The sequence below is a fragment of the Mercenaria mercenaria genome, chromosome 2, assembly GCF_021730395.1.
Source record: "Mercenaria mercenaria strain notata chromosome 2, MADL_Memer_1, whole genome shotgun sequence".
NCBI lineage: Eukaryota > Metazoa > Mollusca > Bivalvia > Venerida > Veneridae > Mercenaria > Mercenaria mercenaria.
The window spans coordinates 45,822,907-45,883,854 of record NC_069362.1 but is presented as its reverse complement, the minus strand read 5'-3'; the positions used below and the strand labels follow the sequence as shown (position 1 = coordinate 45,883,854).

Sequence of the window (60,948 nt, the reverse complement as noted above, 5' to 3'; positions counted from 1 at the left end):
CCATTTCGTGTCCGCTCAGTATCTCTTAAACCTCTTGAAGGATAATTATGAAACTTGGATTAAATTATAACCTGATCAAGACGATGTGCAGAACGTAAAGAGTCAGCCATGTCGGCTCAAGGTCAAGGTCACAACTCAAGGTCAAAGGTTTGAGCCTTCCATTTTGTGTCCGCTCTGTATCTCCTAAACCCCTTGAAGGATTTTCATCAAACTTGGGTCAAATGATCACCTCATCAAGACGATGTGCAGAATTGATGAGTCAGCCATGCCGGCTCAAGGTCAAGGTCACAACTTAGAGTCAAAGGTTTGAACCTTCCATTTTGTGTTCATTCTGTATCTCCTAAACCCCTTGAAGGATTTACATTAAACTTGGGTCAAATGATCACCTCATCAAGAACTCATGAGTCAGCCATGTCAACTCAAGGTCAAAGGTTTTAGCTCTGTATCTCCTAAACCCCTTTTAGGATTTTCATGAAACTTGGATCAAATGATCACCTCATCTAGACGATGTGCAGAATTCATGGGTCAGCCATGTCAGTTCAAGGTCAAGGTCACAGCTCAAGGCCAAAGGTTTCCCCTTTCACTATCTGTACTAGTGGCGGGGGATTTAGCTGTCTGTCAGACTGCCTTGTTATATTTTATCAAGCAATGGACAATGATTGCAGTTCGCCTAAAGAATTACTATCACAGTTACGAATTTTATAGTGTTGATAGACTTTATCACTTCTTTTTTTGTTTGTTTCAAACCTGATTGTTATTAAATTTAACATTAACATTGAACTACAGTACTGTAGGCTATAAACAGTAATTTATCTGGGCTATGTTCAGGGAATACGAAAATTAACATAAAATGAACTCCGCTGTTGTGAATTTTAGAAATATTTAAATGTGTAGAAATTCAAGCAAAATATAGTTGCAGTTTTTAGATCGGATCCAGACAGTATGATAAACCGTATTGCAGAGAGCAAATTGTGTTAACTCCTTGGGGACGGGAGGGGGTGGGGGCTGCTTTTCCTCACGCCCTCATCTGCCCCTTGGCCGCCAGGACTTGCGGTTATAATTAAATTCCTCGGCTTATCTTCAGATTAAAAAAAATAAAGGGAAACTCTTGTTACGGAAAAGGTGGAACAAACTTTAGTTGCAAATCTAGCCCGCTAAAATCTCTGAATACAATAAGGAAATATTCTCAACGATTATCATTATGTCTTTTTTATTTGCAGAAACCTAAACGAACCGTAACATCGGACAGTATTGACTACAGTTTGAATTACAAGACAGAAAAAAGCAACAAATTGCAGACGTCCAACATTCTTCCTGCTCACATGCTTACATCTTGTGGCGTCGGATAAATAGCCAGTAGCCAAGTATTGATGTAGCCGTAGTGGAATAACTGGGAAACTCATTATTTTTTCTTTGAAGGTATGTTTGTTTTCTTACACCGTCGTACGAAATAATTCAGAGAAAAATCTGATATTAATTTGTAACAGAAAATACAGGTTATTGACGGAACAAACAAGCACATGTCATATAACAGTCTGCATATTCTCCATTTTGCCACCTGTATGTCTTTCCATCTGTCCATCCATCTGCCCATCTAATGGTCGATCAGTTTCATTCCAAAGAATATTCCTGAAGCCAGTTCTGAATAGGGGACATATTTTCTATGTAGGAATAAGAAGGACATACTAGTACACAATTTTTGCTAAAATAAAACAACATTCTTAATCCAAAATACAACAGAATGTTAAATGTTCAATATTTCATTCATCCAATTCTATTTTTAAAAAAATTAAAATTTCGATTTTGTCCACCGTTACATGTCGCAGTAACAACGCTAAATGTCGCACTCCCAATTTAAAACTAATTTGTATAATATTAACAATTCATTGTGTTTTGTTTTTAGTTTTTATTTGTTGTAATAAGTTTGAATCTGCTATAGTAAAATGATGTGTTAACTTGTTAGCGTTAAGCCCAGTGGAAGTCATACTCGTACATTCTTGAATACTTTTTCAAGGACAGCAGACTGAATAAACACCCAATTAACATCATCACTTTATTATTATTATTAAAAACAATAATGAAATATTTGTTAATCGAACCAGCTCGATTCGCTAGTTTCTCGTGCATTAACACACATGACACATGTCTTTAAAAGCATCGAGTGCATGACGTATTATTGATTCTGTGTACTGAGGAAGAAATATACATTGTTAATCCCTTAGAATGCTTTTGCTGTTTCCGACTCAGCACTAAACTGGCATTTTTTCCGGCGGAATAAGTGACCCAGTCGTCATTGTCAGTCTGGTAATTAAACATAACATCATTAAATATAAAATCACCATATAAAGAACTAGGAAAGAAAAATGTCATAAAGTCGTTACATTCCGGAGCTACTACTAGTAACGCTCACGAGTAAAGAAACGAAATTCATGTTCATTTTCATTCGGTTAAATTCTAGAACATTTTACTACAGTTCGAAGAAATACAGGTTGTTAACAATAATCAATATACTGCCTACACGCCGCAACACGCGGTCATTATGGTCCAAGAACCATGGTATAATGCACGTAACTTTCCCGCCAAAGTAAGTACAGTGTATTACTGCCTGAGATATACACGTATTCGTTGTTGGTCGTGTTCAACGAGACATTGATCTTAGTGCTAATTACTGGAACGGCGATATTAATGTCGATCTAGTATAATTCCGACAAAACTTATCCAGACGATACAACATGACACTATTGGAAATTTGGCGCATGCGTGAGGGTTAAGTATAAGTTTGACTTAATGCACGATGCACGTTACTATAGTCTATAAACATACGACCTGTGACAAACATATCGCAATTATTTAAATTTAAAAGAAAGTAAGTTCAAATCTGTATTGTGTAGGAGTTTGCCCTTGAGACGAACGGCATTTGCTCGTGAGTCGAACATGCGTTTGATCGCAGTTAATAGTATGCTTGAAGCGTTTAAGTAACAATGCTGAAATCTTGTAAGAACAGCATTAAAGAAAAGGGACATACTTAAATGGTTAAGATATAGATTCTTAGTTTCTACTTATTTTCTGTCTAGATTACACTGAAATAATTTAAGGACAACGGCAGGATCGACGGATGACCCCGTGTACAAGGTAACTAATTATCAAAAACCACTGCGAGCAGCTGTCTGGTCATAGATTGAACGCCGGTACTCCAGTCACTTCGAGTTAGATTTTTCGATTTGCCTAGTGTAATAAACAGCTGTCTTAATGCATTCTGTCTACCTTGATAAGTCTCTGGAAACACCTATTGCAGCGATGTTCACAGTCAGCATTCACTTCGGCCTGGTTACAACATTATATAAAATTTTGACATTACAATTCGTACTCAACAATGCTTCTGTTTGAACACACAGAAAAAAAATCACAATTTTAATACGTTTCATTGTTGTATTCATACCAAAGTTTACCCTGAATCCCTAAAAAAAAAGACATACCCTTCCTTAAAATGGAAAAAGGAAAGAAGCTCACATTGCTGAATGAAATGCGGTTATTCGGTTAATATAAATACATTAAATTCTTTTAAATCAAATGCATGACTTTTTTTTTTAATTTTTAGCTGGCCGACAAAGGTAAATTAATCTAAATATCCACTTGGTGGGTTAAAAAAAATCAGCACAACTTAACATTTTTTTTTTAAATTAAATCAAACCAACTACATTGTCGGGAATTATTGATGCACAACATTTTGTCTTTCGGAAAGAATCAATACATTAATACGCCAAGGGCACATATCAGTTTATGTCCCCTTTTGAACTTAAAACTTCTGGTTAAAGTTTTGCATGCAAGATACTCAACACTAATGCAGATACTGGATTTAAACTCTATAGATATTTTAACATTTAGGGTAACATTTTCCTGCTTCTGGGACAATATTTCGAATAGTCGAGCACTGACTGTCTTACAGACAGCTCTTGTTCTATAAATGTTTGCAAATTAGAAAAATAGTTTAAATAACGAAAGTAATCTAAATAGAACAACTACAAAAGAAAGATTTTATTTACGTACGATGTTGATAATGAGTCGGACACTGTCTGTGCTGACCCCCAGCGCTTTTGAGCATTGTTCTTTTTGGTAGTTTTTTCTTGTTGGTAATTTTTCATCTTGCGTATAGTTTATCTTATCGGAAACAGCTGTTCAAACACGAGGTGGTTTCTTCCAAAATTCAGAATAAACATAATTTAGTGGTCCATTTATGCCCCCTCATGGTGTAAGTTTGGTTCTTTTGAATCATACCGATATTGTTTCATAATAGCTAATTGCTTTTTATAGTATATATAGTTATTGTTGCGAAAATTTGATTGTTCAAGTCGGAATGTATTCGTACCCTATTTGTTACGTACATTTTCATAAATGGTCTTCAATAGAAATACTGTTATAAACTTCATTGCCACTTGTATACTTTCATAAATATAATAATTAAATAACTAGAATTAGTTTAAATTTCGTATTGTTAAATGGTATAACAGAAAATGTTCATATTTTGATAGATTTCCATTCTTGTATTTGCAGACTTTTACCACACTCGACACACGCATACATTAAACCCAATAAATTTTGGAACAATAGAAAGTGTTGTGGTCATTGGTTAGCTAGCTGTAAATCCCAAGACAGCATAGTAAAAGTACCATTCGGCAGTAAATTGGACAGACACGGGCAACGGACAAAGTCAACGCACGGGTGTATACGACACGGTCATGCCTTCGTCTCAGTGGACTGACTGCTTATTTATTCGTTAATTCTGGTAATCTAAATGTCAATTACACATAAAAGAATAAGAAAGCCAACTTTAAAGGGGATGGCAGCTTTCGATGAAAAAGTCGTAAACTTTGAAAAGAGATTGTCGGCCAGATATGGTGAAATTTCATTATTATTGAAAAAAGATGTCAGCACAGATGTCAGTGTCACATCTCTTAACAATCTTGATGAAAATATAAAAGCCAGTTATGAAGAATATTTATCTCTTGCTAAAGTGTATAGTGACTTCTTAATTGCATCTAATACAGAGAAAAGCCTTCGTCTGAATGAACATTTCAAGGCAAAATTAGTTGAACTTGACAAAGAAATTTCTGGTTTTGCAGACATTGTGCAAAAAACTAAACAACAAATCCTAGAACAGTTAATGAAAGGATCACATGTGTCGTCCGATAAATCGTCGGTGAAAAGTTCAAAAGTTTCAGCAAAAAAGTCTTCGGTGAAAGGATCCCATGTTTCAAGTAAGTCTTCTAAGACTATTGAAATATTAACTGCTAAGTACGCTGAGGCCCAAGTTGCTAAAACAAATGCACAATATGCTGAGGAAGAAGCAACGTTACTTAAACAGAAAGCTCAACTGGAACATCAAACAAAAATAGCTACAGCAGACAACGTGAGAAAATTAACTGAATTAGAAAGTGACTTAAATGTGTTGTCTTTAAAAAAAGCAGCAGCGGCTGCCCAAGCTGAAGTGGATGCTTTGGAAAGAATGTCGCATAGAGATAATGAAAGCATGGTTGATGTAAGTGTAAAAGACCTGAATTTACAAAAACTACCAGATACTAACACAGAAGATAAAGTTACAGGTTTCCTTAATCAAATACAAAATGTAGCTCCTGAAACATCGTCTGAGCAGAAATTTCCGGTTTCAGAAACTCTTACGAATTATATTCTGAAAAAAGAACTTGTATTTTCAAGAGTAACTAGTTTCAATGATTCTGCAGAAACATATCAGTCATGGAAAAGCAGCTTTAAGCAAGTTACTTCAGAGTTGTCAGTAAATCCCCCAGAAGAGATTGACTTACTTATAAAATGGCTTGGTCCAGATTCCAAGAAACACGCACTAAGTCTGAAATCCGCATACAGGAAAGATCCCAGACTAGGTCTTCAAAAAATTTGGGAACGTTTGGACGAAAGATATGGGTCGCCTGAGATTGTCCATAAAATTATAATGAAAAAATTGAGAATTTCCAAAGCTGTCAAATAGTGATAACACTAAGTGGTATGAACTATCAGATATAGTGGCAGAAATAAGAGCCTTCAAAGAAGATGTTGAATTTGAAACACCTTTAGCTTACTTTGATTCAGCAGTGGGAATATCTCCCATTCTAGCAAAACTACCCTTGAACATTCAAGAGAGATGGGCTTCAAAAGCAAACAGTTACAAGGAAACAAACAACGTTCATTTTCCCCCATTCTCATTGTTTGCCACCTTCATACACGATCAAGCAAAGATCAAAAATGATCAAAGTCGCCCTTCTTGTGATCGTCAAAAAATTACCGCTGTGGTAATTTTAGAAAACCGGTTAATGCTAGGAAAACTGATGTCACAGACCGCAAGTCTATGGAGGAATTCTGCCCATTACATAGGAGAAATCACAGTCTAAATAAATGTCGAGCATTCAAATCAAAAAGTATTAGTGAAAGAAAGCAATTTCTGAAAAATAATAGAATTTGTTTCAAGTGTTGTGATTCAAATAGGCATCAAGCAAAAGAGTGTCGTATTTCAGTAAAATGTAGTGATTGTGGTAGTTCAAATCACACTGGTGCTATGCATGTGGCAAGTTCAAGTCCTCCACAACAGAATGGCGGGGAGCGAGAAGGAACAAATGATACTGTTCATAACAAATGTACACAGATTTGTGGCAACGGACATGGAAAATCTTGTGCTAAATTTGTACTAGTTAATGTTTTTAGTTCTGAAAACCCATCGATTGTTGTCAAATGTTATGCAATGTTAGACGAACAAAGTAACAGGTCACTTGTTAAACCAGAGTTGTTTACACTTTTAGATATAGATAGTCAAGAGTTTGAGTACACACTAAATTCTTGCGCTGGCACACATGTTACACGTGGTCGCCGAGCCTCTAATTGTGTCATTCAGTCCGTAGATGGTTCTGTTAGTTACGACTTGCCCACACTCATTGAATGTTCAGACATCCCAAACAATCGTGAAGAGATCTGTTCTCCTCATGATGCAAGTTGCCATCCACATTTATCCCCCATTGCTGGCTACATACCAGACATTGATGATAAAGCTGAAATTTTGCTACTGATAGGTAGAGATCTTGTAGAAGCACATCATGTAAATGATCAAGTCTTAGGTCCCCCTGGAGCGCCTTTTGCTCAGAAGCTAGGGCTAGGATGGGTAGTGATTGGTGAGGTATGTATTGGTAAAGTCCATGCTCGGGATCAAGTAAATGTCAACAAAACTCAGATTTTGAACAATGGTCGCCCGTCATTGTTTCAGCCATGTAGTAATAGATTTGTTTTAGATGAAAGAGTTTGTAGCTTGTATGACCCTGTATTTGTTCAAGAGCCGAATGATGATAAGTCTTCCTTTTCTGTAGAGGACAGAGAATTTTTGAGTATCATGGATAATGGTTTTAAGAAAACCACTAGTGGTAAGTGGGCTGCTCCACTCCCTTTCAAGACCCCTAGGCAGAGGTTACCCAATAACAAATCTGAAGCTCTTAGACGAGCTAAGTTTTTTCATACTAGCTTGCAGAAGAATCCTGAAAAGAAGGAACATATGACAGAGTTCATGGGCAAAATACTGTTAAACGGTCATGCTGAAGTTGCACCAGATTTACTAGATGGGGAGGAATGTTGGTATTTACCAATATTTGGTGTTTATAATTCAAAAAAGCCTGGTAAGATCAGAGGGGTTTTTGACTCGTCAGCTGCATATCAGGGAGTATCTTTGAATTCAGTGTTGTTAACAGGTCCAGACCTTACTAACAACTTATTAGGCGTTTTGATGAGGTTCAGGAGAGAACTTGTAGCAGTTGCTGCAGACATCGAACAAATGTTTTATTGTTTTGAGGTTAATAAGGAACACCGAAACTTTTTGCGGTTCCTTTGGTATCAAGACAACGATACAGAGAAACCTTTGATAGAATATCGCATGTGTAGGCACGTTTTTGGTAATAGCCCCTCTCCTGCTATTGCCACATATGGTCTTCGCAAATCAGTAGAGAACAGCGAGGAAGATGTTAAAGACTTTGTTTACAATGACTTTTATGTAGATGACGGTCTAATGTCCCGGTCCTGTCCAGAAGAAGCAGTAGACTTAATGAAACGGTCTCAGGTAGCTCTTAGGCATAGTTCATTGCGTCTACATAAGGTAGCATCTAATGATGTAGAGGTAATGAAATGCTTTCCAGTTGATGATCTTGCTAAAGATTTGAGAAGTTTGAACTTTGAGAAAAATTTACCTATGCAGCGTAGCCTGGGCCTTGAGTGGGATTTGAACTCTGATTCGTTTGTTTTTGTGGTTGAAACACCACACAAAACTCCTACGAGAAGGAACGTCTTGTCTACGGTTAATTCAGTGTTTGACCCTATAGGTTTTCTAGCTCCTTTCACCATAGTGGGGAAACTTATACTCAGAGATATAGTGACCGAACATAGTGACTGGGACAAACCATTGTCCACAGCTTTAGAGGCAAAATGCCTTCACTGGAAGAATTTACTCCATCCTTTGAGTAGCTTGCAAATACCTCGAAGTTACTTTTCAGTATCACTCAGAGTTATCACTGATTTAGAATTGCATGTATTCTGTGATGCATCAGAACAGGCAATATCAGCAGTAGCATATTTGGTAGGACATACAAATGACTGGACCTCCCATGTAGCTTTTGTTATGGGAAAGTCAAAAGTCGCTCCGACTAAAGGTCATACCATCCCTCGTTTAGAGCTCTGTGGAGCCGTTCTTGCTGTAGATATTGCTCAAACAATAGTTGATCAGTTGAGATTAGAATTAAGTCTGATTAAGTACTATACAGACAGTAGGATCGTTTTAGGTTACATTCACAATCAAACTAGGCGTTTTTTCACTTATGTTAGCAATCGTATACAAAAGATTAGACGTGTTAGTGAACCAAAGCAATGGAATTACATTTCGTCTAATGTTAACCCTGCAGATATTGGAAGCAGAGGTGCTTCTCCTGATGAGTTGCAACGTAGTTCATGGTTTTTAGGTCCAACTTTCCTACGTAATCAGTCTGAGTCAATTCCAGAGTTCTTTCCGATTGTTGACCCAGATCAGGATAAAGAAGTCCGTTGTAATGTGTCAGTCAATGTTGCTAGTATTGAAGTTTCAGAACACCTTGGAAGCAGTAGGTTTGAAAAGTTTTCATCATGGTCTAAACTTGTTGCAGCTCTTTCTACCTTGAGACATGTTGCTTGTTCTTACTGCAGTGAGTCACAGTGCAAAGGTTGGCACAGATGTCCACTTTCTAAGAGTCCAGACTTTCAGTTGCAAACTGAATGTCTCATTTTTAAGGTTATTCAAGGTGAAGTTTACAAGAACGAGGTCATTTGCTTGAAAGGTCATCGCAATATTGAAAGGGATTCTTCTATCTTAGCCCTTGACCCATATCTTGATGAGCATTGTGTTCTTAGAGTAGGTGGTCGCTTAAGTAGAAGTAGTCTTGAGTCTAGTCAGAAACATCCAGTAATTGTGCCAGGAAAACACTATGTAGCCAAACTTCTAGTCAATCATTTTCACACCCTTGTGCAGCATCAAGGTCGACAATTGACTGAAGGTGCAGTACGAGACGCAGGTTTCTGGATAACGGGTGGAAAACGTTTAGTTTCTTCTCAGATTTACAACTGCATAACATGTAAGAAACTAAGAGGCCGGTTCTTAGAACAGAAAATGTCAGATTTACCGGTTGATAGAGTTAAACAGGCAGCCCCTTTTTCTTATGTAGGTGTCGATGTTTTTGGGCCCTGGTCAGTGGTGTGTAGACGTACACGTGGAGGTCAAGCTTCATCTAAAAGATGGGCGGTGTTGTTTACTTGTCTCACAATAAGAGCAATTCATATCGAGGTTATTGACGAAATGTCATCCTCCGCTTTCATAAATGCTCTCCGTAGATTTATATCTATCCGTGGCAAAGTAAAACAGTTCCGTTCAGACCGCGGAACAAATTTTGTTGGCGCCACAGACCACCTTAACATTGATGCGGTTAATGTAGAAGATGAGAAAACTCGAGCTTTTTTATATAAACAGGGTTGTGTATGGGTATTTAATGCTCCTCATAGCTCTCATATGGGTGGTTCCTGGGAAAGGATGATTGGTATAGCACGTAGGATTTTAGAATCTATGTTAGCTCCTGTCAAAACTCTTACACACGATGTTCTAGTGACCTTCATGGCTGAAGTTAGTGCCATCGTTAATAGTCGGCCTATTGTCTCAGTATCGAATGACCCTGATAAGCCTGAAATACTGAGTCCTTCTACATTACTTACCTCTAAGATTGACTGTGACATTAGTAGTTACGGTAATTTAGACATTAAGGCTTTATACAGAGAACAGTGGAAACGTGTTCAATACCTGGCTGAACAATTTTGGCTTAGATGGAGGCGAGAGTATTTGAATTCCTTGCAAAAACGTCAAAAATGGAACTATGAGAAAGTTCCTATAGAAGTAGGTGACATAGTGTTACTTAAGGACAGTGACAGTAGTAGAAACTGTTGGCCTATGGGAAAGGTATCTAAAATTTTCCCAAGTGTAGATAATAGAGTTCGCAAAGTTGAAGTCATAGTGCATAGGGATGGCAAGTTAACATCCTTTACTAGACCCATTGTTGAACTAGTACTTCTTGTTAAAGCAGAACACTAATTTAACAAATTGAACAGTACAGTGTGTATGTATATAATTACAGTTGTTTAGAATGCAAGAAGTCGTGTTACACATACTTTAAGCACTCCTTTTTTGTAACCTGTTTTACTTAATTTGTTGATTTCTCGATTGTTATGTATGCATTTTTTAGTAGTTTTGAACTCGAGATGTTTGAAACTTTATATATTACAACACTATCAAGGAATTTAGAATTACCTACATGTGTAGATAAACTTTGAAGTTTGTGTAAACATTTAAGCAGTAATTTTGCAATTTCACATTCATTCATCTTTGGACAAAATTGGTAGGTCTTTTTCAGTATTATACCAAACGCCTGGTAAAACTAATAAATTTTTTTTTTACTTCGTCATATCATTATAGCGATTGTTTTTGTTGTATAGGTATTTTTTGATTAAGTGCATACTTTTTAATACATATAGTAACCTGCATTGAGAAATGTTGCTATACAATTCATTAGATTTGTGTAAACCGTCTGAGGTATTTATTACACAGACTGTTCTAACGATGTGTACATTTAATATATGTTTTGTACAAAATTGTGAAGGTGGATAAGAAATCCAACTTTGAGTTGAAATTGTGATATCTTGAGATATCAGGCGGGGAGTGTGCTGACCCCCAGCGCTTTTGAGCATTGTTCTTTTTGGTAGTTTTTTCTTGTTGGTAATTTTTCATCTTGCGTATAGTTTATCTTATCGGAAACAGCTGTTCAAACACGAGGTGGTTTCTTCCAAAATTCAGAATAAACATAATTTAGTGGTCCATTTATGCCCCGTCATGGTGTAAGTTTGGTTCTTTTGAATCATACCGATATTGTTTCATAATAGCTAATTGCTTTTTATAGTATATATAGTTATTGTTGCGAAAATTTGATTGTTCAAGTCGGAATGTATTCGTACCCTATTTGTTACGTACATTTTCATAAATGGTCTTCAATAGAAATACTGTTATAAACTTCATTGCCACTTGTATACTTTCATAAATATAATAATTAAATAACTAGAATTAGTTTAAATTTCGTATTGTTAAATGGTATAACAGAAAATGTTCATATTTTGATAGATTTCCATTCTTGTATTTGCAGACTTTTACCACACTCGACACACGCATACATTAAACCCAATAAATTTTGGAACAATAGAAAGTGTTGTGGTCATTGGTTAGCTAGCTGTAAATCCCAAGACAGCATACTGTCCGTCTGTATATCAAATTTCAGAGTCTAAATCGATTTGATAGCTTTCAAATTAGCGCCTACAGCGTGTGAAAAACAAAATAGGATAATGATTAAATGAAAGAATGATTTACTCATTTGTATTAATGTAATCGATGTCTGTCTATTTGTTGTTGTTATAGTACTTCATGGCACAAAATACGCAAGGTTAAAGTAAAATGAAACTTGATTTTTTCCTAAATTGATTTTTAAAACTCCCGCGATTTATACTGCTTACGTTCTGCTTTGAGAGTGGTAGTGCGTCACGTTACAAAGAATGGCAACTCATAACTAATGAGATGTTTATTTTCCGGCCATTGAAAAGCTTTTTGCGGTCCTATAGCGATATTTTCGTGGAAATGACCGTCAAAATCGTCCGACTGTAGATTGCGTCCGGCTTAAGATCAGTTTACCCTATCACACGTACGGAAATTGCCGAGTGTCATTACGGGCTCAGTATCTTAATATTTACATGTACTGCAGTGTGTATATCTATTTTATGTGTTTCTAGGTTGGTGAATTCATAGTCACCTTCTAAGAAATTCAAATCTTTTGAAAACAGGTGCAAATATCATATTTTCATTACTAGTGTACAAATGTAAAAAAGGGATTGTCCTATATACATTTCAGATTTACTACAGTTTGCTCATAATGATCATTACAGTGAATCTGCGTTCATCCGAACACAAGGATCTTTCTACTGTTAAACCTAAAACGAACTACCTGAAACAAACATTTAGTTATAAAGCTGTGCACATATATGGAATTAACTTCTTTTTTACATAAAGCTTCATAATATGTCTACGTTTAAGCGTGTTTTAAAGAATTTTCTCTTGCTACAATAGTTTTTTGCAATTTATTAATTGTAATAACAAGGATTTTGTTGAATTAATGTTACTTGTTTCCATATGAGCTTGAATGTTGAATAATTCGGTGAACAGTAATAATGATAATTCATTAATTGTATTATCTTATATATAATCCAAACCTGGAACATGTATAATATTTTAAAGGACAGACTTTCCTTTTTCGCACGTCTTAATTATCGTGAATATACTTGTAATTTGTGTATATAATGACTATTTAAGACTTAGAACTATAATCTGAGACGCGTTTGTCGAAGAAACATTTAAGTAATTCTGATATGTGTATTTTATTATAAATGTGCAATCATAAATTGACTGTATGATTGTGTAGATGTATGAATTTAAGAAATAATTTATAGCAAAAGAGTGTTTTAACACTATTTATGCTATATGGGCGGTTATACGTCGGGCGTCATAACTTTACGAGGGCGCAGCCCGAGTGAAATTATTTGTACGACGTATTACCGCCCGAGTGTAGATAGTGTTAAGACACGGTTTGCTATAAACTGTTTCGATTCTGCACTCAGTTAAACAATTTCCGGATGATAACTTGAGAACGCTTGGGCCTATGATCATATATTTTGGTACACAGGTGTATCATCATAAAATACAGGTCAAGTTCGACTTTGGGGTCTGTAGGTCAAAGGTCAAGGTCACAGTGACTCGGAACAGTTAAACGGTTTCCAGATGATAACTTGAGAACGCTTGGGTATAGGATCTTAAATTTTTGTACACTGGTGTAACATGATAAAATACAGGTCATGTTTGACTTTGAGTTTAGTAGGTCAAAGATCAAGGTCACAATAACACGAAACAGTTAAACGGTTTCCGGGTGATAACTTGAGAACGTTTGGGCCTAGGATCATGAAAATTGATAGCGAGGTTGGTTATGACCAGCAGGTGACCCCTAATGATTTTGAGGTCAGCAGGTCATAGGTCAAGGTCAGTGACCAGGAAAACTTAAACGGTTTTCGGACAATAACTTCATAACGCTTGGGACTAGGATCACGAAATTTAATAGGGAGGTTGGTCATGACCCGTAATTATTTTGGGTTCCAAAGGTCAAAGGTCATTTAAACCTTTTCCGGACAATAACTCGAGAACGCTTGGGCCGAGGATCATGAAACTTCATATGAGGTTGATCATGACCAGCAGATGACCTCTACTGATTTTGAGGTCAGTAGGTCAAAGGTCAAGCAAGTTCAGCTTTGATATTGGCTTAGTTCTGTGACAAGGCCGCCCGCTTAGCTCAGTAGGTAGAGCGTCGGTCTACGGATCGCGGGGTCGTGAGTTCAGCAATTTTTTTCCTTCTTTATAAAGTACCCCTAAAAGGACTTTCTCCCAATTGAAAAATGCAATCTTTTTTCCCAATTATCATCCAAAAATTCCCCAAATGACCAAATTAAGTTTGCATTTTGATGATTGCAGAAGGAAAACTTAGTTACGTTGACATTCACCATGATTTAACCATTTAAAAAGTTTGTTTGATGCTATTTACATGCAATTAAAGGAAGAAGCATTCTAAATGATGTTATTAATTAACTATAAAAATTCCCAATCTGAGTAAAAAACTCGCTATTTTTCCCAATTTATCCGGTACCAGACCTTTTCCCAAAAGGACAAAAAATCACTGGAGTTCGATCCTCGGGCGGGGTGTATGTTCTCCGTGACTGTTTAATAAACGACATTGTGTCTGAAATCATAGGCCTCCACCTCTGATTTATGTGGGAAAGTTGGCAGTTACTTGCGGAGAACAGGTTTATACTGGTACAGAATCCAGGAACACTGGTTAGGTTAACTGCCCGCCGTTACATGACTGAAATACTGTTGAATAAAGGCGTTTAAAACAAAACAAAGTGACAAGGCCATATTGTGGGGGTATAATTGGTCACTCCTGTGACAACTCTTGTTCGAATTTGTCTGAGAATCCCTTCTTTGCTCGCTTGTGAATACTTGCTGTAATGGGCACAATTCAGTACGAACATCTTTTTTTCATAAATATTCAGACATCTCAGTTCAGAAATATTCAGAAAGATATTTAGAAATTTTCAGAAATATATGGAAACTGAATTAAACTTAAGATAAAATTGACACTGTAATGATACCGAAGACAGTTGTGATGTCTGAAAGCTGCTATTGTGTTTAATAGTTTATAAGAAACCTAAATGCAAAGCAAAACTTGATTAAAATTTCTAACCTGGACATGCGCACTCGAATACTCTACCATAAATGAGGAAAGCATAATATGCTTTTCAAACATATAATTGTTTCTTGTCCGCTCTAACTCTTTAACTGCTCGAAGGATTTCAAAGAAACTTGGCACAAATGTTCACCACACCGAGACGATGTGCAGAGCGCATGTTTTGGATGTCTCACTTCAAGGTCAAGGTCACAGGATTCAAAGGTCATATCAGTTTGTTTCGTGTCCGCTCTTTAACTCTTGAACTGCTTAAAGGATTTCAAAGAAAATTGGCAAAAATATTTACCTTACCGAAACGACGTGCAGAGCGCACGTTTCGGATGACTCACTTCAAGGTAAAGGTCACACTTACGGGTCAAAGGTCATATATGACTTTGCTTTGTGTATATTGCTCTTGCTCTTGTTTTTATTTGGCAGATCCCTGTTTTGTTCACTTACGATAAAAAAAAGAATAACTTTCCTTTTATGTTAGTATATACTATAAATGGCTTATTTTGATTTTTTTATTATTGGCCGTAGGGAAAAACCGAGACCACATTCTGTGGTACAACACGGATGGTACCTCTGATATTTAGGTGTATTTCGACATACCTTTACCTGGTAAGGATTTTTATGCCCGCGGCATCTACTGATGCGGGAGGCATATAGTCATTGTCCTGTCCGTCCGTTCTTCTGTTCGTTCGTTCGTCCGTCCGTCCGTACGAGGTTAACCAAATGGGACCGTTTCGTCTAGCATCAATACCCCTTACTAGAATGACTTGATACTAATGCAGATGTAACCTGTGACCATTCCTCATCTTCAGACATCACCTGACCTCAGTTTGACCTTGACCTTGACCTCTTTTTGGACTTAGGTTGCTTTATATGGGCCATCTCTTGGTTAACCAAATGGGACCGTTTCGTCTAGCACCAATACCGCTTACAAGAATAAATTGATACTAATACAGATGTAACCTGTGACCATTCCTCATCTTCAGACATCACCTGACCTCAGTTTGACCTTGACCTCATTTTGGACTTAGGTTGCTTTATATGGGCCATGTCTTGGTTAACCAAATGGGACCGTTTCGTCTAGCATCAATACCGCTTACAAGAATGAATTGATACTAATACAGATGTAACCTGTGACCATTCGTCATTTTCAAACATCACCTGACCTCAGTTTAACATTGACCTCGTTTTGGACTTAGGTTGCTTTGTATCGACAAGGATGCCACCGGGGGCATCAAGCGTTTATTGAATGCAGCTCCTTGTTTCTAGATTAGAATTTTATTTTTGAATTTCTTCCCTTTGTTGTTCCTGTCCTTTTGGGTTCAACAGTCAAGTTCTTTAAATTCTGCTCCCATCCTCTGATGTAAACCTTCGGGCGTTTATTGCCTCGCTTGGTTCATATGTGATAAATTACGATTCCGGTACATTTTTAATTACCATTCTATTGTTCTTGGAAACGGTAAACATGTATTAAATATCCATAACCAGGGCCCAGAAATCAACAATATTACTAAAAGCACATACTGAAGATTTTTAAACGATTTTTTATCTCTCGTTATTACAAACATGAAATTACCAAAAATGTTCATATAACTTTAACATTTGGTAAACAGGAGCACAGTTTCAAGAATAATAACTTTACGTTCGGGTTATTTTGAGTACAGGTCCACACATTTGGAGTACGGATGAGTACGAACGTAGTGTCAAGATTTCAAGCTGTTTATATATATTCGTCCAGAAATTAGATAAGTTTTAAAACAAAGCGGCTGATGCTTACCAAAATCATAAATATGATTCCTAAAAACAAATTAAAGTACGTAATTCTGTGCATTTTTTATCTGAACTATTTTTAAACAACCATTATTTGATGAAATATCATTATGAGTCTTTCGCTCTGAAAAAATTATCAATATTTTGCTTCTTTTATGTAGCTATATTGAAATACTATGCGGAATGTAAGAAAATAGATGATGGTTACTGATGTTATTGGGAATATGACTGGATGAAAGTTTAATTTTATTACGGCCATTACAAATAAAAATTGGGCAGTTTGTTTTGTAATAACTATTTTTTAGTTGCCGTTGATAATTGTTACTTATATACTAAAATTATGCTCTAAAAAGTTCAAAGTTCATAGAAATTTGTTTTGTTTCTTTTAATTAAATTGATGTTACCATGGAAACGAACGCCCGTGACCAGATTGACCACTGACCTATTTAAGAAACACCTTCGACTTTTTAATTTGCATTTTCAACAATATCCATGAGAATAAATCAGGGCAGAAGAACGATTTTTCATAAATAATGTCAGACGATTCAAAACAATACAAAAAAGTTACTACGTAAGAAAATAAGATGTTTTAAGCTACAATTAACAGAAGATAATTTTATTTAATATTCCTATGTACGAAATTAAGATATATAGAAAAAACAAGATATGAACTATTTTAATCATTTCTGTTGCCCTTGTGTTCACTTCGAACTTTAAGAAAAATCGTGTACTCTGTACAGTTCAATATTATTTTTCTGATTATATTACCCAAATAATCCATGTTTGGTCATTAACAGAATGGTACTGAAGCTGTCGAAAACCCGTTTTCATACATAGTTGCTTAAAAATTAGAGAAAATGCTTTATAACCCTGAAACACGAGCCCCGCGATATATGAAGCTTATATTAAAAAGACTAACGCGCTTACAAGTAAAATAATCAATTATGCAGACATTTACGGATTAACAATGAAATCAAAATACCACTGAAAATGTTAAATATCCGTATATCCTTCTTCTTTCAATATAAAATACATTGTATTTCAAACCTAAATAGAACATGTATAACCTGAAGGGACAAGAGATAAACGGCATTGAGATTGTAGCAGTTAAAACATTAATTACAAGAAAATACAAGAAAACTGCTGCGGTTCATCTAATTTTAATTTACCCTGAAACAAAGTAACCTACTCCCTTCAGTTAATAATAAATAATCTTGTGGTACATGATTGAACATCCTGGCTCGTGTAATTTGTGAAGTCTGAATAAAATGGTTACACTAGCGGCAGTTATTATACCAATGGCATACCCATCTAGGAATATAACCTAAAATTCCGCTCATAAGTGAGAGAAAACCAAAATAATTCTTTGTTTTACGTTTTATAGAAGAAAAGTATAGATTTGGTTTATAAACTGATACTGTTCCGTAATTGAACATACTTAATATACAAAAGACAACGGGGAATACGCCGTCTTGGCCCCCTCGCTTTAGAAAATACTTGTACTAGGTATCAAATCTCAGTAGAATTAAATAATAGTTCCCCTTCAAAATTGTACTGTTAATACAAGATAAAAATCCTAACCAATGCTTATAAAATGGCTGGCTTCTAATGTCTTTGCCCTGCAGACTGGTGTCGCCGACAGTATAAAGGCTGTAAATAAGTGTTGTAAGAAATCCTTTTAAAGTGATGAAAAATTCTGATAGATAATACTTACCTAACTGAAGGGTACAGAACGAGAGCGAGGGAGAGAAAGTGTCCTAATGCACACCGAGCTTGCCCAGATTTGATCCCAGGGGCATGAAATGAACAAACTTGGTAGAAGACGACTAGACAACCTACATACCAAATATCAAGTTCCAAGGCATTGAGGTTTTGGAGAAGAAGATTTTCAAAGATTATTCCTTTATGTTGCCATGACAAGGGTGCGGTCGGGATTCTCCATGAGGATTTGAGTTATTGAACAAATCTGGTAGATAATACGAAGGAACATCAGGCTAAGTTTTCATCAACATCAACCGAATGGTTTCAGGGATGATTTTTTAAGAAAACCGTTGATGCACAACGCAGTAAGATGAACACCGGACCCGGTCCAATCCTTTTATACTAATAAATCACCCTAAATAAAGTTTAGGTGGGCTAAAGATATATCAAATTGTGCATAATTCATTCCTGATGTAAGTGATAATTTCAAGTGCTGTTTAGTATTTAAATACAAACCAAGTTCAGTAATGCGACCGACGCCATCGCCGCACGGTAAAATAGTTTATGCAATGAAGTTGTTCTTAATAGAAGGGTTCTCGAGTTCCAACCAACACATAAGTCCACTTGCAGCCAGACATTACACAGGCTTGTAATGCGATTCTCGTTTCCATGCGTTGAGTCGTTAACGGATGCGTTTTGTGCAAGCTAAAAAACCTTAACTAAGTGACATATATCTAAGATCACAGTAATACGTCATGAATAACTTAGGCTTTTTAGATCGTGTGAGGTCCACAATCACGTTGAGCCCTCTACGGATCAAATTTTGTGACCGCTCAAAGATAAACTCCCGATTTGCCTCTTTTGCATGCAACGTATAGAAAAGCATCTGCTCTATAAAAATAAATTTTACTCCGAAACGACACGTCACGCCTGCCGTAACCAATTCGGGCATCGCATCGGCAATGCAACCCCTCAAACTGTAGACGCCACCCTTAACTTCAAAACTTCAGGTTACAGGGGGGACAAACACAAGAAATATATTGAAACCCGAGATTAAGAAGGCTTTTAATGCGATTTCGTTCCTGCGTCGAGTCTTATAGGGATGCAGTTATGTGAAAGCTGAAAAATAAATCTCGCCAGTCCGTAATCTTTCATATGCAACGTAAAGAAAACCTTATTGCTCTGTAAATAAAAAATGTTACTCTGAATTATACGGGCGTCCCCCTGCCCCAACCACTGCACGAATGGCAATGACAACCCCCTCCAAATGGTAGATCTCCAATGTTAACTCCAAAGATATGGCCTTCAATGTATGAAGGAGCAATCACATAAGTTACTGCAGCCCGATATTTAACAGGCTTGTAATGCGATTTTCGTTCCTGCGATTGAGTCGTATACGATTGTTTTGTGAAACTGAATAAAAATACCTAGAAATATGTATCTCAGTCACAAGCATGAATTCTTTATGCTTCTAATATCGAGTGAGGTCCTATTTAACGTTGAACCCTATACGGATTAGTTTGTAAAAGCACAAGTAATCACCCGGTACCATATTCTTTCACATGCAAAGTAGAGAAACCATTTGCTCTGTAAATATATAAATTTATACCTCCGAACTGAAACCACCACGCTGCATAACCACTGCACCGAAACGGCAATACAACCCCTCAAAAATGTAGATCACAATCTGCAACTTCAAAGATGATAGCCTAAATGCAGCTTGAGAAACCAAACAATATCACTATAGCCCAATAGTAAACAGAGGCTTATAATGCGATTATTCCGTTTCATCATTGCGTCCTTATAACGGATGCGTTTATTGAAAGCTGAAAAAAAAAAACAACTATGACATATACCTCCGGTCACAAAGCAGAATTACTAAGGATAATAATATCGGTGTGAGGTCTCATTTACGTTAAGCCCTAAAGCGATAAGGTTTTGTGAAAGCGAAAAGTAATTTTTTCCCGGTATCATTATAATATTGTAGCACATTGAAGCAACGTAGTTAGAAAACATTAACATTAAATATAGAAGTAGCTCAAATTGATACCGTCACCCAGCACTTGACCAATTCACCGAATCGGCAATGCAACCCCTCTAATTGTAGACCGCAATCTTAACTTCAAAGATATACCTTCAAAGACTGGAGGAACAAACAAAATTGACTGTGCCCGACCATTACCACGGCTTGTAAAGCGCTTTTCATTCCAGCGTTGAGTCGTATACGGATGCATTTAGTTAAAGCAGGAAAACCTTAACAAGGACATAAATCTAGGTCACAGAAGCAAATGATATTAAGGCCTTTTAATATCGTGCGAGGTCCTCATTTAGTGGAGCCCGATACGGATAAAGTTTTGTGAAAGCTCAAAGAATCTCCAGTAACAATGTAATCTGATCATAAGTACACGTATAGAAAATATTTGCTTGCTCTGTAAATAAATAACCTTTACTCCCAAAGATACCGTCACACTGGCAACTAACAACAGCACCAAATCGACATTGAAACGCCGCAAATTTAGATCATAATCTTAAAACTTCAAAGATATACCTACAGTGACGAGGAGGGACAAACACTCAGCTACAGAAGCCCAGATTTACGAATAGGGTTTTAATGCGGTTGAGTCGTATACGGATGCGTTTTTGGTGAAAGATGAAAAAATCTCCCGGTACTGTATATCTTATCAAATTCAACGATTAGAAAACATTTGCACTGTACATATATAATGGTTACTCCGAATTTGAATACCGGTCACCCTGCCCTACCCACTGCACCGAATCGCAATGCAACCCCTCAAACTGTAGATCACAATCTTACTTCAATGATATTACCTTTGTGACAGGGAGGCCAAACGCTAAAGCACTGTAGCCCGACATTAATCAAGAATTCAAGATGCGATTTTCGTTTCTGTGTCGTATACAGATGCTTTTATTGACAGCTGAAAAATAAACTAGTTACATATATCTTAGGTACCACAAAGAATGACATGAGGAAGAATATGACTTCATGCCCGACATGGAGAAAATCGATATCAGGGGAGACAACGCTAGATGTATTGGTAAACAGGAGACCGGCATTGGCCATGTCGATATCTATTGCCTCCGGTAATAACCCCTGGATGTTTATTTCACCTTTCTAGAGGTTTTCCATAAGAAATAAAACAAGCATAATTGACATGCACCTTTAGTTACCAATAATTAAAAGAAGGGAACTTTGCATAAGAAATTTAAAAAGGCATTTTTACCAAACAATACTTAATATGTAGTTTTCTTAAATGTTATTTGCATTTGCTTTCATTTAAGAAATTGACATTGTATAATCAAATCGATTTCGAATAGGTTAATATTCTGCCTTTCTTTTCTGAGTGACAAATAGTATAATTATGTTTTCACATGTTACAGACCCCAGTTAAAATCCTGATAATGCCCTTGGTAGATTTTTACAACACGTCCAGTTTATCAGTCACAAGGGAATACATTAATAAGCCAAAGAAGTATAAAATATCTTTTAAAACTCCTTTTGATATAAGGTTGGTGTTTTTCGAAAACGGTTTGATTACAAATTGAACTAGTGTTAGATATATTTGAATTGAATTTTTTTTACACTAAAATGGTTCAATATATACAAATCAATAAAGTATTCATTATATATCGAAAAGTAAGAAATTAAATGCATCGAAAATTATGGTACGTTTGTAGAAATAAATAAAATGAGACTTTGTCCGCCCTTGTCACATTGATCCATTTTCGCTTTCGTTTTAATATATAAGCAATCAGCGTGTACAATTTTGCCATTTTCAACGTGAATATAACAAACAACTTTTACCAAACTGATGCAAAATAAACTTACAAAAAAAATTGATGCCGAGAAAGTAACATGACATTACAATTATATTCAAAACGCATTTATAGCCTTAATCAGTGTTGTATTTGTCTGTGTTGTTTTAACGCTCCTTATTTAGTGGAATGTGCCAATCAAACGGATATATATACGCGGTGATGGATCAACAATTCCAATCAGCTTCCTTATTAAGAATACAGCATAGAAATGACCATCATGTACAATCATTTTAAACTGAACATGTACTAAAGTGTTCATCAATGGACAATTTTCATGATATTTAACTGGAAAAAAGAAAATAAACCAGTATCAAATTTTCACGAAAGTAAAATTAATTTTCACCCCATGAAAACAAAAAGATCATGACATTTGTTTTCCTCTAATTTCCATAAAAGTTAGTCGAATCTCATGAAAACATACAATAGCAGATATTTTTTATATCATCTGCATTCATGGTAAAACTTAATCTGTTATCCAAGATATAGCTTTATTTTATTATTAAAACCGTCATAATTGTTGCGCAGAAGTTCATCAAGAACAATGTGGAAAATCAAATTCCGTTATAAAACCAGACATTTTTTACCATAAAAAATACATCTCTTGTACATGAAAATCCTCCGGCCAATAATTTCGCCTTTAATTTGACCTAGCGGACTTTAGGTGCCCTCTGTGCTTCCGAGAAATCTACCCTTACCTATTATCTTTTGAATCTATTATCCTTTTCCTGGCGGGGGGGTGGTTTATTTGGCATACTGACACTGGAATATTTTAAAATGAAAATAAAAAGGTAAGACAACACATAAGAAATGCGCATCCTTTGTTTTTAGAACTAGGAATATTAACGCAATATTACTTGAATTTCCTCATGTGTAACATTTGTGATATTAGCACAAAAAGACTTATTCGCGAAGAAATATTGAATTTAAAACTTACACTTATTGTGTCGAATAAAATATTCACTCACCAATTACCAAACTGGGGATTAAATCATCTACTTTAACCTTTTGATCACGATACCGCATGTTCACGTGACATGTCGACTGCCCATGACGCTACAACAACACTTCGCACAGATGTAATTATTCTTCCAAACCAGTGGAAATTAAACCGTCTAAGAACGAAATCAAATTTATTTTACAAAAATGAAATAAATATCATTAAAAGATAAATTTATTGAGAGTAAGGAAACCATTTGCACCTAAGCTTTCATATTAATCATTTTATCCAAAAAAATTACTTTTTAAAAACGCATGGAAGAGAATTTATACAAATTTTTTATAGAAAATAGAAGGGGAAAGATGACGAGATGATGGCATTAAACATCATGTTAGGGAACGAATCAAAAAATAAAAAATAAAATTTAATGTAAAAATACCGTGTGATGAATCAAATTTCTTATTTCTATACAGAAAATCTGACCGCTATCGAGTAATGACCGAGGAATATGGTCTTCGGTATAAATACTAAGTGATTTTAATATAGTGATGAGGTCCTCATTTTACTTTAGCCCATGGTAAGGATAAGTTTTGAAGAAAGCTCAAAGTAATCACCCTACCATATATCCTGTTCATATGCAACGTAAAGAAACATTTGGTCCTGTAAATAAATATTTTACTCCGAATTGATACCGCCACCCTGCCACTAACCAATGCAGCCGAATCGGCCAATGCACCCCTCAAACAGAAGATCATATTCAAAGCTTTAACGGTATTTTTTTCAATGACAGGAAGGGAACAGTCCTCTAAGTCACTGTAGCTCGACATTAAAAATGGCTGCCAATGCGATTTTGTTCCTGCGTCCGCTCCCTATACGGATGCGTTTTTGTGAATGCTGGAAAAGTAATCTCCCTGTATCCTATATCTTTCCTATGCATCGTAAAGAAAACATTTCTCTGTGTAAATATATAAAACCTGTAATCCTAACTGATCACCTGCCCATACCAATGCAATGCCAACCCCTCAAATTGTAGATCACAATCTTAATTCAAAGATATAATTTCAATATCAGGAAGGGAGCAAATACGTAATTCACTGCAGCCCGACATTATAACAGAGCTGAAATGCGATTTTCGTTGCGATTCGTTCCATTATGCGTCATATACGGATGCGTTTTGTGAAAAACTGAAATAATTAACTAGTGACATATATCTCAGGTCACAGTAGCATGAATTACTAAGGCTTTTAATATCGTGCGAGGTCCTCATATAAGTTGAGCCTTATACTTATTTTATGACATTCCATGTACAACCAGCTCATTTGAAAGAAATTTAGTTTGAAGTACATAATGTTTCTTCTCTACTTTTCGTATTAAGTGTAATGGTCTTGGACATATACCAAGACCAAGGTTATATTCCGAACACATGGCAAGCGTAAAATAATAATAATAAAATAATACCGGACAAATGATGGAGTATTTATATTTAACGAACTGAAAGGCCTGTGTACAGCCAGGGACTACGGGTTGCGCCTAATATATGTACAGGTAAATTTCCCTGACATTAACATACTCTGCATCCACACTAAAATGAATATATTTGGTATAAGGCGGTTGTACGTTCCTAGTGCCTTTGTTTTTTCAATTACAGAACGATACAAAAGAAGGATTTGCTATGTCACACCACCATGCAGCCCTGTCTTTTTAACCAGAATGACAACATTCTATATCTATAACGTCTGGTTTACATTTTCTCTCATGCAGATTCCACTAGGGTTAGTATCCAGTCACAGAAAGCATATATACATGCATTTGTTCATTGATTTTGATAAGTTTTCTGGCATAAAAAACGCAATTTTCCAGAATGTAAGTGGGGAAAGACAGGTTTATAGTTCAAATATCATTAAGGGAAAGCTGCTGTTTACCTCCTTGGTTGGGGGAGATTTTTTTTATTGTCTTGTTTTTTGTTGGGGGTTTTAACGTCGCGCCAACACAATTATAGGCCATATGGCGACTCCCAAGTTTGATGGTGGAGAAGACACCCACAGCCACCTCCGTGCATAAGCCAGCTGTAGCTACCACCACAATAAGAAACAAAGCTCCAAGATGAGGCTCGAACACACATCGTTGAAGGTCAAGTGAGTTAAAGTCAGCGACCTTAACCACTCGGCAACGAGGCCCATTTGTTTTGGAGCAAGAGGGTCATCATTCGAAAAGTATATATATATAAAATCTGCTGGTCATGAACAACCTCTCTATTAATCCTTGATCTAATGCCTAAGCATTCTGAAGTTTATCCTCCTGAAACAGTCTAACTGTTCAGGGTCACTTTGCCCATAGGTGGACCTCAAAATCAATATGGGTCATCTGCCTGGTCCTCCCATCAAGTTTCGGGTGATCCTATGTCCGCAAGCATTTTTCCAAGTTTATTGTCAGAAACGGTTTTTGACTTCCGGGTCCCTTTGAAACCCTGACCTTTGACCTACTGACCTCGAAATCAATTAGGACTCGCTAGCTATTTTAAGAAATAGCAATTTTTTACAAACAAAATGCGAATTACAAAGTGTTTAGGCGCAAGCATAAACATAAGCATGCTTAAATTATACGTTTTAATAAATGTTACATAATTGTGTCTTCAAGATTCCTTTGTGAAAATGGCCCCTGCATCAGTCCGGGTTTTCTGAGTATGCAGGAACATGTCCCTCCATTTCCGGAGTAATGAAGTATTTCGACCCACCACATAGAATAATGACCCCACGGTCATTATCTATAGAAAAAAGTGAAATCCCCCCCCAACCCCAGCCCCGTCATAGTATTATGACCTCCAGATCAAAGTACTCTGACTCCCCCCCGTGAAGTAAACTGAACCGCACGAAGAATATTGACCTCCCATAAAAAAACGACCCCCGTCATTTGACAAAATTTAGTGATAACTCAGTATCTAAGGCCTAATTGCTGCATTTTATCCCCCACCCGGGGGAGGGGGCAATAGATTGCTCTTGTTCCGTCCGTCCGTCCTTCCGTATGCCCATTAGCCCCAATTACCCTCACTTGACACAGAAATCCGGCATTCCGAAGCAACGGGAAAAAGGATTCTATTTCTAGACGCTGTATCTCCGTGTTATACATTTTTTAAGGAAAATAACAATTCACAATACGTTCACACAACTCACTCAGCGTCAAATAATCCCTCAAACTTCGGTATGAAGAAATTCTTCGAAACAAAACGCACAAAGAAACTGCCAACATAGAACTTAGTATTAATAGAAGTTTGCAATACTATCATTGGGCAGTAAAGTACGGTCGCGCAACAATAGAAAGTAGTATAGTAGTAGTGCAGTGAGTAGTGGGCAGTTGCAGTAAGCAGCAGCAGTCAGCAGCAGCAGCAGCAGCAGCAGAGGAATAAGTGACAGCAACAACAGCACAGAAGAAGAAGAGGTAGATGTAACAAGACGTAATAGTGGAAGCAGGTATAGTAGTATCAGTAGTAGCAGTTTGTGTGTAGTAGTAGTAATAAATAAGTAATAGTATTAAGTAGTAGAAGAAGTACATGTCGTAATAGCAGTAGAAGAAGCGGCACCAGTAGTAGTTGTACAATCAAAATGTTAACTATTGCCATGGAGGGTATTAGAGCTGTAGAGGATCTAGTAAAATTGTCCGATTCGGTTTTGGGTAGGGGATCACTTTTTAATAGAAATTATCGTCGAAAGTCTTTTTTAGGAGCCGGGTCTTACACACGGAAAGAGTACACTTTTTAAATAGAATAATGTCCGGGAATCGATATTGTATGAGAGTTCGCATGTAGTATTTTCGAGCAGATGAGTATTTTACATTGAAGGAGTACACTTTTTTATATAGAATAAAAACGGGTCGATTATTCTATGCATTCGAAGGGAGTCAACTTAGGGAAATACAGTAATTTACTTGGAGGGGTCAGATTTAACTATAGAATAATGACCGGGGGGTCGTTATTCTATATAGTTTTCAAAGAGTCAGTTTATTATTATAAGGGGCCACGTCAATATTTTCCATGATAGGAGTCACATTTTCTATAGAATAATGACCGGGGTCGTTAATCTATGGGGGTCGAAATACTTCATTACACCGGCTCTCCAATAATGTCTACATGCCCCATACATACTTCCTGTTAAATTTATCTGATAATATATATATGTATATCTTTCCGGAAATCTTTTTGTCCCCCTCTATATAATTGCCATATGTGCCATCACGTGCCATGCCACCCACCGCCATAGCCACCACATGCCATGCTCTGGTATCTGACTTTAAAAATTGATTTGTTAAATGTTGTTATTCTTTCGGAACAACGTCTCAACATTTTTAAAAAATCTCGCGGGATACAAGTAAAAATCCAACAAAAATTGCAACGTAAATAAAATAGTATTGCTACGGATGAACGTCCGTCACGCTCTGCACTCGGGGGATAAAAATATAAATAAAATTTATGCAAGTATTATACTTTACCAGATTAAAAAAACGCAACGGTAGTCCTCTCGGCGATAAAATTACTCCCAACTGGTAACAGACACAGATGATTCCTAGCCAAAATAAAGCCCAAGAAACATAAGAGAAAACCGTTAAGATATAAGCTCTTTTTAGAATAAGGAAGTCTGGTTCTTTTACAGGTGATATAACGAAAGAATATACGCGAAGCCGTACCTTTCCTGGGGAAGAACCATACTGGCCATTTAGAGTGAGATGCTCAAGAACATCTCAGAAAATGTCTTGTTTTCCTGGACCGGCATTCGAAACCCCTCAGACCTGCATTGCCAGACCTATTGATTGACTGGTCAAGCTGTTACCAACAGGCAAATCGGGGCACGTAAGCATTTATTGCTTTATGCTCGTAAACACATTAACTAACGGGGATTGCCTGCCATTTTTACTGTGCACCACATCATGCCTGGGACGACAATTCTTTGCACAATAGAAGGTATATAAGGATAAACGTAATATTCATTTCATTATTAGCAGCAATGTTCAATTAAACTAAAAATATACTTAAAATATAATCAAATAATTACTATCGAAAAGAAGTCACCACGGTTAGCACCGTAACGCTCCAGCAATCAATGTTGGTAGTTTATACGACATAATTTACATTATCAAAAATAATAGAAATGCACTATTGTGTCAATTGTAACAGATATTCGATGCTGCTTCTTGTTACAAAAAGTCCCAGATATAATGTTCCTTTAAAAAAAATCATAACAAATACAAATTTTAGTGAAAAGTTTATACAATTTTGAAATAAAGAAGAGCAGAAAATAATATCATTTGGGCCTAGAAGATAAAACTAAACCACTGTCTTGTCTGGTTTATAGTTCATATAACTTCAATTTATTTATTGCACTTTTCTTCGCATGAACTTCTGTGTGTCTTATATCCTCTTTTTTTCTTTTCCCGCATTTCAATATCTGCGCTATCCAAATGACAACAGAGAAAGCAAACCCCATTGAAATCCGTGCATGAACCACGGACTGTATCCCTTCTCACCATGCCAGTCCCAATTTACACGCGCCATATCACCCACCAGGAAACAATACACATCATGTCAGTTCATAAGTAGTTTGCCGAATTGCAGTAGATTTAATAAGACAGGTTGTTAATGTTCACATTAACTCTGCAATTCATGAAATAAAAGATTTTTATTTAGGTTAAGACTAACGTTTAGCCCGATTGTGGATGGAACTTCAAGTTTATTTGAGCACTATCAAATCCTCTCCTAGAAAAAGAAAAAAAAAAAAAGTATAACTGGTGTCCCAGTGCGAAGGCGTGGCGTTTACCTCAGTGGGACTCGAGCCCACGAACAACCGGTAGAGCGCCGACTCCTTAATCACTCGACCACCGCTCCCTTCAATCGACTTTATAGAAATCGACATTTTTATGTGACAACGAATGCATTATAAATCAAAATATGTTTTATACAGCACATATAGCTACATTCATTGGCATATTTTTCATATTCATCTTTATACAAGATGCTTCTATCAAATGAGTTTGTGTAAAAAAAATAAAGCATCACCTGTATTTTTTCCTCTTTTCATGAGGAAATACGTAGGATATCAAACAAAAAACTTTAGGCAACAGCTAATGCCAATGTTGAAAAAAATCACTAATTACATCGAGCTGTTATTCATGTAAGTAGTCTATAACTGAATGCAAAACCGAGTCGATTTCAAAAGGGTGGACGGCCGCTTTTACTATAAGCTTACAAAAAACAGCTCTAACACTTCTAATGAAAATAAAATATTATGTATTATTAAATAGTAACTATTAACAATAATGGTAACAAGAAAAGGTAACGCAACCAGTCGTCGGACAAACGAGCCGAAGCTGTCAGGTTGTCGAAACAAATATGCATGAATATTACCTACAGATGTCTGAGACAGACTCTGTAATTGTACAAGACCAGCTTAACATTTTCAAAAACCCCTAATTGTGTAAAAAATGCTTTAATTTCTAGTATAAATCATTTCAAAACCACTGAAATTGTACAATAAATGTTTTTAGTTTCGTGCTTTTTCATTTAAAAAACAAGAAATTGTACAAATAATGTATAATTTCTAGCATTATTACTTTCAAAAACCCCTCAAATTGTACAATAGTTTTAGTTCCGTTCATTATCACTTCAGTAATGATCGGCGGGCCATAAAAACACATCGAGTTTTAAAACAAGAACGTCCTTATTCCAGCAAACAAAATCCAAATGACTTCTACTTGACACTGTGACAAGGGCAAGAACCAGATTCATGAATCGAATTCAGAATTTCTAACCCGCAATAAAACACATGGGTCCAATCTCCCCTACATTGTAACCATAAAAGGGTTTAGATGCACTGCTTATTCGGTAAGCTCAGACCCGTTCTTTTTTATAAACAAATATATTCTGCTACAAAAAGGTAGTGGGTAGAGTCCAAGAAGAATTGAGCATAGCCAAACACAACAGAAACAACTTCACATCGGGGGTTAAGTATGCCAATCAGTAACTGACACAGGTATAGGGCCAATCATAAAATAGACACTATATAGGCTAATCATAAATAGAAACTGTACTGCAAATCATAAAATAGAAACGCGTATAGGGGCCAATAAAAAAATAGAAACCAGTAATAGGCATACATGAATAGAAACTGCATAGGCCAATCATAAATAAAACTATATAGGTCAAACATAAAAAGAGAAACCGTATAGATCTGTATAGGCCAATCATAAACAGAAACCATACAGGTCAATCCATAAATAGAAACTGTATAGGTCAATCAGAAATAGAAAAAAAAAGGCCTATCATAAATAGCAACTGTATAGGCCAATCATAATCAGAAACGATAGGTCACTAATAAATGGGAAATGTACAGGCCAATAATATACAGAAACCTTTATAGGTCAATCATAAAATAGATAACTAAATAGGCCAATCATGAATAGAAACCATTGAGGTCAATCATATATAGAACACTGTATAGGCAAATGCAGAAACAGAAACCGAATAGGTCAATCATAAATAGAAACTGTAAGGCAATCCCATAAACATAAACTGTACAGGTAAATCTACAATGAGAAACTGTATAAGCCCATAGAAACTTGTATTGGTTAATCATAAACAGAAACCAATCATAAATAAGAACGGTGACAGGCCAATCAAAAACAAAAACCGAATAGGTCAAATCAAAAATAGAAACTTGTATTGCCCATCAAAAACAGAAATTTTCCGTCAATCGATAAATAGAAACTGTATAAAGCCAAACCATGAACAGAAACATGTAGGTCAATATAAATAGAAACTGTATAGGCCCAATCATAAAAAGAAAACAATCATAAATAAAACGGTATAGGCCCAATCATAAATAAAACGTTACAGGCCAATCCTAAACAGAAAGCGGTAAAGTCCAATCTTAGAATAGAAACCGTACAGGACAAAAGAAAAAGAAATGGTACAGGCCAAACCAAATACAGAACCTGAGTAATAGGCCAATAATAAATAGAAACCAATCGCCAATCATAAAACAGAAACTGAATAGTGCCAATCATAAATAGAAACCGCCGTATAGGTAAATCATAAATAGAAAACCACATAGTTTCCAATCCAAAAAAAGAAACAGTCTAGGTCTATCCCATATATAGAGAAACCGTAATAGGCCAATCATAAACATCAACTGATAGACTCCAATCATAAATAAAACCGTATACACCAGTCATAAATAGAAACCAGATAGGACAATCATAAATAGAAACCGTATAGGCCAATCATCAAAATAGAAACTATGTAGGCCGGTCATAAATAGAAACAATGTAGGCCAGACATAAATAGAAACCGTATAACCAATCATAAAAAGAAACTGTATAGGTTACTCATAATAAAAACCAATCATAAATTAGAAACCGTATAGGCCTATCATAAAGATAAAACCTGTATAGTGCCAGAGTCATAAACAAATTGGAATAGGTAAGATCATACATAGAAACTGTATAGCTCAATCATGAACAGAAACCATAGGTCAATTAAAATAGAAACCAGTATCGGCAAATCATAAACAGAAACTGTATAGGTCAATTCATAAGTAGAAACTGAACAGGCAATCATAAACAGAAACAGTATAAGAAGAAATCTTTTAGAAACTGTAATAGGTCAATCATAAATAGAAACAGGCAAAAATATAAACGGTACCGGCCAATCATAAATAGAAACGGTATATGCCAATCATAAATAGAACCCATATAGGCCAATCATAAAAAGAAACCAATCATAAAAATAATCGGTAAGGGTCAATCATAAATAGAAACTTCACAGGTCAATCATAATCAGAAACCCGTAAAGGCCAATTCCTAAAAGAAACCATATAGGCCAAGCATAAATAGAAAACCATATAGCCAATCAATAAATAGAAACTGTATAAGCCAATCATGAACAGAAACATGTAGGTCAAATGTTTTAAAAAATAGAATCTTTATAGGCCAATCAAAAACATAAACTGTATAGTCCAATCATAAATAGAAAAACAAACATAAATAGAAACGGTATAGCCAATTCATAAATAGAAAACGTAACAGGCAAATCATAAATAGAAAACGGTAAAGTCCAATCAAAAAAAGAAACCGTACAGGCCTAATAGAAAAAGAAATGGTATATGGTCAAATCATAAACAGAAACCGATAAGGCCAATAATAAATAGAAACCAGATAGCCAATCGTCAACAGAAACCGAATAGGCAATCATAAATCACGGAAACCATATAGGTCAATCATCAATATGAAACCACATAGGTCAATCATAAAAAGAACCGTAAAGGTCAACATATATAGAAACCATATAGGCCCAATCATAATCAAAACAGTATAGGCCAATCAAAAGAAACCGTATACACAACCAGTTCATAAATTAGAAACCAGATAGGTCAATCATAAAAAGAAACCGTATAGGCCGCCCCAAACATGAAATAGAAACTATGCAGCCGGTCATAACTAGAAACTATGTAGGCCAGACATAATATAGGAAACCGTATAGACACGCTGATAAAAAGAAACTCTCTAGTCCTAATCAAAATAGAAACCGAAATAGGCCTATCATAAAACGAAACAGAATAGGCCAAATCATAAACAGAAAAGGTATAGGGCCATCATAAATAGACAACTGTATAGGCCAATCATATACAGAAACTTTATAGTTCACTCATAAATAGAAACGGTAATATGCAATCATGAACAAAAGCACCATAAGGTCAATTAAAATAAAACTGTATAGCAAATCATAAACAGAAACTGAATCTAGGTCAAACCGTAAATAGAAACTACATGGAAGCATAAAACAAACTGTATAGGGATCAATCATAAATAGATAACCAATCATAAAAAAAAACGTATACAGCCAATCATAATAATAAACGGAATAGCCAAATCATAAATAGAACCCTATGCAGGCCCAATCAAAAACAAAACCAATCATAAATATAAACGGAAAAGGTCAGTCAAAAATAGAAACGTAATAGTCAGTCCAAAATACAAAACAAAAAGGCCATCATAAACGAAACCATAAAGGCCAGCATAAATAGAAAACAATATAGGCCACAATCCATATACAGAAACCATCTAGGCCAATCATACATACCAACCGTATAGGCCAATCATAAACCAGAAACCGGTATAGTTCAATCTTAAAACAGAGACCATAGAGGCCAAGCATAAACAAAAACCATATAGACCAATTCATAAAAAAACGCATCTAGGACAATCAAAACAGAAAACGTATAGTCCAATCATAAACAGAAACTGTTAAAGGCCATCATAAACAGAAATAGTATATGGCCAATCATAAATAAGAAACCGTATAGGCCAAATTCATAAAATAGATATTTAAAGGTTAATCATAAACAGAAAACGTATAGGTCAATATAAACAGAAACCGTTCGGTCAATCAAAAATAGAAACGCGAATAGCCAATCATAAATAGAATATTATTCGGTCAATCATAAATAAAAACATAGGCCAATCATAAATGGAAACCGAATAGTCAATCAAAAAGGAAACCGTATAGGCCAATCATAAATAAATATTTATAGGTCAGACATACATAGAAACCGTAAATGGCCAATCAATAACTGGAAACCGTAATTAGGTCAATCATACATAAAACCATAGTAAACAATCATAAATGTAAACCAATAAAGGCCAATAATAACTAAAACTTATATGCCAATCAATAATGTAAACTGTATAGACCAATCCATAAATGGAACTTGTATAGATCATCATAAAAGAAACCATATAGCCAATCCTAACAAACAGGAATAGCCAATCATAAATAGAAACCTAAAGGCCAACAAAAATAGAAATCGTATAGGCCCAATCATAAATAGATAATTATAGGCCAATCATAAATCGAAAACGTATAGGCCAATCATAAATGGAAACCGTATAAGTCCAATCATAAATAGAAACCGTATAAGCCAGTTTCATAATGGAAACTATAAAGGCCAAAAATAAATAGAAAACTGTCATAATGCCAATCATAAATGGTAAACCATATAGACCAATCATAAATGGAAACTGTATATGTCAATCATAATAAAAACCATAAAAGCCAATCATTAACAGAAACCGTATAAGTCAATCAATAGAACAAACCGTATAGGCTAATCATAAAATATAAACCGTTGAGCCAATCATAAAAGAAACCATAATAGGTTCAATCATAAATAAAACCCATATAGGCCAATCAAAAGCACATAAACAGTATAGGTCAACAAAATAGAAACCGTATAGGACAATCATAAGGTAGAAATATATAAGTCAATCTTAAATAAACAACATATAGGTCAATCAATAAACAGAAACCAAATAGGTCAGTCATAAACAGAAACCATATAGGCCAAATCATAAATAGATATTTATAATGTCAATCAAAAATAGAAAACGTATAGGGCAATCAAACTGGAAAACGTATAGGTCAGGTTATAAATGGAAACCGTATAGGCCCAATCATAAATAGATATTTAAATAGACACTCAAAAACAGAAAACTATAATGTCAATCATAAACAGAAACGTATAGGCCAATCATAAATAGATATTTATTTAAGGTTTTTTTCAATCATACATAGAAAAACGTAATAGCCATCTAAATGGAACCGTATAGGTCAATCATAAATAAAAACCAAAGTAGCCAATTAGAAATGGAAACCGTAAAGCCAATAACAAAGAGAATACGTATATGCCAATCATAAAAGGTAAAACGCTATAGGCCAATCATAAACATGAAACAGTATAGGCCCACACATACACAGAAACGGTATGGCCAATCAAAAAAGAAGAAACCATATAGGCCAATCAGAAATAGAAACGCAATGGCAATCAAAAAAGAAAACCATATAGGCCAATCATAAACAGAACCAGTATAGACAATCATAAACAGAAACGTATAGGTCAATCAAAAATATAAACTGAATAGGCCAATCACAAATAGAAACCGTATAGGCCATTCATAACAAATATACGTACAGACTGTCTTGCCATCAGTTCTTGGTATCCGATGGTAAATAAAGCGAAATGTATGAGTACGTACACAGAGACCTTCCATTGGTGGCAACTGAACAGAAATACCTCTTGACTGGTTGCTCTATCCTGAAATATTCATATACATTTTAAAATAACATCGGTAATTTGAGGCATACCTAAGTTTGCTAATAGAGGATGTGGTTATTAATTTTAAGGGGGGGGGAATAACAATTTCCATAAAATGTAAAAATAAAAAATTACAATTTTAAATTAGAGAAACAAGCAACGCCGCTGAGTTTCAGTGAAGCAAAAATCAGAAAGGGATTTCTTACAGAGAATAACAAAGAGCCCCTTCAAGACGGTGTCTTATTATCAACCGATTAATATTCTATGGATGTCGAGTTTTTCAGCGCCTATGCTATTTAACTTTTAATTTTCTTATAAGTCAAATATCACACAATTTCAAAACATGATATATAACTTATTTCTGAACATTTAAATGACCATTATATTATTGTCGGCGATTATGACCGTTTTGTGTAGGTTAGCCGTAAATCACGGCCAACTCACTCATCACATCATTATACTATGAATTATTTAGAGACCGGAAAAATTTATAACTATTCTAGGTGTTACAGATCAATTTGAAACATCAGACATAACGTGACCTTTGGAACATCTTTGATATTCCTTAGTGCAGTATCTATAATTTCATTGCAATAATACCGCCGTAACCTTTGGAACATCGTTCTAGAACATTATCTATCATTATATTAAATAATAAATATGAACCGCACAATGAGAAAACCAAGATAGTACGTTTGCGACCAATATGGATCCAGATCGTATCCGCGCAGTCTGGTCAGGCTTTCAAAGCCTGTTGCAATTAGAGAAACCGGATGCGCAGGATGGTCTGGATTAATGCTGGTCGCAAATGCACTATGTTGGTTTTCTCATGGTGCAGCTCAATATGGAGTAACGTATGGGATATAGGGATGTCCCCTTCTTAGTACATTGTCTATAAGTACTTTATAACAAATACATCTGTGGAATATCATTGGTACCCCTTGTCCAAGTGAATAATCTATCAAAACGTTACAAATATCTATCTTTATAATAAATTCACAGTAACCGCTGGAATATCACTGATATCCCATCTCCTAGTGCATTATCTACCATAACATTACAATAAATAGAAAATAACCTCTGACTATTATAACATTACAATAAATAGACAATAACCTCCGTCTATTATAACATTACAATAAAAAGACAATAATCTCCGGCTATTATAACATTACAATAAATAGACAATAACCTCCAACTATTATAACATTACAATAAATAGACAATAACCTCCGGCTATTATAACATTACAATAAATAGACAATAACCTCCGACTATTATAACATTAAATAAATAGACAATAACCTCCGGCTATTATAACATTACAATAAATAGACTGGCTATCATATAACATTACAATAAATAGACAATTCCCTTTGGCTATCATAACATTTTAATAAATAGACAATAACCTTTGGCTATCATAACATTACAATAAACAGACAATAACCTTTGGCTATCATAACATTTCAATAAATAGACAATAACCTTTGGCTATCATAACATTACAATAAACAGACAATAACCTTTGGCTATCATAACATTACAATAAACAGACAATAACCTTTGGCTATCATAACATTTCAATAAATAGACAATTACCTTTGGCTATTATAACATTACAATAAATAGACAATAACCTTTGGAATATCTCCGACATCCCTTATCCTAGTGCATTATCTATTATAACATTACAACAAATAGATAATAACCTTTGGCTATCATAACATTATAATAAATAGACAATAATCTTTGGCTATCATAACATTACAATAAATAGACAATAACCTTTGGAATATTACTGACATTCCTAGTGCATCATCTATCATAAACTTACAATAAATAGACAATAACCTTTGGAATATCGTTGATGTCTCCTGTCCTAGGTTTTCCAGGAAGCCAACCAGGCCCATACAGGAAGTTCTTTACCCAATTGCCGATGCCATCCATGCTAAGACATCTTCTAAGGAGATACTTGGAGTAACTAAACTAAAGTGAAATGATAAAAAATACTGATAAAACATACTTGAATGAAAAGATAAAAAACATAATCTGTATTTTTTTGTAATTGTGTGAGTTCAAGGAGCGAGATTTTTATACTATGCTACTGCTATAATGCGCAATTTGGACAGTTTGGGGAGATGTGATTGCCAGTTTGACACAAACAAGGGAATAAACTGTTTAATGTTATAGTCATTATGTACCAAAATACGTAGCTACTTAGCGTCGAGTATACAGCATCTTGACAAAGGTTTACCAATGCTAACTTGTAGAAAACCCCGTCATTCGTGAATGGCCCGCGAATTTAAGAAAGAAGTGTAAATATAACAACTTGCTGATACTTACCTGTATAGAAAAGGTTCCAACTGTGTTGATCGGATGTGTAACACCATACGCGACTTCGTCTGATTCCGGTGCAAATGTTCCTGAAATAAAATAATTTGTGTACGGTTGTAATTTAAAAATAAATAGGCAATAACACATTGACCTCAAAGTCAACACGGGTAATCTCATGTATACGAGAAATTGTCCTAACAAGTTTAAATATCATAGGTGTAGAAATTTACAAGATGTTGAGCGGACACAGTTCTTGTAAAAACAGTCACTCTAACCTTTACCTTTGACCATCGTATATGAAAATCAAAAGTGGTCATAGCATTCTCAAGCTAGATTGCTACTAGACGTACGTACGTACAGACGACATGTACCATCAAAACATTAAGACTATAATATGTCCCTTTGGGCGTCTAAGACGTTTGCAAATGATGATAAAATCATACAAAAGTGAAAACTGAGCATTCTATAAACGTTTTAATAATTTACGGTTTATAAATATGAGTTTCTTTCAAATGCTACCTTTAAAAGTTTTCGAATCATACTCTTTACCAGATCATACCTTTGTACCAAAAGTACTACCAAAGAAGTCTATCCCAGATTAATGAGTGTCCCACGTAGTTTTTGTCAAGCATAAGGCTTCTCCCCATGATGTACTCTATGGTGTCTACGGTGTGTTTAAGATGTATTCAACGCCCAAGGCCTCTTCACGAACTAATAAGAAAACGGTAATAGGGCTGCCTATAAAGAATCGGAGGCAGTAATCCGTGTTTCACAATTTCCAAACAAGAACATATATAAAACCAAGGTGCTTTCGTAAATTCAAAAAGATAACTCGAATACAATTTAATTTATGCTAACAATGTTAAGATGCAGATTACTTATATAAACCACCCAAAACTTGCTTAGATGCACTGCATTGAAATTGATTTTTGTCTTTAAATATGCATAATACTAGCTGACTAAAGGTTAGGGTTAGACACCACTGGTTTACAAATATACACAATTAAATATTTTTACCTCAAATTTAGTTTTAATCCGGGTATATACTCGGAGTCTTATAATATATTACAGGCGCAACCAGCTCTGTTTTTAGGACACAGCCCCGCTTTTAAGGTCCGTAAACACAAGAGTTACTGACCCCTTAATTTACGAGTGAGCATATCTACAGAAAGAAAAACCGAACAGCACTGATTCCAAAAATCCCAACGAATTATTTCAACTCGAAGTATACACCTAGATCTAAATCTATATTCTTTTCTCACGTCCTAAACGTTATGCGACTCTGATGATTCATAGCACTAACTATATTAGACAGAGACCCTTGTTTACATTTTACTTATTACCGTGCTCTTATTATACCATTTTGAGTTTGCAAATGCAAAGTACACGAAGGACTCTTGACTGACGTTTGCCTAAATACACATCGTCTATTAAATTGCGTTAATCCATGTAATTTCCAAAATTAACCTGACCTTTTCATATAAAAAAATAACTATCTCACGATTCGACTAATAAAACACAGTCAGTAGCACATGAAACAGAAAGTAATGTATCCATCGATTGCGCGATATGACATTAACCTCCCCGCATGTATCAATTAGTTTCAATATAAAAAACGTGGTTCCTAATGCGAGATACCTTGTGGAATTGAGGTTGAAAGATAAAGTTATAATATTACGAGAAACGGATAAACAAATAAATTAATTGGAACGTTTTTAGCACAAATGTCTAAAAGATTAATAGTTATTAAGAAAACATTGATTCCCTCAGGTAAATTAACATCATGGAAAATAAGAAAAAGGCATTGGTTTTATCATGTAACTCTGACATGTAATCACGTATCACTGAAAGTGTAACATTGTAGCTGATCACACATGGATAGGTCTACAGATGACGGTTCAGAAGGAATGTGGGAATGGTACGTAGACGCACACATCGCCCTTCATAATACTGACTTCGTACCCAGGAGAGCAAAATGCATTGGAGGGTGACGAAATGCGTTTGTGTCGATTGCTTGGCATGACTATCGCTGGTTTGGCAGGTCCATTTTTTTGTGCTCGCTGCAGAAAGCACCACTGTGCCGAATCGACCGTATGACATACATTTACATTATTAACCTTTGAACAGAAGTTTAATATCAATAACGTTATAAATCCAAAGCAACTTGGGAAATACATGTCCTGTTTGAAAACTTTATTTTTGCCCTCGAAAAACGTTCTAATTATTCAACATTCATATGTGTGTTCGTTTAACGTCGCACTGGCACAATTGTAGGTCATGTGTCGTCTTTCCAGCTTTGATGGATTGAGGAAGATCCGCATGTCCCCTCATTGCATTATTTCATTGCGGACGGGCACCTAAATAGAATCACTAACCTTCCATAAGCCAACCCATGAAATATTCAACGCCCCTAGTAAATCTCGATGCCACATCGGTAAGGGGCAAGTGATTTGAAGTCAGCGACCATAACCACCCAGACACTGAAACACCCTTTTATGATCGTGCCTGATCGTGCCTGATCATTCTCGCACATTATTTTCTCGTGAAGGGCAAACACTTTATTCAAACTGGGGAACATACGTCGCTAGAATTACACTGTGTATCATTAAAGTTTGCTTGTGCACCGCCGTATGAATACATCTGTGGATGTCTCTTAAATATTTGTTACATGTTAATGTTGCGTTCTGCTCTACATAGGATGTAGACGGTAGTTTCAAGCCGACGAACAGGCTCAGTCAAACAAAACCTGCAACACTTCCTCAAGCCTCCTATGGTTTTATACGTTTTCTATTACTTTTTGTTTTACTTTTTGTACTCTATTAGTAAGGATATTACTAAGCAGTAATAAAGCACATGTTCTTAATACATAGAAAATAATCAAATGGCAGTACACACTATTCCTATATAAAGTATACATATGCAGTTATTTTATTCATCACAATCGAGTTCAAGTAATAATGTCTTTAGCAGTTGAGCGATAATCACTGTCATTTGTACACCTGTCCATGAAAATATAATTTCATTGTACTTTTTCCGTGTATCTATTGTCTGCTAGATCTATATGTGTTAAAAACACTGAATGATATCAATACATGTGCACATTAAAATTTATATATTTACATACATTTTTACGTGTTAAGTAATGAATTTTGGTTACTTGTTTCCCTGTTAACTGAATACACTCACTTGTCAATTAAACTACTAATGACATCTATATTCACCGGCGAGAACCGGTGATACTGCCCCACTTGCTCGGGCAAATTTATCCGGGGAGTCCATACATTCCCGATAATACGAATTTCATTTGATACGAGCATATTTCCCAGGTCCCGAAGAGTTCGTATAAAGCGAGTTTGACTGTATATTCATAATATTGTTTATTTCCATTACAGTGGCTACGTTACATAATAGGCGTATCACTAAATTTCGTTGCAATGTTTTTGTTGTAAATTATTATTAAACGATATCAATGCAAAAACGCTCCTGTGCAGTCTTGCTATGATAATGAAAAATGTACTTTTAAATTATGGAGCCAAACGATTATGGAAGAACTGAACATGACACACCTAAAAGAGATAGTTTCAAATAAGATTGGCTTCCTACTCAATCCTTCATGCTGTAATTATAATATACAAATGTATATGAATAAAATATTGTTTAAATGAAACCTAAAAGAGTCCCCAGCTGAAAAGCAGACCACCCCATCCTTAAATTAAGACTTTTGTATAACGAGTCCCGTCCGATTGGTTCAATTAAAAAAAAAAGAATTGGTGGGAAACAACATAGCAAATATAGGAAAATATTATAGGTTCAGAAACCTGAATTTTGAATGAGCTGTACCATTATATCTACCTTTTAGAAATACCAAGAACTTTAGTCAGCATTGAAGGAAAAAAAACAAATTAGTATCACTCTGTGCAGTTATCGGTGGCTAATGCAAGAAAACTCAATAGAAGCATTGTACCTATATAATTTCTATGGATGAATAGTTAAGTGTGTATGTTTATAGCTAAGTTAACTGGCTTAGAGTCTGTGAACATAGATCATATAGATGAGAACACTTTACAAGCATCAAAGCAAACTAGTTTAATGTGTAATTTAAGAAAATGAGGTTATCGTAGAATAACCCGTGTTTTTGGGGAGTTCTTATGCGTAAGAATACTACACTAAGCAAAAGGCTTTTGTTGTTTGTTGTTTGTTGTTGACCACAGATACTACTTTTATTACGCTAGTAGTTACAAACAGTCACGTGACTTTCATTTATAAAAAAAGAATTTGCACATAGGGGTTAGACGGTATACGGAAAGTCCTTTGCACGCGATGGGTTATCGCTAAATAACTTTCCATTGAAATTTTTTCTATTGTGTATGTGGTTATTTGTCGTGTTAGAATAATTAAGTTGATTTTTTTCGCCCGATAAAGTGTTGGATAAATTACAATGTTACAGTAAAAGTGTCTTTTCAAAAGGTACCAGTACCAAAATCAAACACTTTACCATTTATGCTTATCAAGTAAGTTCGATCCCATAAAGCAAGGAACTTGCTTGACAAACAAGTAACTCAGTTATTTGCGTAGATATTGACCAAAGGCCACGCCAATTGATTCAAGATGAATATTCTATTTAGTTTAAGTAAGCAGAGACCTCCGTCCAAGAATTTGAAATTCAGTTTGTGAGACCAGGGTTCAAGAGCAGTCCTGCCACAGGTCAGTTCAAACCTGACCTCAGAATTCTCCCGTCCGATTACTGGAGATTTGATATGAAGCTCAGTATAGTGTCCTCGAGATTAAAACATCTTGTCAAGATGACGCAGTAATCATCTTAGAGAAGATAAAAGGTATTCTGACGATTCGACATGAACACAATACAAGTAGATTGATAAAAGTGACAGTTTCGAGGAATCTAATTAGTCCATTCGAGATACACTTCAAAATATACGAATGATGTAAGTAAGGTCCTGACCTGTTAAAGAAACAAATAAAGCTCCGATTACAAAACAAAACGCTACAACCACCGATCTATCAGCACGAATCTTATTCTTATATACTGATTTCTAAGGAAAAAAAGTGGTCCATTTGAAGAGGCGATATTTTGCCCTGTATTACAGGCGATCAAAAGACTATATACCATCGGGCGTATGAATTTAGCAAATAAAAATTGCGGAGGAAAAAGAGACCGATCATCCCATAATTATCAAGTGCATGTATTGCTATATTGTGCAGTGTCTTTATAAAGATTAGTAAAATAAACAGGATCCTTAACGCCATATAATGATGTAGCTTTGAAATGGCGAGACGGGTGACCCGCTATAAAATTTTATATCGTTTTGTCAGTTTTGCTTACATTTGGATTACACATTCACAGATGCCAGTTATATGACGTTGAAAACACGAAGAAAAGGGGGGGGGGGGGGGGGGGCGGGGGGGGGGGGGGGGGGGGGGGGGGGGGGGGGGGGGGGGGGGGGGAATGGGGGGGGGGGGGGGCGGGGGGGGGGGGGGGGGGGGGAACATTGTTATTGACTTAAAGAAATTATGCTTTTTATATTATTATTGAATATTATATAATCATTAAATATTTAATATGATTTTTTTTTTCCCAGAAAATATCTCGAATTTTACTTTCACTATGAATTTTGGCTAAATATAGTCTAAATATTTGTTGGTACACAGTCTACAGCCTCATTTGTATTTTTAGAGAAAAAACAATGGAGGCATTTTTTGAAAAATTCCAAATATAATAAATGGAAAAATACTGCAAATTGCGCATGACTGTCCATATTGGCAGGACGTTGGCGGAAAAGGGACCCATAGGCTATGTGGGTCATCAAGGCCAAGTTTATCCAAATGGTGACTGGCATACGCTCCATGCCCATTGGTTGGCGATACATGATCATGTTTTTTCCTCTGGATCCAGGTTTTAGATGATCGCACCTATGTCTCGAGCCACTCCGCCTGAGCTGGAACACTTAAAGCCTTGACTCTAGCATTAATACTGAAGGTAAAAGTGTGTTTTAACCTGAGGCTTTCAGTTGAAGCCCTGGTCCTTATCAAGTTATCGGTTGCTATAGTTTAGTTGTCAGTTTCCTCCTATCTCTCGAAAGTCTTGATTATGCCTGCTGCCCAGATAACGATATCTACTCGAACTATTTATTTTGGGGGGAGTGGGGACCCGGAATTCATGAATTTCAGTTGTTAAGACTGGGTATTTCGTCAAAACTATCTCCTGTTTAGTAAACAGTGTAACATATAGTACCTATTTGGTGTACCCGTAAGATTCTAAATAAACATACCGCATAAGGTAATTACCGTTAAATTTCCAAATAAATAACATGTGTGTTAATTGGCTATAATTTAATTTAAATGTATAGAAAGACAGCGCAGCTAGAGTAAATAGCTGATATAACTTATCGTGAGTACTTGTCATATTAATATTATTTTTCTTATTAATTCTCGTCATTTAGTCATTACATGAATCGCATTACCTAATGTTCTTTTTCAATGTGCCCTGGGTAATACATACGAAACTCGGTATCATCGAATTCAAGGACCAAGCTTTTTATTTCGAGATAACCAAAATTCGAGTTATGAGGAGGGAACGTATAAACATTGATACACATATCAGTCCCATTATCCAAAGTGCGAATCTTCCTTGTAATCCCTGTTTCCTAAACACGATTACCGTACCAGTTGTGATTATCAAAGTTTTCAGTTTTCGAAGAATAAAATTGTTTTCGAGTCAAGTATCCTTCTGTAACCCGTATCTTCTCCCGAGGATACAGCATTACGATCTGACATTTTGAACGAATGATGTCTTTACCCCAAAGAAGTTAATTTTTTAAACATCTCATCGGGGGGATTACCTCTAATTAATCCTTATTCTTCAGTTTAAACATCAAAAGCATTTTCAGAATGTCCTCAAAAACAAATGACTGCTGTTTAAAAATCTAATTTACAGCATACAATTATCATTATGGCACGTTAAACAAGTAGACATCATTCACTTTGATAATCACCGCGCCTTTGTTATGACGGCTGTCACGTGTTTACGGTTAGGCAACAAACATGGACAAGTACCAACCACATTCACAATGACATGTGTGAAATGTTTTATAGGCATATTTTCTACAACTTCGACTTATCAAGTTTACCATGCACTTGAATTTTATTGACGGAACTGAAAATCCATTTTCGACTTAACCGATCTCGGTAAGTCAAATTTTGACGTAACCGGAGTGACTTACATATAATAAAGAAGGAAATACGACGGGACTGAAAATTTCTTCGACATATGCGGAATTTCGAGGTAAGTCGAGTTTGAGATACCGAGTTTCGACTGTATGTGGTAAAAGAACATAGTGTTAGCAATGTGTTTCAAGAAGGAAATTATTAGGTGTTTACGTTAAGCTACATTAGGAAATTTATTTATTTTTCTTTGGTTTAACCAAATTTTTTGCGGTATTATTGATACAAACTGCAGTGGCAATGCCAGTGGGCAAGCAACGTCAGTTAGTACGGTAGTCGTCACACCCTATTTTATTGTTTGTATTACAGGGAAAACTTGTGGTAAATTCACTAATTTAAAAGAGGGACAGCCTATTGTTTTATAATTTAAAAACAAAACTCAGAGATACAATCATACACTTTAACATTTTAAATACAGAAATATACAGTTACATCATCAGAACCCAAAATTATTTATCGTTTATTTTACTAAACCACAGATTTCTTAAGTTTCATTTAAAATCAGTACAACACTAGGATTGCTGAAGAATTAATTGCTTAGAAACACAACCATTTTATCAAACTTATCAATTAATCCAATTTCGAATTAGATTCTATTACTTTGCTTGCTAGTCTATTTTGGGGGCACAACAAAAGGAGATACTGATAACTTTAAGGTGGCACTGTGAATATCCCTGGACAGCAGAGTTTCCTATTGAAGGTGCACGGTCTAGTTTTGTCCCTCTATGTGCGGTCGCCTGACTTGATGGTTTTGTGCTGCCTGGTGCTCTAGGTGATCTTTCCACTGCCGCCATGTGTTAACTTTCAGGTATGCTTTACGTACTTTATCTGTATTCCTCCTTCACCTGCATTTGCTGTTACGTAGAGAGTGCCGAGTACCGTTTGACAAGTGTACCCCATAGTGTATCTGTTTTACCATCAATTTCTTTGTAAGGCAGCGAATTGTTAATGCCAGCCGGCTATGTACATTCCTTCGGACACACTGATCAGAGCGTTAACAGCCTCACATTTTTGTGTCGGGATCCAGTTTTCATCTGTTTTCTTACAACAGAGTCACTATAGTTTCCTTTTCGTTATCTCCTGTACAACATGTCTGGTCATTTTCTCCATGAATACAGGTGGGTAAAAAATATAATAGCCCCACTAGAGTTGTAACACCTCCGCCACAGACGGTAAGAGCGACGCCCCACACTAGAACTGAACCTGCAGAACAGTATTGTAATAACCACTTAACAAAATCCTTAAACATCATCAACGGCAGGATATCTACAGGCTTCTGTCCTTACATGTTTGCGGGAGGGCTTCAAGAGTCAACTGCAGGGGTTGTAAACGGCTGGAGAGGTTTTAACTTTATACAACCGCGGACTTAAGAATCAACTCTTAAGTGGTTGTCGCCCTGGACAAGCCTAGGTTGCACTGTAGACAACCGCGCGAACTTCCAAGTCAACATTCAACAGAGGGTGCCACCCTGAAGAGGCTGCACTGTTTCCTCCCAAGGACTTCAATTCAATATTCGTCAGTAGTGATCGGTCAGGAGCGCTTGCATCGTATACACTGCCGCCGATTTCAAGTCAACATTCAACAGTGGTGTTCGCCCTGGAAAGGTTGCACTGTATACAACCGCGGACTTTTCAAGTCAACATTTAGCAGTGATGGTCGCCCTGGAGAGGGTGCATTGTATACAACCGCGGACTTTTCAAGTCAACATTTAGCAGTGACGGTCGCCCTGGAGAGGGTGCACTGTATATAACCACGGACTTTTCAACTCAACATTCAACAGCGGTGGTCGCCCTGGAGAGGCGTACTCTATGCAGCCACGAATACACCGTGGTGGTCGCCCAAGAGGGTGCACTGAATACCATCGCTCGGACTCTCAGTAATACCAGCTGTTATAGTCGCCTGGAGAGGTTACACTGCACAGTCTTGTGATGGACTTCATGTCAGGATTCAGAAAGAAACTGTTTAATTGATTTTAGATGCCGTTTGCACTGGTTTTAGATTGCAATTTCTGCAGGAAATATGTAATATGCAGTGTGTAGGATGTATATCAATATTGCAACATTATAATAGCAAAATATACAACTTATTCAAGTTTACATCAAGCGAGGGGAGAGAACCAAGTATCTGACTTTCCGTAGTTGGAACTGCTTACAGTTTTCTTTACTTTGATAGCTTTTTCTGACCTCGCCCTCACATTTTAGAAATGCATAGAGTACCTGGTTATCAATAGAAAGTGGAAGTCACAAGCGGCTCAAGGGTTGGATGGGGGGGGGGGGTGTCATCCGGCATGCACTTCCCCCATCCCCCTACCCACACACACCCCTTAAATCGCTGGAGCATACGTAGATCTAATTTGTATTTTGCTCTGGGTTTTCTCTCTCGTTACGCTGTCATAAGTAATTTGATTTTTGTTTGTATTTTTGTTGTAGGTGAAAGATATAAAATGTGCACTTTGTTTCGTTCGCTACGCTGGCATAGGTAATTTATCTTTTGATATGGGTGAAAAAATAAAATATGTATTTTTCTCGTTCGCTACGCTCGCAAAATAAAAATCCCACACAGTTTGCAAGAGCTCCTGTAACGCGCTAAATTTACCATTTCTATGTTAAATAGCTTTTAGTAACCTCTCCCCATAAAAATCTTCAAAAAATGGGCTAAGAAAATCTGAGATATTTACGCAAGAGTAAGTTTGACAAGTCGTAAAACATGGACATAAAGCATTTTATTTGGGTTGATTGTGTCACAAAACCTATTCTTGTTTTTGTCAATATCAAATAAAGTGCATTTGTACGTCAGAAGGCCCAGAATGCACCTGATGGATACATTGTTTTCAAAATATTCTGCGGGGTGGGGGACATTCTCCAGGATCCCCCTAATTGCAAAACTACAAATATTTTACGACCCCCTAGCGACAAATCCTGTATCCGCCCCAGAAAGTGAGTAGTTAGCTGTTGCTGCAGACACAGCAGTTAACAGCTACAATTGGCAGCAATTAATGCAAAAAAAATAAATAAATAAAATAAAAAATAAAAAAAATAATGATGGTTGACTGAATTATCAATGATCCAATCAATTATCTAAATCATTTAATTCAGTATACTATATAGAAGATATTTTCAACAAGAGAGATTTTTGCTTGTTTATTTGTTTTGAGTTTAGCGTCTTTTTTAATTGCATTTCAGTTATGTAACGGCGTATAATTAACCTAACCTTTTACAAACAGAACTGAATGAGAAAAAAATGGAATTGTTTCCTGTATCTCAAAGATATTAATTCTATTTTCTTATTATTTAATAGGTCTGTAGAATTATACAAAAACAAGTGTAACATATTTGTATGTATGCCAAAAGATATTTTCAACAAGAGAGGTTTTTTTTCTTGTTTATTTGTTTTGGGTTTAGCTCCTTTTTTCACTTGTTTTTCAGTTATGCAGTTAAACTAACCAGTGTTCTTGGATTCTGTACCAGTGCAAAACTGCTCTCCGCAAGTAAATGATAACTTCCCCACATAAATCAGATATCATGGAGGACGAATGATTGCAAACACAATGACTTTTAATAAATAATCACGGATAACATACGCATTACCCGGGGAACGAACTCACGACCGCGCGATCCGTAGATCTGCGCTTTACCTATTGAGCTAAGCGGGGATGCATGAGAAGGAATCTTTTTCTTATCTCCCCTGATATCTTGTCGCTAAAACGAAAGTAGGGAATTCCGATTAATAAAGTAGCATAGTATAGTTTCGAATTGGTAGCATAGTATTCGAATTGTGGCCCGGGCACTATATCTATATAAAAGTCGAAAATGAATTTTACATGCATTGATATTCAAGTAGTTATTTATTATAATGACTGAACTTAGGAGAGCTGAAAATAATGACAAAGACATATGATAGTTACGACATTCGTGAATATTTGTCAACTTACACAGTAGGCATTCTAAGTCTTAATCCGAAACTGGGTTTTCCCAAAATTAGTACACATATATCCCTGATTTGTTATCTAAACTATTAAAGTTTAACCTTTAGTACATCAAATATTTCTTTGAATTGACATGCCAAACTGATACTGTTTACTAAAGACAAATATGTTAACGTCAATATGTATTGGATTTATAAAATAAGGTTGAATTTGTGTTCGTTTTTGAGTTTAATATTTTGACATATTTCAGTACTAAATTGTGTCATCTATTTATAGAATGGTAGCGTGTGCATGAATCTTGGAAACACCAGACGTAAACAGAGTTCCGGAGTAAATCTATTGATATATGCGAGTTTTTGTTGCGATGCCCAATACCGAAACTGTAGTCTGAACGAGCTGGTATTGTAGAGAGAGTGGACTCGCGCCACGCTCATGTGGCGGCCATCCTGGGAAAATTTTATAGCAAGGGGTAGCTAGCGTGTTTGTCCAGGAAATTTAAAAGCATTAAAAATCTACGGGACTAGAGAGATTTATGGCCATAACCCTTGAAGAACGGGGGTTCCATGGGGGGGGCCGTTACAGAGGGGTCAGAAAAAAAACACTTTCCCTTTTAGGTTCCAAGACAACTTAAAATGAAAAGTTTTTCATCCAAAAAAGAATTCAAAATAAAGCAAGTTCACTATTATTTTCCTTTTGTCTTTCAGAAGATATAAAATCATGCTTTGTCTAAAATAGCATACTATTTGAAAATTTTTAACTTACTCAAAACTGATGAAATGCATTTCCCTTTTACCCCCGTCCACAAGGCGCGGGGTAGCTAAGTTAGCACGGATAGAAAAAGTTGTAATCCGATCGATAGTTCATCCGTACCAAACCCAACCTTGAAATAGAACCAGTAAAAATCCCTCCAATCCCTCGAGCAAATACGGATCGGTACGAATTACTACGTTTTATCCTTCAACTTTGTCTTAAAATTTTGTTTACTCCGAATTTTATCCGCCCCCCTGCCCTAACCAGTGCACCAAACGGCCATGTAACCCCCCAAAGTAGATCAGAAAATTGACTTCAAAAGATCCCTCAAAATCTTTGGGGGACAAACAGATAGCCACGCAGCCGACATTTTAAAAAACACTTTTTAATGCGATTTTTTCTGGCATTTCCCAAGGGGTTAATCGTTTTTTAAAAGGTCCTTCCCAATTTTTTTCGTTGAGGTTTTTTTTTTATGCGGTAAACTTTGTGAAAGCCTAAGTAATCACCCACACCCATCTCGTATTTTCATTGCAGGTATAGAAAAACATTTGCTCTGTAAATATATGTTTTACTCCGAATTTAACCCTCCCCCTGCCCTAACCAGTGCACCAAATCGGCCATGAAAACCCCCCAAAATGTAGATAGAACTTGACTTCAAAAGTAACCACAATTTGGGGGCCAAACAGATAAACCACAGCAGCCGGACTTAAAACACACTTGTAATGCATTTCGTTTCTGCCTTGCTCGTATATCGATGCCTTTCGGAAAGGGTGAAACGAAATTTACCACTGGCGATTTATAAAGGCATAGCATCCCGATTATGGGCTTTCTATGTGTGAGGTCCCATTTACGTTGAGTCCCATGCGGATAAGCTTTGTGAAACTCTAAGTAACCCCAGCAAAGTATCTCGTATTTTTCATATGCAGCGTATAGAAAACATTTGCTCGTAAATATATGATTTTTCTCCCAATTGGAAAACCCTCCCCCTGCCCCAACCCGTCACCAAATGGAGTAAACCCCCCAAAATTAGATCAAAAATTGACTCAAATGTATACCATCAATTTCTTGGGGGACAAAGAAAGCCACACAGCCGGACTTAAAACACACTTGTAAGCATTTCGTTTCTGTTTACTCGTATATGATGCGCTTTCGGAAAGGGGAAACGAATTCACCCCTGGCTTGTCATGGGCATGCATCCCGATTTTTTTGAGGGTTTCATACGTGGAGTCCTCTTTTTTCGTTGAGTCCATGCGGATAGTTTTGTGAAAACCTTAAGTAATCACCCCCCGTATCTCGTTTTTTTTCATATGACGTATAGAAAACATTTGCTCTGTAAATTATGTTTTCTCCGAATATTTCGTCCCCGCCAAACCAGGCACCAAAACGGGCCCGTAACCCTCAAAAAGTAGATCAGAACATTTACTTCAAATGATACCTCATATTTGGGGGGGACAAAAGATAAGCCCAGCAGCCGGCTTAAAACACCTTGTAAGGGGATTTTCGTTTCTGCCCTTTACTCTATTCGATGCGCTTTCGGAAAAGGGTGAAAAATCCCACTGGGGTATGTATGGGCTAGACCCGAATTACGAGGTTTCAAAAATCGTGTGAGGTCCTCATTACTTAGTCCTATGGGATAAGCTTTTTGGAAAACTCTAAAATAAAACCCGCACGTATCCGATTTTTCAATGCAGCGTAAGAAAAAATTGCTCTGTAAATATAGATTTTTTCAAATTGATACGTCCCCCCTGCCCTAAACCCGTGCCCAAATCGGCATGTAACCCCCCCAAAAATTTGATCAGAACTTTTACTTCAAATGTATCCCTCAATATTTGGGGGACAAACAGAAAAGCCACAGCAGCCGGACATTAAAAAAACTTTAATGCGATTTTTCGTTTTTGCCTTGACTGTATATCGATGCGCTTTTGGAGGCTGAAAAAGAATTACCACGGCGTATGCATAAAAGGGCATACATCCCGACTTCTGGGGGTTTCTATCGTGTGAGGTCCTCATTTCGTTGGTCCCATGCGGGTAAGCTTTGTGAAGTCTAAGTAAACCCAGCCGATTGTTTTTTTTCATATGCACGTATAGAAAAAATTTGCTCTTTAAAATATGATTTTATCCGAATTGAACCGCCCCCCTGCCCTAACCCGTGCCCAAATCGGGGCCCTGTAACCCCAAAAAGTAGATCGAACTTGACTTCAAAGTATACCATCAATATCTTTGGGGGGCAAAAAGATAAGCCCCAGCAGCCCGGCTTTTTAAAACACACTTTAATGCGATTTTCGTTTCTGCCTTGCTGTATATCGATGCGCTTTTGAAGGGTTAACGAATTCACCACTGGCGTTTTTCTTAGGCTAGGGATCCCCACTTACTGAGGCTTTCAAATTTTGTGTGAGGGCCCATTTACGTGAGTCCCATGCGGATAAGCTTTTTAAAACTCTAAGTAAACCCCCAGCCCCCGTATCTGTATTTTTTATATGCAGGGATAGAAAAATTTTTCTGAAATATATGATTTTACTCCGAAAATTTATACCCTCCCCCCGCCCTAACCCCGTGCACAAATCGGCCATGTAAACCCCCCCAAAGTAGATCAAACATTGACTTTAAAAAGTTACCTCAATATCTTGGGGGGGCCAGTAAGCCACAGAGCCGGACATTAAAACACACTTGTAATGGATTTTTTTTTTCTGCCTTGACTGTATACGATGCGCTTTTTGGAAAGGGTGAAAGAAATTCACCACTGGCGTATGTTAAAATATAGATCCCCACTTGAGGGGTTTTATACGGGGAGGCCTATTTACTTGAGTCCCCAGCGGATAAGCTTTTTGAAAGCTCTAATAAACACCCAGCCCCTTCTCGATTTTTTTATGGCGTAAGAAAACATTTGCTCTGTAAAAAAATATTTTATCCGTTTTTATACCGTCCCCCCTGCCCCAACCCGTGCACCCAAAACGGCCATGTAACCCCAAAAAATTTGATCAGAACATTGACTTTTAAATGTATACCACAATATCTTGGGGGACAAACAATAAGCCCAGCAGCCGGGCTTAAAAAACCTTTTAAGCGATTTTCGTTTCTGCCTTTTACTCGTATATCGATGCGCTTTTGGAGGCTAAACGAATTCCCCCTGGGGTATGTCATAAAGGCAAGCACCCGACTTACTGAGGTTTCATTGTGTGAGGCCTCTTTACGTTTTGGGCCTTGGGATAAGTTTGTAAACTCTAAGTAATCACCGCACCCACTGGTTTTTAAGCAGCGTTAGAAAAAATTTGTCTTAAAAATTGATTTTACTCCAAAATTTATACCGTCCCTGCCCAAAACCCTGCACCAATCGGCCTGTAACCCCTCCAAAATTTGATCAAACATTGCTTCAATGTATACCAAAATATCTTGGAGGGCAAAAGTAAACCAAAGCACCGGCATTAAAACACCTTGTAAACGATTTTGTTCTGCCTTGACCGTTATCGATGCGCTTTCGGAAGGGTGAAACGAAATTTCCCCCTGGCGTATTATAAAGGGCTAGCATCCCCACTTACTGAGGCTTTCAATATGTGTGAGGTCCTCATTTCGTTGAGTCCTATGGGATAAGTTTTGGGGAAAACTCTAAGTAACACCAGCACCCTTCCGTATTTTTCTATGCAGCGTATAAAAACATTTGCTTGTAAATATAGATTTACTCCAATGATCCCTCCCTGCCCCAACCCGTGCACCAAAAGGCCAGAAAACCCTCAAAAAGAGATCGAACATTGACCAAAGTATACCTCAATACTTTGGGGGACAAACGATAAGCCAAAGCAGCGGGCTTAAAAACCACTTGTAATGCGATTTTGTTTGCCCTTTACTTATATCGAGCGCTTTCGGAAGGCTGAAACGAATTACCCTGGGTATTCTAAAGGGCATAGACCCGACTTACTGGGTTTCAATATCGGGTTTTAGGTCTCTTTACGTTTCCTATGCGGTTAACTTTTTGAAAACTCTAAGTAATCACCCCGACGTATTGTATTTTTCATATGCAGCGAAGAAAAAAAATTTTCTCTTTAAAAATTGTTTTACCCCAATTGATACCGTCCCTCCCTAACCGTGCAAACCAAAACGGCCTGACCCTCAAAAAGTAGATCGAACATACTTCAAATTATACCATCAAACGGAGGGACAAACAAAAGCCACCGCGCCGGAATTTTAAAAACATTGTAATGGGTTTTCGTTTTGCCTTGACTCGTATACATGCCTTTCGGAAGGCTGAAAAAGAAAATTTACCACTGGCGTATGTCATAGGCATAGCTCCCGCTTCGAGGCTTCATACGTGTGGGCCTCTTTACGTTTTCCTACGGGAAAATTTTTTGGGGAAAATCAAAATTCACCCACACCGTATCTGTATTTTTTATTGCAGCGTAAGAAAACATTTGCTCTGTAAATTAGATTTTACTCCGAATTGTACCGTCCCCCTGCCTAACCAGGCACCAAATCGGGCCCTGTAACCCCCAAAAATTTGATCAAACATTACTTTAAAAATTTACCATTAATATCTTGGAGGGACAAACAGAAAAGCCACAGCAGCCGGACTTTTTAAAAACACTTTTAAAGCATTTTTTGTTTTTTGCCTTTCCGTATATCGATGCGCTTTGGAAGGGTGAAAAAGAATTCACCCCTGGCGATTCAAAAGGTATAGATCCCGATTACTGAGGTTTCAATATCGGTGGGGTCCCCATTTACGTTGGTCCTATGCGGATAAGCTTTGTGAAAGCTCAAATAATCACCCAGCACCGTTCTCGTATTTTTTCATATGCACTAAGAAAAAATTTGCTTGTAAATATAGATTTTCTCCGAATGAAACCTCCCCCTCCCCCAAACCCGTGACCAAAAACGGGGCCCTGTAACCCCTCAAAAAAGTAGATCAGAAAATTATTAATATACCTCAATTCTTGGAGGGACAAAAAATAACCCCAGCACCCCAATTTTAAAAACACTTTAATGCGATTTTCGTTTCTGCCTTATCGTATAAACGTGCCCTTTCGGAAGGCTGAACGAAATTACCCCTGGGTTGTCTAGGTCATAGCACCCGATTTTGAGGCTTTCATAAGTGTGAGGCCTCTTTACGTTGGTCCTATCGGATAAGTTTTTGAAGCTTAAGAATCACCCCGCACCTATCTCGTATTTTTTTATATGCAGGTTAGAAAACATTTCTCTGAAATAGATTTTACTCCAATTGATACCCTCCCCTGCCCTAAACCATGACCAAATCGGCCATGTAACCCCCAAATGTAGATCAGAACATTGACTTCAAAGTATACCCTAATACTTGGGGGGAAAAAGATAAGCCACAGCAGCCGGACTTAAAACACACTTGTAATGCGTTTTTCGTTTCTGCCTTCTCGTATATCGATGCGCTTTCGGAAGGCTGAAACGAATTCACCTGGGTTGTAAAAAAAGTCATACCCACCCGACTTACTGGGGGCTTTCAGTATCGTGTGAGGCCCTTATTTACTTGAGTCCTTGCGGAAAAATTTTGTAAAAGCTCTAAGTAATCACCAACCCACCGATCTGTTTTTTCATATGCAGCGTATAAAAAACTTTGCTCTGTAAATATATGTTTTTCCCGTTTGATACCCCCCCTGCCCTAACATGCCCCAAAAACGCCATGAAACCCCCAAAAGTGATCAGATTTTGACTTCAAATGATACCATCAATATTTTGGGGGGAAAACAGATAACCCACAGCACGGACATTTAAAACACATTGAAATGCGATTTCTTTTCTCCCTTGTTTCGTATATCGTGCCTTTCAAAGGGCTAAAACGAATTCCCACTGGCGTATGTATAATGTATGCACCCCGACCACTGAGGCTTTCAGTATGTGTGAGGTCCCATTTACGTTAGTCCTATGCGGATAAGTTTTGTGAAAGCTCTAAGTAATACCCAGCCCGTATCTCGTTTTTTTCATATGCACCGTACGAAAACTTTTGTCTGAAAGATATGATTTTCCCAAAATTGTCCCGTCCCCCTGCCCTAACCATGCCCCAAATGGCCAGTAACCCCCTCAAAATGAATCAGAACTTGACTTAAAAATGTTTCCTCAATGCTTGGGGGGGAAAAAGAGATAACCCACGGAGGACATTAAAACACATTTGAAATGCGATTTTCTTTTCTGGTTTGACTCGTACATCGATGCACTTTCGGAAGGCTGAAACGAATACACACTGGGCGTATGTTCATAATGTTGTTAGCATCCGACTTACCTGAGGCTTTCAATATCGTGTGAGGTCACTCATTACGTTGAGTACTATGCGGATAAGTTTTGTGAAAGCTCTAGTGATTCACCCAGCACCGTAATCTCGTATTTTTCAGTATGTAGCGAGAGGAAATAGGCGCTTCGCAATAATTCGGTATTGTGTCGCGCACTAAATGTTTACGTATGCACGGTTAACCAAAATCGATGTGTTCGGCACTCGCAGTCAGAAAGGTAAGTTTTATTTCTCAAAATATTCTAGTTGTAAGTACTATTGGTCATCGTATAAAACACATGTTCAGTCAAACTTACAATCAAGATAGTGGTATTTTTCCGGATTTTTTTAGCGAAACCATTGAAATCATTGATTTTAAAGTTGGGTTAGTTCTGTTCCGTTTCTCTATTCATACTGTGTTTTACACGAATCTGTCAAACTGTGCATATTTATGTGGTAGGTTTCATTGGTGATCCGTGGCGCATGGGAAGGCTAAATAACTTTTAATGGCAGTTGGTAAGTGGGAATGGGCAAATTATTTTAGGTTTGTTTTTGGGTTTGCATAATTTTCAAAATGTTAGTTTGAAGACGACAACAAGTACTAGCTCGTTATTGTTTGTCTTTCAAGACATATAGAAAATAGAATAATTAGATTCATTTTGATTTTTGTTTGATGATTCAAAACTGGAGCATATTATGATATGTTTGTTGGATGATTTTAACATAATTTTTTTAACTATGATACTAGATAAGGGTATTGCAGTGTTTCTATGAGTAACTTTACTTTCGGATAAAATTTATTCGGATGTAATATTTGCTAATGTAGTATGTATGTTTTTTCTTATGTTTTAAATAAATGAGACATGCTGGGCAGTTTTCTGATTTATTTTGTTATAAGTTATACATTAAAATAATGTATGTGTCATTAGGATAAAAATTGAGCTGCATTTGGCATCATAGTAAAGATTGAACGATTTTTTTTTTGAGATACCATAAGAAGACGCCCCCGAGTACTTCCCGGAAACTAAGGGCTGGATTACACAACCGGTGGGGGGCACATGAGTCTAACGACTTAGAGGTCTCCGAAAGGAGGGTACATCAGTTGATAGGTACTCAATGGACGTGTTTCATATGATAAATTTCTTTTTATTTTTTATTAATTACTTTGTATAATTCAGAAGCTGTGGGTTCACTGTTGGAACATTGAATGATTGGAATAAATAATGCTCTATTGGATAAATACGTAAGAAAATAACATTTCATTAATTATGGCAAAGGATTTTTACATTTGAAAGGATATGTTAAATTCAAAATATTTAGAGATAATGTATAAATGGACTTTGGAAAACAATGATTTTTTTTTATTTTTTAAATGATTGTTACTTGTTATACTCAAGAGGTTTACATAAGAGGAATTAAAATCAATACATGTGGTATCAATGTCTATTAGCGTTTGTCCTCCTTTTAAACTGCCATTTTTCTAATTATATATGGACGTTTAAAAAATTAAAACGTTGGATAGGTTAGTTTTTAGGTAATAAGGGGTCTTAAGTTTTTTAGATAGAAGATAAAAAACTATATTTCAGGTAAAGTACATGGGACCGCTGGTGATTGTGGTGGTCAGTGATATTGTGTTTGGACAGCTGAGATTGTGACTTGGACAGCTGAGATTGTGTGGTTGAGGCCTCTGGGTATCGCTGTGGAAGCTGAGATTGGTGTGGGACAGCTGAGATTGTGGTGTTGACATCCTGAAAATTTTTGATTTGGACAGCTGAAATTGTTGATTTGGACAGCTGAGATTGTGCTTGTGGACTGCTAAAATTTTGGTGTGGAATAAAGATATTGTGGTGTTGACAAAACATATTGTGGTCTGTGCACATGTGTTTTTGTGGTGTGATGGTTTAAAGTAGCAAGGTATAAAGCATGTTATTATATTATTACATTTCATAATAGTTTGACTATACAATGGGAGACTTTTTTACTTACCCTGAATATTTAGGCAACACTTAAATCTTCTGCAATGTACTCGGTTCTGTTATGAAAGTTACGATGAGTAATTGACTCAGTTGTAATGATTTTTTGAAATTGAATATTTAAAAAACATATACACAGGAAATTGCTTTAACTTACTCAGAAAACAACAGTGATTTATCATTCTGTCTGATGTCTCTCAAATGACAAACATTTTTAAAGGTAAATTTCAAAATTTAGTACTGTACATTTCAGAGTAGAATTTTAACTGAAAAATGAACATATATGGGTGACTAACCAAAATTAAATGCCAAGATCTAAAACAAATGGAATATTCCATACTAATTATGTTAAGAAAGGAAAACTTTTAATTTCATTAAATATGTAACAATGTCAGTTTCAGTACAGTTGGTTTTTAAGGTCCACATGTGTAACTTATACAGGGGACATTTTTTTTTCAATCTTATTAAAATTATAGGGGGAATAGATTGTTTTAGATAAGAAAGGGTGTTGTAGGTTTTAGGTATGTAGATGAAAACTTTTTCAGGTAAAGACGTTTTGAGAGCTTAGATTGTGGTAGTGGACAAGCTGTTATTGTGGATGTGGACAGCTGTGATTGTCATGTGGACTGTACTTATATGTGTGGCTTGCAGAGCTGATATTGTGGTGTGTGATGGTTTTTAAAATTACTAAAGGTATGAAGCATGTATTAGTGTTATTACATTTCTTATCGTTTTGACTATACAAAGAAAAGCTTTTATACTCACCCTGCTTTCAGAAACACGTCTTAACTTCTTGATAAAAAGTACTCAGAGTTCGTGACAATCTCCGCTTGTAATTTGACTCAGTCATAGTACTTACTTGATAATTAAGTATATTATTAAAGACAGACACAGGTAAAGCTGTAACTAGAACTGAAACAACAGTGGTTAAAACTTTTCTGTCTGATATTTATAAACTGATAAGAACGTTATCATGTAAATGTTATTTTTAAATATAGCAATAGAATTAGTTGCAATTTAATTATATGGGTCTGACTCAAGAGATGATGAAGATCTGAAACAAATCAATGTTTGTGATACTAAACGAAGGATAGCAATTAAAAGCTATTTACAGTGTCGTTTCAGTATAGTTGGTTTTTTTTAAGTCTACAGGGTTGTGTATATTGACAAAATTAACAGCAAAATTGACAAAAAGTATTGTCAGGATCATGCTGTTTGCTTTCAAAGCCTTATTGCAATTGAGAAGATTACTGTGTTGAACAGGCAGGATCCTGACAGACTGTGCAGGCTGGTCTGGATGCGCAGCTCGGTTGCTAACGCATTATGTTAGTTTATCGTGGTGCGGTTCATTATTAGAAATATCACATTTTGTTAATTATTTTTTGTATATATGTTTGGTGCTTAGTTATTTCATGTAGGTGAATATGTATTCAATTTTAAGATTTATTCCTTACTTCCTGCTTGTCAACTATATCTTCCACTGCTTGATTTAATCTGTTCCATCTTTGACTGGTTACCTCTCCAGGACGGTCCGTCCACAGGGGTCACATGCAACAGATACTAAAACTCGGCATAGTACTTGGTCTTCAGTCGTTCAGAGGATTTTGTTTACTATGTTGATTGTTGTAAAAAGAAAATGTAATTGGAATAGAATATAAACCTTTATTTCTCTTGTTGGCAATTGGGTGTCAAAGGTCATTTAGAGATTGTCAGAGGGGCTTGTAACTTTGCAATCGCATAATCGGCTTAAATGTTGTGGCCTCAGATTGTCAGTGTTGTGTTATTTAATCCCAGGCCTTTTGACCGCTGGGGGGTCGGACTGGTTTCCTGGGCCTTTTAGGTGTGATTGTATTGTCGTCTAGCTTGTTACATTTTAGAATACCGTAGATAACCAAATAGGAAAGAAAACATTTTTTTATTTTACATACTAGCAAAATCTGGAAAATTTTAACTTCAATTTTTCACTGTTAATATTATTATATATCATTATGATGAGTTATGAATGCAATTCTACGACACTGTAGACAATTAATCCCGCATTTTTATTCATATGAAGATACATATTTGTTATCTATTATTGTCAAGCATGGTATGTCGATTTTCTGCATAGGTTTGAAAATTACTGACAAGCATGGTTAGAAAATTGTTATTAAACATTAACGGACTAAATTTTCTATATAGCACGCGTTGTTCCATCTTTGCAATTATGGACTGTTACCTTAATGAAAGGGATGGCTACCAAAAACTACTGACTGAGGGGGGGGGATGCAACAGTGCAGCTTCTTGATAAGGCTATTACGGATGTGCAGGATGAATCATGATCTACACTGTATACAAAGCAAGAAACAATCGTGTCAGCATGATAAGGGTTAAATGCGCGTTGTTTTTACTGCATTTCCTTTTTTGGCTCACTTAATGTACAAGTACATATACAGCATTGTCTTTTGCGAAATGTAATAATGCATATGATTGCATGTTTCAAAATAACGAAGCTTTTTTTCTCGCTCTATCGCACCCTACTTTAAATAGGTTTCAGTTTTTAGAAAGTGTTTTTTGGGGGCGCTAAATTATATTCAAAGCAATGTAGTCAATGAATGTGTGCAGTTCCGGTGAATGGGCCTCAAGCAGTTTTATATCAAATTATATAGTATAAATTTTGTCTACCCTGTGCATCCTAGAAAAGTGGTGCAGTTTATATGAAGGGTGTTTTAAATCATGTGTTTGTATTTTTCAAACCATGAGTTGATGGTAACAGCTTTAATATTTATGTTAAGTCAGAAACTCTGCCACTATTTAAAAGGGAAAATACTTTGTGTTTCATGAAAACTACATTTTATCTTACCAATGTGTCAAATTCTTGTGATGGAACCGCCCTGCACGCAAATAAATATGGAGAAAATAAATTCTGAAATTTTAATGTTGCTCACTTCAGAATTTCATAAGCCTATTGCTTTTCTTATGTCCTAATGTTATACAAGGATCTTATATTTGCAGTTATGAAGATCCAATTAATATGATTTTTGTGTTTGATAAATCAAGTTTAGCAGACCTTGAGAATTGTCTATACCACCAAAATGTCCACTGTGCATCCATTTCAGTTGTTATGTGTCGATATATTTTGAGCCGCGCATGAGAGAAACCAACTGGTGGTTTACGACCAACATAGATCCAGAACATCTGCGCATCCACACAGTC

The 60,948-nt window shown here is 36.3% G+C and overlaps 2 protein-coding genes across 2 annotated transcripts; both read left to right on the top strand.

The window, feature by feature from the left end:
• The first annotated feature begins 405 nt into the window (after positions 1-405).
• On the top strand, positions 406-6,001 carry LOC123563872 (uncharacterized). Its single transcript, XM_045356978.2, has 2 exons — positions 406-1,419; positions 4,552-6,001. Exon 2 carries the CDS (start codon positions 4,793-4,795, stop codon positions 5,999-6,001), a length of 1,209 nt encoding a protein of 402 aa, XP_045212913.2. The 5' UTR covers positions 406-1,419; positions 4,552-4,792.
• A 357-nt stretch (positions 6,002-6,358) lies between these two features.
• Positions 6,359-10,645, top strand: LOC123562171 (uncharacterized). The gene has a single exon (XM_045354821.2). The coding sequence runs from the start codon at positions 6,359-6,361 to the stop codon at positions 10,643-10,645; it is 4,287 nt and encodes a 1,428-aa protein (XP_045210756.2).
• Positions 10,646-60,948: the final 50,303 nt, after the last annotated feature.

Excerpts from the sequence above, each read along its gene's own strand:
- LOC123563872 (XM_045356978.2), top strand. The coding sequence starts at position 4,793 with ATGTCAATTACACATAAAAGAATAAGAAAGCCAACTTTAAAGGGGATG.
- LOC123562171 (XM_045354821.2), top strand. The coding sequence starts at position 6,359 with ATGGAGGAATTCTGCCCATTACATAGGAGAAATCACAGTCTAAATAAA.